Here is a 58,605-nt window from a genome sequence, read left to right as displayed (position 1 = left end):
TTTCTATGCATGTATATATTGCCCCTTTCTGGACTGTACTTGTGCTTTCTTGCACCCTCTGTTTAAAAACTTATGTTACCTCATACGCTGTGGAAGAGTATGTGGGAGAGCCGTATTGTAGAGGCTAATGAGAAATGAAATTTTATTTTAGATGAAAATTAAATATTTTCTTCAAAATCTTGGGGAGAATAAGGCTTTTAGGAATATTGTCTTTGGTGCCAGAGAATTGCTTCCTCTACCCGAGTGACTACGTATGGAAGGATTTTTAAGTATTCTTTTGTACAGTCTTTGATTTGGTAAATAAGAGCTTATTTCTCACTACACTTTTTACTTGTGGAGGTGCTTCCAGTGCTGTTTTCTTTCAGGAGCTTTCAGAGTTTGGTGCTTGGATCTCTGCCCAGGGGAATGTGTTATCAGGTTCTTACAGCTTCTAGGATTGTTGGAAAGACATGAACCAGAACAAGCCACAGCAATTTGAGCCACAGAGATTTTATGAGGATCACACGAGAGGATTTCCATGAAAGAATTGCAACCTTAATGTCCCTGGGTTGACTCAGACCCACAAATATATTGTTTGCCCACCATGATGAACCATTACCTTTTTAAAATATAAATACCTTGGCAAGAACATGTACTCTCTAGTTTGACACAGGGCCGCCATCTTCAAGCATTTGTGGAACTAGCAGAGCAGGCCTGAGGCTGGCAACCCTGAAACACAGTGCTTAGCCCTTTGAATATGCTAAAAATTGAATGAGCATCCATATTGGAACTTAAAACTCAGTCTACATTGGTAATTACTTTAAGAAAATCAGACATAGTGTTTGGCATGTATATGTTAAAAAATTAAAATCTTTTAAAGTAACACCAAACATTTGTTGCATGATGGATAAATGAATGAACACAAGTTCATAAATTATATTGAATGTATAAAATTTTAATAGGATATTATATTTTATTGATTTAGGAAAAAAGCCATGTATTTAAATAATATTTTAATAGTCTTTGTGCCAAACTCTATATATTTATAAACAATAACAGTATATATCACACAGATATTTCTCATTCAGACAAAAACTTTTTTTTCTAATCTATTAACTAGTTAACTATTGAAAAAAATGAGTGGTTGATTTTTCAAGTCTCATTCTCAGTTACAGTTTCTGATTAAAGGTGTTACTTGATATGAAATTGGATATTAGAGCAGAAGAAACAAGTAGTTTTATTAAGTAAGATTTTATTTTATAAGATGTCTACAATGTCTGATTTTTATAGCCTTTGTGAGTAAAATAATTTTGGGGTAATGCAATTTCTGTTGTCTGATGTACTCATTACTCTGACAATGATACCAGTTTTGAAATTTTAAAATATAATTTTATTATATTTCAAATATAATTTTATACAAATTTTTATATAAATTTTAAAATATATAATACCATTATATTTTGAAATTTTAAAATGTAATATAATTAAAAATTTGGAAATATATCATATCATGCTAAGTTATATTCTTGAATGTAGGTGCAGAATGTTTTCTGAGCAATTAAAAATCATTAGCCAAACATTAACTTTTGTGTTTGTTTATGTCTTCGTATTTCTTGCTTTTGCTTAACTATGAAAGAGATCATTTATATCTGAACATAAAGTACAATTAAAGGCCAATGGAAGATTTCTCGGTCAGCAAGAGAAGACACTCTAAAAGTATTACCAGAATTATTAGAAAGTGTGGGAAATGAATTTGCATTAAGCAGTTTTGGCTATTTAAATGTTTTCAAAATATCAGTAAAAATATCATGGAGGAACTAAGACTGTCTCATGGTTTATTTAGGAATTTCAAAGTCATTCTCTGTTTATGCTCAAAATTAAATGTTAATTTTATGATTGATGAAATATATGAAACTCCACTGGACTGTTTACGAAATTAGTTTTATAATAAACCTTGGTACTTTATGGATTATTTCATATAAGTTAATTGTCAGTAAATTCATTGTCAATAAGTTAATCATGATTTTTTTTAATAATTAAATCTATAGTTAGAGAAAATATACAATTACATTTTCCTTATCTTGATTCAGGTCTCAAACTATTTCATGTGAAAAATTCCATGGAAACACCAAGATAGATGAAAATTGATATAATTATTATAAATGAGCTTTGTTAAACAGTTTCTTTACCGAGCTTTTAAATCCTCCTGAGTTTATTAAAAATATTTTATAAAACTTGATATCAATGCATATGTTTACTTTTAGAAAATGGAATATGCTATATTATTTGGAAAATATTCATAATACGTGTTTTAGAATTGAGGATTTTTATTATCATAAAAAAGAAACGCTAACTTCATTTTTGTGATGTGTTAGTTATGAAAGTCCTGTACTAGCTGAAAATCCTAAATTAGATTAGAGTAATGAAACAAACAAACTACGTATATTGCTGCATCTCTCTGGTCTCTTTTATTTGCTCATCTAATAAATCTGAAGGAACATTGCATTTGCACAGATACTGCATTTGTCTTTCTACTTACCTAGGAAAAAGAAAATAGATCATATCAGGAGACCCATTAAATAGGAGACTCTGAAGGTGAGGTCCTGCGGGCGTTTCTGATGTACTGTCAAGTTCAGCTCAGTACTAGCTGTTTGCTACTCAGAGTTGTCCACATCACCTGAGAGCTTGGGAGGAAAGTGGACTCAGGCCCCACTCCCAATCTATTGAATCAGAATCTGTGTTTCAACAAGATCCTCAGGAGATCCGTATGTACATGAAACTTTGATAAGCACTGCATAGACGATCCCTTGAGAGGAAACCTGCAAAAACTAATAGGTGAACAACACAATTAGTCAATTAGAGTGAGTGACACAGGTGGCCTCATGCAGTAGGTCTACAGCAGCCATATGGTAGGGAAATTTGTCCCAGCTCACCTGGTGACCTAAATTCAAGACCACCCTGCCTCTTACCACTCACAAAGCAGAACCCCCCACTCTGTGTTTTTATGTACCTGGATAATTGACTTTCTGTGAAGTTTGTAGCTAACAGTGCCATATATGAGAGGATACATAATGACACATAAGGTAACCAAGTTTAAGTAAATGACATGTTGTTACCAAACCAGGTTTGTTTTGCCCGCTGCACAGTATGCCAATCACTGAGATGACGAGTTGTGCAGCAGAGAAAGGGTTTATTCACAAGGTAGCCAAGCAAGGAGACAGAACAAGTCTCAAATCTACCTCCCCAAAAATGGGAATTAGGAGAATTTATGGGATAACGGGCCAGGGTGATCTGATGTGTGGGGATAGGTGATTGGAGGTAAGGAGAAGTGAGGTAATTGAGGACCTGTGCAAGTGTGGTCAAGCTTCGTGGCTCTTCATAGGAGGCATGTTCACAAAATGGTAGCATTAGCATGATCTGAGGGGGTAGTTTTCAGCCCCTCTCATGTCTAAGAGTCACTTATTAGACCTTTGATCATGCCCAGGTTATGTGTTGGTGGTCTCAACTGGCCTGAACTGGACAAGCAGTCCACTCTCAGTTCCTGAAAAACAACTTAAGCACCTGTTACCATGGTGACCCAAGCATCAGAGATGTTATCTATAAGGAACCCATTGGGAGTCTGATAATATACTGCTTGTGTACATGACTTTTAGAATAAGCAGCACAGGTAACAATGCTCAGAGAAACAAAGGCTATAATTAATAACCGCCTGCAAAAAAAACCTTTAGTTACTAGCTACCTAATTGTTAATGGTTACCTTGCCACTGGTTTCAGTGTTCATTGCCACTTTACTTAGTAAATCCATTTGGCTAACTCATAATTAAGAAAAAAGTCATATTTTGACAATAATTTATTTTTGGTCAGGCCTGTCCAACAAATTAACCAAATTATGTTTAAAAACCACCCTGAATAATCCTGACAGTTTAAGCTACACGCTCGCAGTCTCCCTAGATCATTTTGACACATAGGTGTCTTGATGTATTCTTTTCTTACTCAGCCAGTTTATCACCATGAACATTTTTAACTTTCTATTTTTCTGGGTGTAGCTGACTTTATCATGGGTGTGCCTAAGAACCTGTCAGAACCGATTGTGTTACATTAAGTAACCATATTCTGTCATGATTATTTCTATTTGTTTCAGACTGGGAAATCAGGTAGAAGAAAATCAAGACAAATTTTCAGAGTTGTTTTAATTTTAATATTAAGGTATTATTAATTAATATTAAATATAAAACAATATAAATATATAATATACATAATTATATATAGCATGTTGAATATTAATCTTAGTCTTAAATATTAATTTGGTATTGATGTTTTAATATTAAATATACTTAAAGTTAAATGTGAAGAGAACACTTGCCACTGACAAACACACGTCCCTTGGCATTTTGTGGGTGTCATGGTAGAGACTGCTGGCTGTCTGCCAACTATCCCCTAATCTAGTTCTTCCTTAGAGATGGAGCTCTGATTTGCTTCAGGGTGTCTATGTGCCTAGCTAAGAGACCATTATCTGCCAACCCTCTTGAAGGAAGTGTGATATGTCCTAAATTCTGGCCAATGAGAAGTAAGTGAAATGCTGTGTATGAAATTTCTGAGTATGGATCTTAAAGGAGCTGATTCATCTGAAAGATGTATGGGGATTTTTTGCTCCCCCCAGTTGTATATCATGATATCTAAAACACAGATGTGATGCCTGGTACTCGGTCTTGTGATGCTTCAGATTGAAAGCCGGGAGCCATTTGTTGAGAATGGTGGAGCATGAAGATAGAAGGAGGCTGGATCCCTGACGACTTCCTGGAGCCTCCAAACCTGCCCTGCACTTCCTGCCTCTAGACTTGTTCACTTGAGTGAATAAACCTTTGTATGTATAAGCAATGAAATTTTAGGTTTTCAGTTAAATGTAGCTGAATCTAATCTGATATAGGGAGAGAACAGAGATTGGATGGAAATAATTGATTTACCTAAGTCATGATTCAATAAACTTAATCTGCCTTGGGAACTCATTTTCTTTTGGCTAAGATTTCAAAAATGGTTAGTCTTGAAGATATTTCAGTATTCTCTAAACAGCTTCGAAGCAAAGTGAAATGTTAATTACTTCATGAAAATCAAAAAAGGTGTACCCTTTCTGTGTCACTTGAAAATAGTATCTTCCATCTTCTCTAAAGTCAGAAGCCTGCCTTTGTAGGAAGCCATAAACCTAGGAGTAAGGAGATCTGGATTCTTCTATTAACCTATTATATAATCTTATGTAGTCATTGAATGTAATTTACTTTAATCTCGTTAACTAGAAAAAGGATTTTATTTGTTGGTTTTATCAGCTAAACTATGGTGTTCTTCAATGCAGGGATGACATTTTATTCATCATCATATTCTCCCTTACACCTGCGCTTGACAAGGTTTTGTTTTTTTTTTTAGTTTATATATAGCATTTAATATTTAATACCAATATTTAATGCATTGATGCATTAAATTAAGAATTTAAATGAAAAAATCTTCCCTAAAGACATACATTTTAAAATTTAGCATATTATTTCCACCACTTCATCCTCTGTCTCTATGAATTGTGTGATCAAATTGGTGTCTTCCCTTGAGTCTGAGAGATTGGATATTTGATTGCATTCTAATAGCCTGAGGCATGGTCTAATTTTTCAGTTTATTATATATAGGTAAATAAAAGTAAATAAAATTTATTTTCCTATTAATTAATCCAATGAATTTTTACCACAACTTTAAACGTTTTTTATGCCTCCTCAAATAGACTTCAAAATGAGTAAAGGTGTGTTTAACAAACACAGGAAATTGCAAAAGTTTCAGCCTGTGACAAAGAAGACAATTTTATGGTTTTGTTGTTTGACAAATGGTGATTCCATATGCTAATTGAGTTAGCTGGAATTCTGCTGTTCCACATTATAGGCTATATAAAAAAGTATTTTTAAAATGGTCTCAGTAAATTGGCTAGAATTTGCATTATACTACTTGGTAACAGAAGTAATGTGGCTTAGACAAGGTAAAAGTTTACTTTCTCTAGTGTAAAACAAGTTGAGAATTTTGGTCTTGTATGGAGCTTCTTAATGTCATCAACGGCCCAGGAGCTTTCCCTTTTTCTGCTCAACCAAGTTTTGTACAAATTGCTTCACAATCACAAGATGGCTAGTGCAAGTCCACCATCACATCTGTATCTACAGCAGAAAAAAGGGGAAGGAGGAAGACTTTCTTTTAAGGGAACATTTCCAAAAGCTCCTTCCAACAACTTCTGCCTACATACCCTTGGGAGAACTTAATCATATGTCCATCTCTCTCTACAAGAGAGAGTGAGAAATGTGGTTTTTCAGCTGAGCAAATCAGCTGAGCAAAATCAGGGCACTGTAACTAAGGAAGATATTGAACAATGAAGTGAGGTAATCTGGGGGCAAATATGGAGGAAGAATACTGTTTCTCATTCTTAACTAATGTAACCCTGCCCCAGGTCAATATGATTCTTAGCAAAATATTTATTCCTTATATAACAGTAGAAAGACATGCTCTTTCACTTGTCAAGTTTACAAAACATTGCAGAGGAAAAACATTTATTTTTTTTGTGTGAGGAAGATCAGCCCTGAGTTAACATCCATGCCAATCCTCCTCTTTTTGCTGAGGAAGACTGGCCCTGGGCTAACACCCATGCCCGTCTTCCTCCACTTTATTTGGGACACCACCACAGCATGGCTTGACAGGCAGTGCGTCAGTGCGTGCCCGGGATCCGAACCCGGGCCGCCAGCTGTGGAGTGCACACATTTGACCGCTATGCCACGGGGCCCGCCCAGCAAAAACTTGGTTTAAAAGTCACATAAATAAAACCTCGGTTGTTTTTCAGAGATTAAAATCTGATTACATCTTCGGGTCAGATGTGGCCTGCAAATTTTTTGGCGGGGGGAGGTGGAAAGGGGAAGCTTTTACAGTTGAAAAAATTGATGAATAATCACTACCTTAAAAATCAGGACATTTCACCCAAAATGCAAATTTGTGAATTCTCTTGAAAAATTGTCAAGTCTGGTAACACTGAGACCACTTTCCCAAAGGCCACCAATTGGCTGGAAGTGACAGGTGGCTTTCCCAGTGTCCTCTACCAGTGCCAGTGCCCTGTGAAGTTTACCATTCATGTCTCACATAGGAAGGCTGCCAATTGTCATTTATCACGATACTTGTACTGTTGTTTTCTGAAGGTAGATTTAGGGGGAGAAAAGAGACATATTTTTGATACTATCATCTTTCTCAAAAGCAGGATAAAAAAAGAGCTCGTCTTTTCAACCAACCTGACATTTATTTTGATTACTTTCCTGGCGCCTAAAAGCACTGAGTTTGTGACTACTTACACTACATGAATTTTTGATATAAAATGGATTATTTTGCCATTTTGCATCTTCATTATATTCGTTGTTTATTGTTTTCTCTCCTCTTCCTGCATTAGAGTGCAAGCTCCATGCAGGCAGGGATCTTTGTCCCTAGAACAGTGCCTTGTACACAGAGAGAACTCAATAAATATTTGTTAAAGAAATTTATCGAGCACCTACTATGTGTAAGCATTATAGAATGCTTTCACAAATGTGATCTCATTGAACATACTTCCAAGTTTAAGTGTTGTTATTCCTGTTTACTAATAAGAATACTGAAGCTGAGAAAGGTTAGCTGACTTAGACCAAATCAGCCTGCCAGGTTCTCATAGAGTCAGGATTTAAATGCAAGTCTAACCAACGATTGCCCCTAGAACACGTCTCTTAAAATGGCCTTCTCATATCCAACGGAAAATGTTTACAGCCTCTTAATCCTGAAAGAAAAACATGCTTCCTATGAAATTTTTAAATTATTTTACATATTCACTTCCTTCTAAAATGTAAATTTTGATCTCCAGCTGGTAACTTTCTTTGGGAAGGAGGAAGACACAACACAGTCTTCCTCACATCAGAGCAATTCTCTCCACACCAGAATCAATGGGTTAAATAGACAGATTGCTTCCATTTGGGGTTGCCCTAAGAATCCACATACGGATAATAATAAAGTCTGCATCTCCAGATTGGACGTCTCTTTTGAACTCCACATCCATATCGCTTACTAATTATTTTCAGCTTGATGGCCCACAGAAAACCCAAACTCAGTGTCTTCAAAAGCAAATTATTTAACTCCTTCACAAACTAGCACTTTCTTGTTGTCTCTGTCTTTGTTACTAACAATGTCATCCGCTCTTTGTCCAAATGTATATCATACCCAGAATTCTGCAATTATCTGAGTGTACAAAGAATAGAAAATTAACGCACTCCAAAGGAGACAGACTTATACGTCAAATAATTACAATACTGCAGTCAGATAACAAATAACTGAGGCACATATCAAAGCCTGTATGCACACGGAAGACTCGCAGTGCTTTCCCCTACGTGGGGAAGTCCCCTGAGCAAGGTGGAAGGAGGCTTTGTAGTTGAAGTGGAAGTAAGGATTCCTAAAGCCAACAAAGCCAAAAGCAAACAACCCAAAGCAAAACAAGACAAGCAAAAAACAAAAACTACTAGAGTTCCAAAAAGCACAATTTGAAAATCACTGTTATGGAGGATGAGTTGGAGGGGTTGTAGAGCTGAAGACTAGTGAAGATGGTCCAGATGAGAGATGAGGAATCAAGTACAGTAATGAACCTGGAGACTGATGGAATGCAAGGAATGGAGAGAAAGGGTCTAGGATCACTTCCTGGTTTCTTTTTTCAGTAAGCAGAAGAATCATAAAAACACAAACTATAATGAGGAGAAAAACGAAGCAGTTTTGTTATGGAAAAATAATGACTTTAGTTTGGGACATTTCAAACTTCAGGTATTTGTGGGAGGTCTAAGAAGGTACTTCCTTTCTCAAAGTTGGAAAGAAAGGATGTACTTGAAGCTACCACCTCCACTCTTTATTGCCTAATATCCCTGTAATCCATCCCCCAATACTGGAAGCTCATTTACGTCAGGGACCACTTAAGTGACTAGTGGTATAAATACTTTTTTCTGTATGAATATTCAAAGCATCTTTTCTTTCCTCTGTTCAACGAGGACAAGGTGGGCATTCCCCTTTACACTTCTTTCCTTCCCTCCGTCCCAGTCCCCCCTACTCCTCACTTCCCGCTAGAATCTTGGGTTTTGTTGTGAAAATCAAGCTGATCCGCCGTATGCTAGTGAGGATTGCCATTGAGTGCAGTGAAATGAATGTGAGAAAGAAGGATGTGAATTATATCTCAATAAAGCAGTTTAAAAAAAAGAAAGAAGAGATGAGAACAAAAACAAGAGCTCAGAGAATGAGGTGGTTGTTTTTATTTTATGTGGTGATGGTTGTTGAGAAATAGAAAGTGAGAAATAGGAAAGAGGTACATTTAGATTTTCAGGAAGCAACAGCAAACTGTGTAAGAGATATTGAGAAGGTTAGCCATGGGAAGAAAAGATTTTAAAGAAGGTTGTTGTGTATTAAAAATACCTTCTGAACAGGCTAGAAAGAATTTGAAGTACTTGAGCAGGATTCTGTTTTACTGACTGTGTTTCATAGAAAGCCCACTCTGCTGAGAGAGGTCCTGGGCTGGGGGTAGACTGGGAACACTAACACAGCTGGCCAGGTAAATGTTTGGGGAATGACTGGGCTTGGGTTTTTTTCCTCAGTTTGCTTGAAGTATAATTCACAAATAAGATTTATATATACAAACTGTACAATGTGATGATTTAATATACGAATACTTAATGAAATCATTACCAGAATCAGGTGAATTAACATATCCAGCAACTCATATAGTTACCTTTTTTTGTTTGTGTGTGCAGTAAGAACTCTTAAGGTCTACTCTCTGAGCAAATTTCAAGTACACAACACAGTATTGTCAACTATAGTCACCATACTGTGCATTAGATCCTCAGAGCTTATTCATCTTACAGCTGAAGGCTTGTACCCTTTGACTAGCATCTCTGGATTTCCCCTACCTCTCAGCCCCTGGCAACCACATTTTAATCTTCATCAGGATATCCACAGCTCACTCTATCTACCTATCTATCTATCTATCTATCTATCTATCTATCTATCTGTCCATGTTTATTAACTGGCTTCCCCAAAACTGATTAGATGAAAAAATTAATGAGAGTTAAATAAATTAATTCTGCTATTACTTTCTTAGGAACAAGCTACATAGGATTTTCTATGTGAGATGGAGCTTAATTGCAAATTAATGCTTGTAATTAGGAATTACGGGACTTGTCATTTTCAACTTGAGCCTCACGTTTATGACCACTGTTTATTAATGCTTTGCTGCAACTGGAAATTGCTTAAAACTCTAATGCCTCGTTTTCAGTTATTTTGAAGGATAACAGCCTCTATATGGGGCTCCTTCTCAGATACTCTGCTGTAAATTTTAGGTTTGCTTATAGCCAATATTTTACACATGATTACCTCAAAGTAACATTGTAATTTGTTAATAATTAGTCTATGGACCCCAGGTAGTTGGATAGCATATATATATTTATTCAACAAATATTTACTGAGGGCCCGCATTGTGACAGGCACAGCTGTAGGCCCTGAAAGTATAGACTCATATAAGCCGTCATGAAAATTATATTCTAACACAGAGAGACAGACCAAGAAAGAAAAATAAGTAAAATATGAGAGATGGATGGTAGGACTGAGTAGTTTGTGGTAGACCAATGCTCCCAACAAGACTAACTGGAAAACCTGGATAAAACACAGAATTTATCTGTTTAGAGCTATCAGAAAGTTGCAGAATCAACAAGAACTAGAGGGGCTAATATTCCAGAGAGGTGAGCAGCAGAGAATGGTGAGTTTATCTTCTGTAAGATAACTTCACATTTTTCCCAGGGAGCATCTAAAGACACTGGAAACAGATCTATTGTGTTAGTGCCATAGAGTCAATTTTGGCTACTTGCGTACAGCAGAGTGGAACACTGCCCGGTCTTGTTGTGCCATCCTCTCACCTTCCGGTGATATATCAGACAATGCTCTGCTACTATTCACAGGGTTTTCATGAGCAGTTTTTCAGAAGCGGGTGGCCAGGTCCTTCTGGTCTGTCTCAGTCTGGAAGCTCCAGCTGAATCCTGGCCACCATGCGTGACAGTATAGCCTTCAGCGTCACAGCAACACATAGCTGCCACAATATGACAACCAACAGATGGGTGATGTGGTTCCCTGACCAGGAAAGGGACCCCAGTCACAGCGATGAGAGCACCAAATCTTAACCACTAGACCCCCAGGGCTGGCTGAGAATCCAGGCTTGGCCCAAGCCACTGTTTGGGAAGAGAGCAAGTATTGGAGCTTTTAACAATTGTGCAGGGCCAGAGTGACAAAATTAGTGACTTGAGGGATTTCTGGTACTTCTAGTTTCCCTTCAAGACATTTATTGAATCCTAAACCTTCATGGGGCAGGAAGCTAACAAACTAAGCCAAACCCCTCAGATAAACAGAAAAGAGTTTCCACAGTCTCATAGAGAAGGAAACAAAGATCCGCTAGGAGAAGGAGCCACAGTAAACTCACCAGGCTCTTGCAAGGAAAAACTCTAGACAGTAATTAGAGGTTTGAAATTATAATGGGGGTGCCCAGGGAAGGCCTCCCTGAGAAGGAGACATAAGTCAAAACCTGAAGGAGGTGAAGGAGCAGCCAGTGTGGCTGTCTGGGGGACGAGCAGCCCATGTAGAGTGAAAGGCCAGAGGAGGAGTGTACTCAGCTTGTCTCAAGGAACAGCAAAGAGCCCAATGTGGCTACAGCACAGTGTGTGAGGGGAGGATAGTAAGAGTTGGGGTCAGAGAGAGACACGGTGGAGTGTGTAAGGCCCTGTGAACCACTGGAAAAACTTTGGATTTGATCTAAATGAGCTGAGAAGACTCTGGAGGACTTTATTTTAAAAATCTTTTCATTTTGGAATCATTCTGGAGGGGTTTGAGTAGAGAAATGTCATGATCTGACTTCTTTATTACCAGGGACAATCTGGTAATAAAGCTGGGCTAAAAATAGACTGAAGTGAGGCATGTTGGTAGTAGAAAAACCAATTAGGAGGTTTTTTGAATAACCCAAGTGAGAGATGACAGTGGGTTGGACCAGGATGGAGATGGTGAGAAGGGGGTGAAACTCAGGTATATATACACACATATATATATATATTTTTTTTTTTTTTGAGGAAGATTGGCCTTGAGCTAACATCTGTTGCCAATCTTCCTCCTTTTTTCCTTTTTTCTCCCCAAAGCCCCAGTAGATAGTTATATGCCATAGTTGTACATCCTTCTAGTTGCTTTATGTGGGACGCTGCCTCAGCGTGGCTTGATGAGCGGTGCATAGGTACATGCCTAGGATCCAAACCAGCGAACCCCGGGGCCGCCGAAGCAGAGTGCACAAACTTAACTACTACGCCACCGGGCCAGCCCCTCCCGGGTGTATTTTAGAAGTAGAGTTTATAAGACTTACTGACAGATTTGATTTAAAATATAAGGGAAAAAGAGGAGCCAAGGAAGTCTACGAGATGTTTTGACCTAAACAACTGAAAGGATGGATTTGCCATTAATTGAAAGGGAGTGCCATTAAGTGTGGGGTGGGCATTTTTAATGGAGATCAGGAGCTCAGAATTGGAAAGATTAACTTTGCAATGCCTACTAGACATCTAAGTTAAGATTTCACATGGCGATTGGAGCCTGGAGTTCAAGGGAGAGGTCTGAGACAGAACTTTAGACTTGCCAGACACCAGCAGGGAGATAGTGTTTCAAGTCAGAAGCTGGATGAGATCAACAAGGGAGTGAAGGTAGACTGAACCAGAAAAAACGTCCAACAACTGAAGCCTGGGGCACTCCACTAGTGAGAGATAATGGAGAGGAAGAGGAATTAATCAACGACGCAGAGAAGGAAAACCAGAAACCAAACGTGGAATGTGTTTCAAGGAGAAGGGTACCAGCTCTGTAATTAAGACAATAAGACGAAGCTGAAAAATGACCGTTAGATTTAGCAATATGAATGTTACTGTAACTTTTGTAAGAACACTTTTGGTGAAGTGGTAGGAGAAAAACCCTGATTAGAAAGGGCTTCAAGAGATAATGAGGAAAGAAATTGAAGACAGTAAATATAGAACAGCTTTTCCCATAATTTTTTCTGTAAAGGAGAGCAGAGAAATGATATGATATGGGTATGATAGCTGGAGAGAGAAATAGGATATAGAAAGGTAATTTCTGTTTTTTTTGTTATTTGTTTTTAGTTTAGTTTATATACTATGGGGAAGATAGAGATGGATTAAATTGATGATGTAGGAGAGAAGGAGCAGAACTGCTAGAGCAATATCTTTGAGAAGGTTGGAGGAGATGGGAATGAATGTATAAATGAAGAAGTAGACCTTACCTATGAACAGAGGCGTTTCTTCCACAGCATAGAAGAAAAGGCGGGGGGCTGGCCTGTAGCTTAGCGGGTAAGTTGGTCTGCTCCACTTTGGCGGTGGCTTGGGGTTCACTGGTTCAGGTCCTGGGCATGAACCCACTCACTCGCCGCTCACCAAGCCATGCTGAGGCAGCCTCCAACAAAGAGGAACTAGAAGCACCTACAGCTAAGATATACAACTATGTACTGGGGCTTTGGGGACAAAAAAGGAAAAGAGGAAGATTGGCAACAGATGTTAGCTCAGGGTCAATCTTCCTCAGAAAAAACAGCCATGCAGGCAGGTGTCTCCTTGATAATTTCTATTTTCTTGGTGAACTAGAAAGCTAAGTCAGTAATGGAAAGTGAGGATAAAAGAAGACATATAGGAAGGTCGAGCAGAAATAAGGAAGTATGAAAATACTGCCAAGGAGAAGGGGGAAGTGAATGGGTTAGGCAAGTAGACTAAGACTGCTGGGCAGTGCTAAGGCTTACTTAAGGCACTTATCATGCCCTTAAAGTGAAACTCCTAACTTGGATATGAGTTTCTCTCTAGCCACATTCAACTGTGACTGTGTAGCTGCTGGGAATGTGGACAGCTAGATTTATTTGAGGAGTGACTTTGACAAGGGATAATCAGCTTCCTAATTTTTGTCACTTCAACAAGTGTAAAAGGACGTTTTATGATTTTCATATGCACTTCTCTGATACCTTAAAATACACTTTGTCGGCTTTGAGATTCCTCTATTGTAAAATGCCTGGACATACTCTTTGCCCATTTTTTCTATTGAGGTTTCTGTCATGTTTCTATTGAGGTTTAGAAGTTCCTTGTACGTTCTAGATATTATTTCCTTGTCTGTTTTAGTCATGGCTAATGTCTTCTCTCAATCGATAATCTGTCCATTAACTTTATTCAAGGTATCCTTTGTTAAATAGAAAGCCTGAATTTTAATGTAATCGAATGTATCTTTTTTCACTCCTTCATGGTTTATGCTTTTTGGGTGTTATTTAAAAAATCTTTCTCTACCCCTGGGTCACATACATGTTCTCCTATATTGTCTTCCATTAACTTTATGTCTTTGTCACCTCAGGGAAGTTGAACTGATCTGGAGGCCCCTTTGTATGTAACGTTAAGTCAGGAAGCAGTTTTGTTTCTCTCTAACAATGAGTCAATTTTCCTGGTGCCACCACTAAATAAGTTCTCCTTTTCTCAGTGGTGTGTACTGTCCCCACTTTTATTTTCAGTTCCCACTCAGGCACTGGTCTCTTCCTGAGTTCTAAGTTAAACCCATTAGCCTATTTGTCTGTTCATGTGCAAAAACTACACTCGAAATTCTTGGTAGACTCATATCACATCTTAATAAATGTCCAATACACATCCATCATGTTTCATGTTAGCAACTCTCACCTTGCTAATGACCCAAGACATCACTTGAATAGGCCAATAAACATGAAAAATAAAAAAGAAAAGCAAACACTATTTACCAAAAAAATGCTCAGGAGTCATTCATTCATTTATTCATTTACTCAGTCATTCACCAATACTTATTAGCTGTCCATTATGGGCCAGGATCCATGATGGATAGTGCTGACACAGGGTGAACCAAAAAGGACAGGCCACTGCAGTCATGAAAATGTACCATCTTTGGTGAGAAACAAATACTAATCAAATAACTACTCAAACAAATTTAACACTGTAATTGTGACAAGTGCTTTAAAAAGAGGCAGCTGTTTAAAGAGGAAGATCTGACCTGATCAGAGAGGAATTGACCTGATAGGGGAGAAAATAAAAGTGGATATTTATAGGATGAGTGGGAGTTAACTAGGCCAGAGATAGAAGAAAGTTCCAGGTAGAGGAAAGAGCATGAAGAAAGCACCCGTGGTAGAAAGATCCTCCCAAGTGCAAAGGTCTGAAAAAAATACCGATGTGTTTGTGTGTGGCAATATTTAGAAGTCAGATAGAGCAGGAGGAACCAGCCAAAGAGAATGCATAGACACAGCCAGCAAAAGAAGAAAACAGGAGACGCTGCTGTCAAAGAAGCCAAGAACAAACATACTCTAGAAAAGGTTATGTCACAAAAAGTGAGTTTCTTGTCTCTAGGTCCATTTAAGAAGAGGGTAACATTTCCTAATCCATGAAAAGATTTAACAAATGATTTTTATATTGGTTATTTTTCATCCTTATAGAACGCTGACTATATATCATTTTGCGCTTAACTTGAGATTAATCTCTTTTCTTTTACAAAGGAGTCAGCATGATGTAAATCTCAGATGGAGAGTGCTTCTCATCCTACCCAGTTATTTCATACTTCCTTAGGCAGTTTCCTTGAGCACGTGCCCTTTCTGTCTTGTTCACCACAGCATCTCAAAGCCGAGAACAATGTCTGAGACACAGTAGGTGCTCAATAAATACTGGTGCCATTAGTTGATCAGTAAAGCAACAAATGAAAATTTCATAGTTTTAAGGATATATTCATTCATAACACTCCTGGGGGGCATATGTCATTGGCATCTTTAAAGGCAGAGCAGACGCTGTGAACCATCTCTAGTGATTGATATTCATTCAACACAATTGCCTCAGAATTCATTCATTGGTTTCTTTTTGTTGAAGACCTGTTAAGTGAAAAGTACTGTAGTAAGAATTGATTTATAGCTTATTTCACACTCTATCTCTTTATTTCAAATATATACTTTGAAATATAATGCAAATTGAGTTTGATTAGGACACTGTTTTATTGAGGCCAATTTTGAAAAAAGAACTGGAAAGAGATATGGACAGCATTAAAAAATAAATATTTTATTTATTGGACAATGTAACATTTAAAAAACTTTTCTCCCATTATAAAAGTATTCTTTTAAAAAAATTGGTCTAAATTTTTAGAAAGTACACAACTAGCACAAACTGTGGCATCTCATCCTGGTGTTGCATAGTTACTCCATTTGCATCAGACAAGGTCTGGGGGGTGTGTTGAGGGGAAGGGGTTGCAGGATTTGGGAGAGGTGAGTGAATTAATGCTGGGGTTCAGCCCTAGCCTAGGACCTGGGGAGAGGTACTGAGGAACAGGAACCAGGGAGCCGTCATAGGGATGAGGTGGGGGATATGAGTGGGTTGTAGAGATACGGTAGCACAGTGAGGGGGAAGAGGGGTACCCATAGTAACTAACACTCAGGGAGCACTTAGAATACACCAGGCTTTATTCTGCATGTCTTTCATGCATCATATCATTTAATCTTGCAACAACTCTGAGAGGTAAATACTCTAATTGTGCTTATTTTATTGTGGTTGTCAGACGTTTTCCTCTCTCCTCTCACCTACAAAGTAACCGGACAATGTCCTTTAGTCTTATTTTTTACCGTTAGGTCTGTGTTTCTTTTGTATTTGGCTTCCATTCTGTGTCATACGCCATGCCAAGATAGATTCACCCTAAAGATCACGTATCCACATGTACCCTCCTCCCCAGGCTTCAGCAACAGAAGAACTGGCAGGAATCATGCAAGGAGCTCTCAGGGAGAGTTGTCACCATGTACACATCCGTTTTTTTTGTTGCCATTAACGTGTTTAGTTTCTGGTTTCTGAAATTAGCAAACTGTGAAGCTAGGCTGCATAGATGGAACACCCATTTCCCACAAACCTTTTCAAAAAATCAACCACAAGAATTCTAAATGGTTTAATTTTAGATGTGGAAGATACCATAGACAGCATCCAGCATTACTTTAATTATCTTACTTAACAAATGGAGCTCAGAAGCCTGAGAGGTTACTTGAGCAGCCCAAGACATAAAGTTGCTCCTGACTTTTGGTCCCATGCGCCCTTTACTAGGGACAATGGAAAACCAGTTCAAGTCAGCAGAATCGTCTTCACAGCCAAAAGACGTTCTTAAAAATAAATTCCTCTATCCATATTTCATTTCATGTTATACCTGTTGTTTCAAAATTGTATTACAGAGGAATCCATTTCAGTAACTATATAGTCTAATCTAAACACATGAAATAAATTGGGCCACTTGTTAAGAATAAGTAGTTTATTTTTCATTCCTTTGTTTAAAAAAATTTCATGATTAAAAAAAAAATCACCATTTTAATAGCCTCAATCAGTTACCTAGTGTGAAAATGAAAATAAATATCTAAGATGAATTCTTTTCAAATTACCCTTCCACACTTTCCTGGAATGAGAAAAACATGAGCCAGCCTCAAGGCATTAGAGATTAAAGGGTAGGCAAGAGTGTGGAAATGTCCTATAGTCAAGGGCTACGATGACAGCCTGAGTAGATCTCCAGAACCTGCAACTAGCTTGCTTCTCTATCCTCTGGAAAGCTTCTTGCTAGAGATCATGATGTCATCATTAATAGGAGGAGGTGTGTTTATGAAAACTTGCTGGGAAAACACAAGGGTTAAAAAATGTGGAAACAGAAGGATGTTGACTATAGTCTCATGCTGATGACGGAGGCTTATTTTACAAACAAAGGTTGAATGATAAATTTTATGGCTATGGATATGAATAGAACAGCTCATTATGTGTCACTCACTAAGAAAATAGAGCATGGGATTATTACATAGAATGTAAGGCATGTATTGTGTTTGACATTACTTTTGAATTTAAATATATGGTCAATATTGTACTGATTTCGGCTCTGTGTAGAATGGTATTAGGACAGTACATGTTTTCAAGAACTGAAATGGCGTGAGTGTCATGGTTGGCTTTTCAAACAGGTTTCTCCAAACACCCTGGAGGAGACAAACCAAACCAAATGGAACAGACGAGTTTCTCCTTTGTGGTCAGACTTTGCTGGGTTAAAGCAGTAATTGAAAAGAGATGCGGGAGGATGAGTCAGAATGCCCCGTCATTGCTTTCTGAGGAGCTGCAAGCATACTGCTTTTATATTGTAATCTTCCAGGTTAAGTGCTGCAATCTTTCATCCAGTTTAAGTACACTCCAAACCAAAAAATTTTATCCTATTCTTTTTCTTCTCTTACCACAAACTCTGGCTTTGGTGGTAGGAAAGGAAGTGAGAAATCTCCACTCGATGTCCAGGAGTCCAGTTTAGGACTAAGACGGCCAATGGTTGGCTTTAATTGTGACAAGGGAGGGTCTTGGAGAAAATCAGTAGCCTACATCTAGTCAACACTGAGAACCTCAAGAGATGCATTTTCCATAGTAACTCACACTTGATTTTGTTATTTTCTTTTAGCCTGGATTCCCTTATTTATTTACTATTGTCTTTAACTTATGGTAATTTTCCCGTATTATTGTCATGTCGGCCATAACATTTCTAAAAAAAGACTCCAAAGAAAGGTGTGCCACAGAGGAAAACCCCGTCTGCGCTGCACTAGGATGTCCGCAGTGAATTTACTCCAGCCAAGAGCGTTAAAACAGTCTCCCTGGAGTCAGCCCTCTAACCAGTGGGCTTTGGGCAGCTCTGACGTAAAATCCGATCGCTCCAGCTCTCGAATGGCTCTTGCGGGTCTGTACCTGACCTCAGAGCAGTGCCCGCAGTTGGCCGAAAGGGCAGCGCGCAGGGCGGAGCCGGGGCTCGGGAGCGCGCCCGGGTCCGCGCCCCTTCCCGCGGCCGGGCGCGCTCGGGGAGTGAGTCTTTGTACAGTCAGGGCTTCAGCTGGGCAGGGCCAGCTGTTAATCCTCCAGGCGGACACCGGGGCGGGGGGGGACATGCGGCATATAGGTGACGTCCGCTGGTGAGAAACACTTAGCGCAGGTAAAAGGGTGGCGGCGAGAGGGAGTTCCCACCTGTTGCGTTCTTAAAGAAATGAAGACTTAAGAAAATACCAAGGAGGGGCCGATCGGTTTCTTTCGGACGCGCCTGGAGCCCCACCCTCGGCCAGAGGAAAAGCCCCTTGGGTGAGAGGCAGGAGCTTCAGAGAAATCGAGAAGAAAAGCGCCTCTCCTCGCGCTCCACCTCCTCTGCTCGCACTCCTCCTGCGCGGCGGCCCAGCCTGCACCGGCCGCGGCCCGTGTCCCCGCCGAGCCCTCGCATCCCGGCCTCCGGGTGCCTCGGCCGGCGACCTGTCCCCGAGTCCTCCCATGGCGGCAGCCCGACCCACAAGCTCCCCGAGCGGAGCCCTCTGCCGGCAACTCCTACTGACCCTCACGGTGAGTGGCTGCCCGGCCACCGGCTCCCGGGAGGGGGCTCCGACCGACTGGGGAGAGGAGGGAAACTTTGGAAGCAGGGGTGAGTGGGGGTGGCCGGCAAAGCGGAGGTTAATGGACCTCGGGCTGGGTGAAAAAATGGAGTTGGTTGGGGTAGGGGAGGGAAGACGGACAGAGGATAGCGACCGGCGCCGCGATCCCGAAGGAAACGCGAAGAGTGTCTCCATGGATGTAAGCAGCGCTGGCAGATGGGAGACGGAGGCACGAGCTGCAAACGCCCATCCAAAATCGTGGCCTCTGGGTACGAGCGGGGGAGCGCCGTGTGCCAGCGCTGCGCCTCCGCGCCCGCCGCGATTCCCGGGGAAGGCGCAGTCCGCTTCTGCCTCGGTGCGGGGTTCAGGCCGCGGAGAGAGGGAGCCGCCGGCTGGGCGTGACGGAAAGCGCGTGTCCTTGGGTGAAAGAGGACTACGCGCCTTTAGGGAGATTGCTCTTTGTGTGTGTGTGTTGGGGGTGGGGGGTGGGGGGGGGGGGTGCAGCGTGGGGGTGGTCTCAACCCTCTGCGCCTAAAGTGGGTGGGCGGGCACTAGGTGACCCTTTGCATAATTTCCGTTGTCTGCACGTGAGGTTACTTTCCCCTTAATTTTAGGGGAAGTGATCGTTCCGATCTCTTGTCCCTGGAGGCATCTGGCTGCTTCTGTCCCCCTGCCTTCCTGCTCTGGCTTCTTTCTCACTTGAAACAACACAATAGCAACGACCCTACCTACCCGGAGCTGGGAGCGAAAGGGGCTGGCCTTATTTGGGGCGGGACAACTCCCTCCCTGGCAGCAAAAACCAGAAGATTCCCAGTGAGAGGAATCCAGTGGGAGGGAGCAGCATGGGAGAGTTTGGGGTTAGAGCTTCCGCAGACTGGACGTCCTTGGTTCCCTGGAAGGAGAAAAGTTAAATAGACCAGGTGCAAAAGAGTAGTGTCCTTTCATGATGAGCCTCAGGTTTTGGGGCTCAAGTCAACCTTGAAGGACAAGGGACAAACCTGGAGAACAGACAGCAGGAAGATTCCTTCTGGGAGTGGTGGAACTGGGGGGCTGAAATATTCGGATAATTTCCCCTTCTCTACTGCTCTCATTTTACAGCAAATTCCTTAAATTTTTAAGTAATGAAATTGTAGTTGTTGCTATTATTAGAATGTCTTTCCCGAGGAACTCCATGGACTTCAAACCCTTAACGAAATTCCCAGAGCACAATAGTAACATAGACAGGGCCAGGTGCACAGCAGTTAACATTCTACAATTGAGGAAACCAAGAATGGAATAAATAAGTCATGAAATATGTAGTTGATGACAAAGGAATGAATTTTGGTTAGATTCCTGATAAAGTTGCTACTTCTTTTTAAACCATTGGCCATTGTTTTTTGAAGGAAAAGGCTGATTAGGCATGGGCGGTAATAGATGTGGCAATAAATAGTATTGCTCTACATGTGCTTACACACAGAACTTCCTGTGTGTCAGCTCAGATCCTTTTTAGAAGAAAGCAGGTATAAGTGAATAAACTCAAGTTGAATTATCCTCATTCCTTGGCCTTCCTTGGCTTCAAAACTGCATAGGGCAAAAGTGGGGTAGAGAGAAAAAGAGCTCTGGCTCTGGCTGCGCCCCTTGTGCCACTACATTCTAGCTAGAAGCTTGGCGTGAGTTCCTCAAGTTGTTCTTATGCTCTTGTGCATATTTGTGTGCAAAGCCCTGCCGGCCTCAGATGGTTGTTGTGGTTGTGAGCCCCCAGTGTGATAGAAGATATTATTAAATAAAAATGTCTTTGGGGGACACGCTTTGCATTTCCTCCTCCCCATACACCTAAGTAATCCTTCACCGTTCTATAAATCAGCCTCTCCCACTTCCTAATACTGCCTCACCTCACCTGTTTCTTAACCACTTGAACTCTGGCTTCTGCCTAAACACCGAGTGAAACTTCTCTAAGATCATCAGGGATCTCCACTGCTAAATCCAAATCATTCCTTACACAGTTCCACCTTGTAGATTGTACCTTTACTCCTGAAATTCACTCCTCTCTTCTTCTACCCTTCCTGACCACCTTGACTCCCTATTCTCGGTCCTGTTCCTAAAATATACTGATGCCTACACATATTAAATTTATATTGCTAACGTGGATGTCTTCATTGAACAATAGGCCTTTATATCTCTCTACCTACTATGATGTGTGACACAGCATTTATTATCTTCCCAGACAATGTTGCTTTTCTTCTAGTGTTCTGTATTTCAATAAATGACACTACCGTACACCTTGTTCCTCAAGTAGGAAGTCTACAAGCTGTTTGTTTTACCTTCCTCACTGCTCCCCTCTCCTAATCCATCATTGAGTCCCATTATATCTACATTCAGAAATATCTCATATCTCAATATCTTTACTTCTGTCCATCACCTCTGCTATTACTTTTTGCTATTACAAATAATGTCACAATGAATAAACTTGTATATATATCATTTCATATAAGGGCAGGTATATCTATAGAACAGATTACCAGAAATGGGATTGCCAGATAAAAGTGTAAATGACTGGATAATTTTGGTAGATGTTACCAGCTCCCTCTTTCCTCCGTAAAAGTTGTATGTGTGTGTATATATATATAGTATGAGACTACTTGGTCTAGGTAGTTGTTTGGCAAAAGGTAAATTTGAATTCATACCTCATGCAGGACACCACAGAAAACTCCAAACACATGTAAGATTTAAATGTAACATGTATACCATATTGATAATAGAGGAAAACATGGTGAATTTCTATTTAAATTTGGAGTCAAGAAGACCTACTTATGGCTCAGATTTCAAAGCCATTTATTACAATTGAGAAAATCAATTATATTAAAACACACACACACACACACACACACACACACACACTTGTCCATGGCAAAAAACTAAACCAAACCAAAACGTCATAAGCAAAGTCAAAGGTAATTGATAAACTGGAAAAAAATATTTGCAGATCATATTTTAAAAGGCTAATCTATTAATATATAAAGAGCTCATATAGCATGAAGTCAAACATGAACATAGACATGAAAAATACCCATAAAGTAATAAAAATGGCCCATAAAAATGTTTCAGCCTCACTCATAATAAGAAAAGATGAATTTAAAACTACATTGAAATCTCATTTCTCATTTGGCAAACATCCAAGAGTTTGGAGAAATAGAAACTCCCGCAGATTGTTGGTGAGTGTAACAAAGAGTTACAACCTTTCTGGACTGTATACACTTATATCAAATGCAAATAGATATTGTTTTACTTCTTCCTTTTTAATTTGTATGTATCTAATATCTTTCTATCTATTCATATACCAACACTGCATTGTTTTAATTATTGAGACTTCATAGAATCTTTCAATATCTGCTAGAGCTAATATCCTTTTATTGCTTTCCTTTTTCATAATTTTCCTGTCTATTCTTAACTATTTATTTTTCCTTATGACCTTTTAAATCAGCTTATCTAGTTCCAGAAAAAACGTTGTTAAGATTTTTATGGGATCATAAAATTTAAAATTTAACTTAGTGAGAACTGATATATTTATGTTGTTGATTTTTCCTATCCAAAAGAATTATATGTCTTTCTTTTTGTGCAACTCTACTTTTGTGTCCTTCAGAAATGTTTTCAGATTTTTCTCAAATAGGCTTTACATGTTTCTTGTTAAGTTTATGCCTTGACATTCTCACTTCTTATTGCTTTTGAAAATCATTTCTTCTCTTCCATTATATTATTCAACTGGGTTTATTTATGTGTCTGAAGACTAATGATTTCCGTATTTTAATAGTTACTTCTGCTCCTTTACCCAAATTATGTTATTGTTTTATAGTAATTTATTGGTTGATTTACTTGGGTTTTCCAGGTAAACAGTCACATCAAATGCAAATAGAGATTTTTTTTTTAACATCCTTTCCAGTTCATGTGCCATCTAATATCTTCCTCTTGCCTAATATACCTTAATGTGATGTTACCCATTAATGATGACCTTGGAAAGTCTATCTTCTTTCTGAATTTAGTGGGGCTGCCTCTAGTGCTTTCCCATTGATGTTGTGATTATAATATAAAAATCATGTTGAAAGAAGTATTTATCAATTTATGTGTTTTGAGCCTTTTTAAAAATATGTAAGTATAGTTACTGAATTTGTTCAAATGTCTTTCAGCATCTATGGTGGTGATCACATGCCAGGCCTTTTGTAAACTAATTAATGGCTTGAGGTTCCTAGACAAAGCGAGTGATGTGAATGTGGACCACAAATCCACGCAAGGGCCGGTTTTCTTCTGACTCAACCTTAGAATGAAGGTTTAGCATTCGAGGTCCCAGTGGGCCCCTAGTCTCTCAGATCTTAGGCAGCCCACGCTTTGATTTCGCTCTCTGAGGCCATCATACCAGAGTCAAATCTTTTCAAATCGGAAGTCATTTCTCGGTTCCTCTTGCCACTCTGTGTTCGAGCTTTATCCTCAGTTTTTGCCTAGCAATTCCTTGCTATATGTTTTAGGATGGTTAAAAAAAATGTATCCATCATTTTTAGTTTGGGCATGGGAGTTTGTCTGAATGAACTAGTTGCCATTTTTGGAAATGAAAATCGTTCCCCTCTGACCCATTCCCACTGGTCAAACTTAACCTTATTCAACTAGAGAGCTGCTTACGTAATTTATCTGCTTAACGCGAATCCGTGGTTTCTTATTATCTTTAGGACAAAAGATCCATATACTTTGTTAATGCTGTCCCACTTCTCTGAATCCATTTTAGACATCTGTCCCTCTTGTGCTATATGCATCAGCTGTTCCAGATTTCATTTTCAGGTCTGTGTCGTCTCTGGGCCTTAACGTATCCACTCTGCCTCCTTTTGACATGGCTAACTTGTGGCTACTCTTTGGGTGACATCACCTGGCTCTTTTTTTTTTTTTTTTTTTTTTGGTGAGGAGGATTGGCCCTGAACTAGCATCTGTTGCCAATCTTCCTTTTTTTGCTGAGGAAGATTGGCCTTGAGCTAATGTCTGTGCCCATCTTCCTCTATTTTGTATGTGGGACACCGGTACAGCATGGCTTGAGCAGTGTGTAGGTCTGCGCCTGGGATCTGAACCTGCGAACCCCAGGCCGCCAAACTGGAGTGTGTGAACTTAGCCACTATGCCACTGGGTTGGCCCTCACCTGGCTCTTGAACAAAGCTAGTTCCCAGTGCTCTTCCCCAGCACCTTGTACTTCCCCATCATAGGATTCATCTTACTTTACTGAAATTACAAATGTCTTACCCTTGAACTGACTGTTTCATGAAAATCACGTTTACTCTGTGTCTGGTACATAGTAGAGATTCAATAAATACTTATTGAGTGCAAAATGAATGGATGTCCAGGACACCATTATCCAAAGTGTTATCTTAATCTGGCCGTTTCTCACCTTGTTCAACATTTTTACCTTAGTCCACGTCACCGTCCTCCCCCTCTTAGACTCCTCCTGTAGCTTCCAACTTGGTCTCTTTGCTTTCACTCCTGCTCCTCTGTGGTCTGTTCTCACATAGTCACCAGAATGATTCTAGGTAAATACTCTCCAGATTATGCTGCTCTGCAGCTTCTAAACTGCTGTTGCTTCTCTTTGCATTCAGAATAAAATCTGCACTCCTTAATACAGCCTGTTAGACTCTGCGTGATATGTCCCTGGTTGTCGCTTTAATATCATCTTGTGTCACTGTTTCCTCACTGTGCTCTACTACTATGACCTCCTTTTTGTTCCTCCAACACACCAGGTGAAGTCCTCCTCCAGACCTTTGTTCTGGTTTTTGCTCCCCCTGGAAGACTCCTCTCCAGTCAGTGAACTGCTTTGCTTCCTCATTTCATTTAGGCTTCCCGTCTTCCCTTGGTCAACCTTTCTCCCTGCTTTATTTTTCTCATAAACAAATTGCAACATTTGTCTCTTGGCATTATGTGACCTTTGTGCATTTGTGTACTTTTTTTTTTTTGTCTCTCATTCTAACATAATCTCCATGAGGTCAAGGACTTTGCTTTGTTCACTGCTGTAGCCTTTGAACACTGCCTAGCACCTAGTAAACAATGAATGTTAGTTGAGCGAATAAGGGGATATATGCTTTCAGTCACCTCGAGCTGGACTCCTCAGTCATCTGATTCTATTCCTATTCTCTCTCGACTCTGCAGCCTGTGAAATTCGTCTCATCTTTTAATTTGTAATTCAAATACAGTCTCTCCATTGTGTCCATCTGTAAATTTCAAATGAAATGTAATCTCTGTCTTGCCTGATCCTTCACATATAATTTAAATGGGATAATTAAAGGTTCTTTAGTGTGTATTGCAAATAAAAATTTTCATCTAAATTTTGATGATTTTAATTTGTGTTTATAGATTTTGTAAATAACAGTGTAAATGCTAGTTAGCTATCTCGCTTCTGGTTGAAGGCCTTTGCAGAACTATAGAAAAAAATTGTGATCTTTCAGAAGCATCTGTTGTAAAGTTTCAGAGGGAACAGAATTAAATTTCAATGTGTTCAAATATATATTGTATTGGAGTTGGTTCACCATAAATCAGTAACTCATTTAAAAAGTTTTAAGTGAAATATTTTCTAAAATGACCTTAACTCTGGTTTATGAGAAGATGCACCTTCAAAATAAGTTCATATTTAAAGTTATTTGCTTGTTTGTGTGGGGTCATACATAAATACTCTCCAAGTCACTCCAAGGCGATAAGTTAATGCTTCTCTTTAAAAACATTGGGATTTTTGTTTAGGATATTATTAATTTGGTATCGTAGCTTGTAGGCAATTTTGAATTACTTGAAATAATTTGCTAGCTCATCACATTTGTTTTGGTTTCACTTTCCTATTTACATACCTGTGCTGCCTTCCTCATGGTTTTTAGGGCTCTCACATAGGTTGGCATTGGTTTCTCAATATATCCACTGACTTAGTGAAGTTCCTGTTAACTCCATTTTACAGAATAGGAAACAAAGTCCAAGAGGGCAAGGAATTCTGAGATTACATGCTTTGTGAAGGAGGGAGCCATGACTCTCAGTCTATTGTTTTATTCTTCCCCTCCATACAATTTTTTCTGATTTCTTACTCCAGTAAGAAAATCAGAAATGGAGAAAACTCCCTTACTTCATTTTGCCAACTGCAAAAACTGATTTGTAATTATACAAATTTATAATTTATGTAAAGTATACATGCATGAAAAGGATTTTTTATGCATAATTTGATTTGATTTTTTAGATCTTAACATTTGCCTGTGATGCCTGCAAAAAAGTGACGCTACATGTTCCCTCCAAACTAGACGCTGAGAAATTTGTTGGTAGAGGTAAGAAACTGCCAAAATATGAAATACATCCTAATTTGATGTGATCTTCTAAAATTAGTGTAAATTTTTAGAAGGATAACTGTATTGGAACTAATTAGTTAAACTAATATAGTACATTATAATTTGTAATACATACAATGTCATTCCAATGAAAGGAATATTGGTTTTTATTGAAAAATATGATTATATGAAGCAGATAAAAAGGTTTAGTTTCAGTAATAAAATAATTATCAATATTACATTAGATGAAGGATATGGTATATGTTATAACATGCTTCTATGAAATTGTGAAATAGTACTGAAACTATTTCTTGAGTTGTTGTTTTTGGATTTTCATCCTAAAACATTTTGGCATCTTATTGACATTTACATCCACATATTGTTTTTTATCAATTAATTTTTTTCACGTAACTCAACTGTGAAAAGATCAGATCAATGAGAACACAGAATATGACGACTATTTAACAATAAAGAGTTCAGTAATATTTTAATTTAACTACCAATTTTAATCCTCTAGATATTGTTTAATTTACTTCAAGTGTTTTTATCTGTTACTCTATAGCTAATTTCAGTTAATAAAGAAAGACTTTTTTCGATGTCAGTTTAAATATTCAAACACTGGAGTTCGCATGCTTTTATTTCAAGACTGACGTCTCTTCTTTAAAAAGATGTAAAGTAGGTATTAGAAGTGATGTATTTAAGCACAACTTAATTAAACATATGGTTTCATTTATCCTTTTACAAATGCAAAATTTAAAAGTGGCAGTGTAATTAATTTTAAGTTTTTGGCTCCCCCACCAAATATGTAGATTACTGTTAAAACTCTATATTGTTTTGTTTTACCTTACAAATGATTGCTATGTATATTGTCTACAGTTAACCTGAAGGAGTGCTTTAAATCTGCAAATCTAATTCGTTCAAGTGATCCTGATTTCCAAATTTTAGAAGATGGTTCAGTCTATACAACAAATGCTATTCTTTTGTCCTCGGAGAAGAGAAATTTTACCATATTACTTTCCAACACTGAGAACCAAGAAGAGAAGAAAATACTTGTTCTTTTAGAGCATCAAACAAAGGTATACAAAACCATAAAAATGAAATATTTTCTTCCAATGTAGCTAGCATTACCAGGGAAGACGTGGAGTCAGAAAGGATATGGAATAGTTTAGCTTGAAGAAGAATGAAAACCATGACAGAATTTAAGTGTTCAAATGGAAAAGGGTTGTGTAATATAGGTTATTACAGATTGTAATTCCTTTCCATTTGGGACACAAAAGGAGAAATTGGGATATGCTGCGGAGTAAGAACTTGAATTAGACAAAGCAGTATTTTTCTTGACTGTAGAATAGATTTCGAAAACCAAGTTTTGAAACTCTATCTCTGGAGGTCCCATGTATCTTAGCATAGTTTGTAGTCTTAGAAAATAGATGACTATTGTAGGTTGAGGTTCCTATGAGATTGAGGACCTTATATAGCTTGAGAACCTCATGCATCTTATTATATTGTGACGCCCAAGATCAAAATGACTTCTATTCAACCGTTGGCCATTACTCACTGCAGCAATTTGAGAGTTGTCACCATGTTTTTCTCCTCGTTCTGACACAGATCTCTCTGTTGGTCCTCTGGCTCTTCCTAGTTACTGGTGAGTGGAAGATGCTTATGCTAAATTTAGAAGGGCGCACACTCTATTTTCTTTACGAATCTCTCCTCCCATGTGTTTGCATGGCAATATGGCAACAGTAATTTTTTTTTTCAGTTTTGTTTCTAGGCTTCCAATTCCATCTTTCTTTCTTCCATATTTCTACCAAGTTATTTTCTCAAGAAGATGGCTGTGATAACAGGGCAGCCATTTCTTCATTGCGTTTTTGCAGTGTTGACGTTTAGTTTGGTTTTCAAGCACTACCATGGTTTTGCACCTCCCCAGCTAATCCTCACGAGAGGAGAAAGATGTGTCAGAGTTCTGATGTTCGAGAATAAAGTAGTCATTGACTTTATCATTTATTTTTCTGTCTTCTAAATTGAGGTACTAAAGAAAAGCCATTCTAAGGAAAAAGTTCTAAGACGTGCCAAGAGAAGATGGGCTCCTATTCCTTGTTCAGTGATGGAGAATTCCTTGGGTCCTTTCCCACTTTTTCTGCAACAGGTACAATTTACTTTTCTTCCACTGTGAAAGTTTGTGGTTTCCATCTTTTTTTTTTGATTTGGACAATGAATATGGAGTTATGTAAAAAATAGTTGTGTATGAATATATGAGTGGATGAGTATGTGTCTTATGGGTATAAATAGATATCTTTATACCTATGTATACTTTTTGAAATTTTAGTCATGCAAAGGCCATTTATAAAAGTGTAAAACTCATCTAGCACTCTCAAACACGTGGTTTCTTAATGAATTTTCGTATCAGCAAGGGTATCACAGAGCCTGGGCATAGTCTAGAAAACCCCATTATTATCTTCCATAATAAAGGATGAAATCGTTGATAAAAGAACAAATGCCATGAAGGGGAAAGACATACACCTTTCTGTTGCTTATCTCCAAGTCCACTGCTTAAATCACGCTGGATCCACATTTTCTCTCTCTCTTTTAATTTTACTGGCACTCCCAGCAAATCTTGCCTTCTTCCAATATTAGCGGACACTAACATTCAGTCTATGACTTGGGTTTCTTTTCCCTCAGTTTTTGAAATGGTGAAAGAGAATCTTCCTTTATATTCCACCAACAAATTTAATGCAACTGAGAGAAGCGCATATTAAAGTTGAGAAAGAAATTGTTAGAAAATAATTGTGTTCATCATCCTGATACAAGAGGATGAAAACAACTTTGAAAAAACTTACTTTTTGAATCAGAATATCACACTTGCCAGGAGATTGCGCCATCTCTATTCTCGTTTTTTTTCCCCCTCTCAGCTCTTATAATAAAGAGGATGCTGACAAATAACAAAAACCAATTAGGGAAAGCATTTTCCAAGTTTTTGCCCTGCAGACAGTATATTTTAAACCCAGTGTCTTAAATATCATTTTATTTATAATAAAAATTCAGGTTTAAAAAAATTGACAGAAGGAAATGTTAAATGCTCAGAGTACTTTGTTTTCTAAGACAGGAAAAGTCTTAAATGTTTGGTCCATATAGGCACCATTTAGCCTTTAAAGTATTCTTCAGTTATTCTGGCAAACTAAGATGATACTATGTTATTTTCCTCAGGTCTTGCTCTTGAAATCTCTCAATTATTAGGCTGCCTTATTCTATTGCTGCTTTTTATTCATACATAATAATAAATTAAAGAGGGTGATTACTTACTGCAATAAATATGGCAATGTGATTACATGAGTATATAGATGAAAGTTTTGCTGAAATAAAAATTTGTCTCTTCTATATATAATGTATATTTTCTAGATTCAATCTGACACGGCACAAAACTACACTATCTACTATTCCATAAGAGGGCCTGGAGTTGACCGAGAACCTAAAAATTTATTTTATGTGGAGAGAGATAGTGGAAACCTGTTTTGTACTCGTCCTGTGGATCGTGAGGAGTATGAATCTTTTGAGGTAAAGTCTAAAGTTTACCGATTGTATAAGTAGTTATTAACCTTGGCTATTTCATCTTTCATTCTCAATTCATTTGCCCTTTTCCGTTTTCTGAGTTTTTCTTCTATGCTCTGGCTATATCTGATATCACAGACTTAACTTGAAGCAAAAAGAATTTTATAGAATAAATGGCATTAGGTTCTATTAGATTGTTATTGGTATTATAGTTTTACTATTTTTTTTTTTTTCAAAAGAAGAAAAGAGTACCACTTTGAAGAGCAGTTATTTAGTTGGCAGAAAAGATCTGTGAACCTCTTTATGGTACAGAGAGAGAGACCATAGGGGGTAAGTGAAGTTCAGAAGTTAAGCATCTGTACTTTTGCAATGAGAGAAAGTTAACTTGTGGTGAGCCAGTGAGGAGTGTAGACAGTGCTTAACTAAGATTATTCAGTGTTTTCACCATCTGGTTAACTTCCCATGGTGGAAATGAGAGTTAATATATAAGAATTTAACCTACTGTTGTATTGATTTCCCAATAGGACCTGGTCATTTTGCTTACTTCAATTTTAATTATTTTACATCTATTTTGAATGAATGAATTATTCATCGGTAGACCAAATTAACTGAATAGACATGTAAATTTTGAATTAAATGTTTAGGTTTAGAATTGCTACAACATGGCCTTCTAAGTACCTGTGATGTTCTGCTCTTTCTCTGATAGCTGTTATGAGAAAGATTGGACTTGAAATTCGTATTATAAAACCAAAAGAAATTGCATTCCACACACAATATGCAGGCATTCGTCTATTTCTGACTCCTTGTTTTCACATTTAAAAATACTTATGAAGAGAATTATTTAAATATAACCATCAATATGCCTTAAATCCTAATTAGTAGAAAATAAGATAATATTCCAGTTAACTACAGCTGGGGAATTTGGAATCCTCAGAGTTTGAAGTTAAATAAGATCCAGAAAGTTATATTTTAAATCCATGCACCTGAAACTTTCAAACAAAACAAAACAATCCTCAAGACTATTTTGGGAAAATAATAATAAAACTGTTACACTCATGAGCAACAATACAGCAATGGTGAGCAAAGCAAAATTATCTATGTTATTATATTACATAAATTTAAGCATAAAATGTTGTAGTATCCCATGAAATTAACCACCTCTTGTAGCACCAAGGTTATGTCCACATCCAAAAACAGTAACAAGTGGTGAAACTCACACTGCAATGCTGAACAGTCTCATTTTTGCTGTTTTTCTTATTTTACTCTCTTCACAGCTAATTGCCTTTGCAACAACTCCGGATGGATATACTCCAGAACTTCCACTGCCCCTAGTAATCAAAATTGAGGATGAAAATGATAACTACCCAATTTTTACAGAAAAAACTTACATTTTTAAAGTAGCTGAAAACAGCAGAGTTGGTGAGTACCTACATTAACAATATATGGGAGGCAGCATATCCTGCTGGCAAGAACAAGGGACTTGCCAGTCAGGCCGCTGTGGGTGAAATTTTACTCTGCCTTTCACTAGCTGTGCCCTGTGATCTTGGGCAAGTTTCCTTACTGATAGCCTTAGTTTCCTTATCTATAAAATGGGATGTCAGTGTGCAAGGTTGTTATGAAGATTAAATGATGCATAATACACATGGAATGCCAAGCACGGTGCCTGAAAAATAGGGGTTAATCAATAAATATTACTTTGCCTTCCTGTGTGAGATAAAATAAGTACTTGTAAGAGAAAGTACTCTAAAAAGAATGTTTTTGAGCAACTGAAATCTTAGCCTTGAAGAGAGGTACTGGTGTTCTACACTGTCAAATGATTGACAGTATTCTGGGCATTATCATAAAGGTCTTTGAGAATAATACAAATGTTTTCTCAATCTTATGGAAATGGACCATTTCAGCTGGAAGTCAGAATGCGGTTTTCAAGTCTTCCTCTAGAAAGGTCTAACTAAACCGAGATTTTTCAGAGAAAACTGACCCGTCTAATCTATTTATGTGCAGGCTTACAAAAAGAAAAAGATTAAAGAATAATTAGAATTCTTTAGTCTAGAAATACAAAGGCCATGAAAAGATGTTATGTACATTTATAAAATTACACATTAAATACAGTAAATATGGATGTGGTCACTAAATTCCAAAATGTTAGAATGCTGGGATACTTAAGAGAAAGTGGTACTTTATATAGAAGTCTGCAAATTTGTAAAAGCTATTACTCTGATATATAGTTAAGTGGTCCAAAACTTTTTTGAGATAGATGGAGAGGAGTGAAATAAAGGGAAAGTTGAAAATGTAAAAGTTTTGGAAATTAAAGAGGATTTTTCAATATGTAGGTTCTACTGTGGGACAGGTATGTGCAACTGACAAAGATGAACCTGACACGATGCACACGCGTCTGAAGTACTCTATCCTCGCGCAGTTGCCAGCATCACCCACGCTGTTTTCTATGCATCCAACTACAGGCGTGATCACCACATCATCCTCTCAGCTAGACAGAGAGGTAACATAAATATTAACAAATAAAACCTGATTATCACATGACTATTTAGTAGTACCTGTATTTCTCTGTGTATCAACTGTAGATATGTTTTGAGAAGCATGTTGTGAATCTAATTTTAGAAAAATTATTATTTTAAGTATGTTGATGGAGGTCATTAACTTTGCAGTGTGCCAGTTTTGAACTACTAATTCGTTCTCTCCTGAATTGTATGTTTTATTAAATCAAATTTCCTAATATAAACATATTTATAGTATATATACTTGGACTATAATATATACACTTTACTATAGTATTTATAGTATAAATACTATATATTTATAGTAAAAACAAGAAATGTCAAATATGAATGGTGAAACTTGTGGAAATGTTTGGAAATTTGTTCTCTGCAGGTAATAATGATTCTTCTGTCTGTGTCGTCTCTTCCTCAACAATCTCATCTACATTCTTCCCCTTACATAGATTAAGAGAAAGGTTGTATCTCTCTGATCTCTGGTTTACCATTTTCAATTGACTGCTAGAAATCTTTATTTGTATATTTCACAGGTACCTAAAATGCAATACATCTAAAATTGAATTTGTCCTTCCTTCTAAACATGCTTTCCTTCCCATGTCTTCTAGTTAAAATAACATTAATACATTCTTTTCCTATTAATAATTTTTCATTGTCACCTTGGATTCATGTTCTCAAAATTGTATTTGATTTCTCCTCTTGCCCCCTAGATCAAGTCACTTTTTAAAGCATGTTAATATTACCTCCCAAATTATCTTACATTTATATTCTGTCCATTTCCCCTGCAACTATCCTAGTTTAGTAATTCATTCACTTGGTTATTCAACTGTTACCTCCTCCACCAAGCATTTATTGATCTGAATTCTTATAGCAGTTTATCTGGCCTACTTACTACATTTATAATCCTTAATCTTAAAATATAGTAATATATGTTTGTCAGGTATTTCTTTGATTCCTAAAACTTCATATCAGATTCATTTCCTCTCCCTCTCCCTATCTATTAGAGATCCTCAAATTTTCTGGTTTCAAGACCCCTTTACACTCTTAAATATTATTGAGGATTCCAAAAATCTTTTGTTTATGTGGGTTATATTTATAGATATTTACTCCAGTTAGTATTCAAAACTGATAAAAGTTTAAAATATGCATTTATTTACCCATTTAAAATAGTAATAAATACATTACATGTTAACATAACATTTTTATAAAAAATAAGCACATTTTTCAAAACAATAAATAATTTAGTGAGAAGAGTGGAATTATTATGCATTTTTCAAGTCTCTTTAATACCTGACTTAATACAGGACTGGTGAATTCTCACATCTCCTTCTGCATTCAGTCTGTTATAATACGTAGTTGTAGCTGAGGTATATAAAGAAAATCCAACATGATATGAAGTTAGAAAAGAAAGGAGTATTTTACTGGTAATTTCAGATCATTTTGGATATTGTTCTTTAATACTACACCAAAAATTGACAAGTGGTAGTTTCATAAATGTTTTTTGCAGTGCGCATTTTAAAGCCTTATCAGTGAACTTTCTGGCTTTGTTACATTAAAATCCATTGGTCTATCTCATTCTGTGAGTGGATAGTTTACCCATGTGCGATTTTGTAACATTATGCATTGGTCATTTGGAAAATATTGGTTCACTGAGTTATGAGATCTTCCAAATATTGACACACTTCATTAAACAATAATGAAAAAAATCACCTCCTCACCTCCAGTGATATCACACTCGTTGATAAAAGTTTTTCAGAATTCTCATTTTTGCTTGAAAACTCCAGTTTATCAATGGCAACAAATAGTTGTTTTCCTCAAATTGACAGAATCATTTTATGTGTGACGAACTGTCTTCCAAATACACTAGTCTGAATAAGCTTGGGTATCTTTAATGTAAAAATGGTATCCTATGAGAAAAACAACTATAGCTAGTTAGCTCCTAAATCAAACAATCACACAAGTACTTTTTCTTGAGAAAAACATCATACTATGCTATGTAGCAGAAGCGTTTAATGCATATCTCTCATTTCTTCACATAGACTATGGGTTGAAATTTAGTAAAATTTAATAAAATTAAGCATTTTTACTGTACCTACGAGGACATTTCTAAGTGAAATTTTATTTTATTAACAGTTTATTTTATGATCTATAAATTCATTTATTTTTACTGTGAGTATGTGCCAGTGAAGAATACAATATCATTTGCTGAATAAATGAATGAATTAATTGCTGTTACAGCTCTACAAATTATACAGATTCTTCATGGAATTTATGTGTCAGGTGAAGCAGATTATAAACCAGATTCTCTTTTATCATCAAGTCTTGAATGGATCCTTCTGATAAATCACTTGAAAACATTTGACTAATGAAGGAGTCTTGGAATACTTTTGCCCCAGACTGCTCTGGAGCCACTTTTTGACCCCGGATTTCCAGTTCTCATCTGTTACCTTCAACCCTTTAAGCCTCTTAAACATCAGAATTTTTTTTTTCCTTCTGAAGATAGCACAAGCTAATATTTAGGTCCACAAATCTTCATTTCTTTCTTTTGTCAGCCAATTGATTACTTCCAATAGTTCTTAGTTCGCTACAAAAAAAATATGTATTCTCTCCTGAAAGTATACTAACATGAGGTTTTTAAAATTTTTAAATGAAATAAGGCCATTATTTTTCAAGTCTACATTGTGATTGGTTATGAGAGAAGAGTAAATCGGAAAAATTATGTGTGTAAAAAGCATAGAGATTGAGAGAAATTTTAGTTTTATTTTAGATAATGCATGAGGACAAGAAAGTTTAAGAGGTGATGGAATTACGGGAAGACGGTGGCAATGTAAGAGAAGGGTGAATATTCTAGGAAGAAGGTTAGGATAGTTTTTCACATATTATTTTGTCTTATGAAAAGAGGTGAATTATAGGAAAGTTATCATTGTTTTATAGAAGAGGAAACCTAAGTAAAGGGAATTTTCCAACTGCCCTGAGATTACATTTGTTACTTTTGGAGTTGGGAATAGAACCCAGTCTCCTAATGTTCAGTCTAGAAGGCATTATTAGTGTTGTTTTTACTCCTTCTCTATCTCAATTACTTATGATAAATGAAACCTTTATGAGGAGAAACACATTTTTTTAGACTGGTCATGAGCCTTCTGTAATCTCTGATGAATGGAAAGCCCTAAGAGCCAGATTCTATTTTCCATTGATAGAAAGGATTACATAGCCCTAGACCTTTGTTTTCATGTGAACTTAGTGATCTTTTTATAAATGTAAGGTAAATATTTAAAAGCTATCTGTTTTACAGGAGGATATTTCACTTTATTGTTTTATTACAAGAAGGGTATAAGAGTCACTGTTACCTATTTTTGAAATAGAATGTTCTTTGGATAGGAGATAAAGATTTCCATTAATTGCTGGGCAATTTTAAATGTGTTATGGCTATATCTTTTCTTTTTGTTGACTAAAGCTAAAACCAATTGATTCCATATTCTCTGAGTAGCACTTTAAATTTGAGAAACTACCCTATTTTCATAAATTAATTGAAAATTACTAGTGTGAGGAAATTTTTCTTCTGCCAGTATGTGAAAGTATGAAATTTAATAGCATACTTAAATTTTTAATGCAAGGAAAATTATAGAGTGTAAATTAAGATTTCATTTATAATATTGCTTTCACTCAATAATTCAGTTTCACTTTCTTTTCAGTTAATTGATAAATACCAGTTGAAAATAAAAGTACAAGACATGGATGGTCAATATTTTGGTTTACAGACGACTTCAACTTGCATCATTCATATTGAAGATGTGAATGACAACTTGCCAATGTTTACGCGTACTTCTGTGAGTACCTGATGCTATCAAAAGAAAAATGTACGCTCAGTGTTAATTGCTAAATACGCACATCTCCATCCACGCCCAATGATTTCAAGTGAAGTATCCCCACTTACAGCAGTTTGGACTTAGGGCTTAAAATCATGTAAACATGGTACTTTGGAAATTAGAAGAACTGGGCTTACCTTACTTGGTGTTCTGTTTTTGTGAGAGTTACCGATTAAACTCTTTTTGTTTGTTTTTATTATTTTAGTATGTGACATCAGTGGAAGAAAATACCATTAATGTGGAAATCTTACGTGTTACCGTTGAAGATAAGGATTTAATAAATACTGCTAATTGGAGAGCTAATTATACTATTTTAAAGGGCAATGAAAATGGAAATTTTAAAATTGTAACAGATCCCAAAACCAATGAAGGAATTCTGTGTGTGGTTAAGGTAAGAATAAATTAATAAATTAGTTAATTTTGTCTTATAATTTCACAGATCAGCATCCTAGAGTTTAATAACGAGAAATTCTGTTAAATGTAGGAATAAAATAGGTATATAAGTAAATGTAAGTGCTATATATAATGGAATGAATGTATTCATTTCGGGGAACTTTTTATAAAGGTATGATTTAAAATATACATATATATGTGTGTGTGTGTATGTTCAATTAATATGATATAGTATCCACTTTGTAACCAGTATCTCTTAACAGTTCAAAAACTAGCACAGCTTCGATTCTGGTGGGACAGTGCCAGACTTTCCTAGCCCGTTTGTCTCTGCAGCTGGATCAGAGAGCCTCCACTTATTTACTGAATTTCCCAAATGAGGAGTTACTCATGGTCAGACCCATAGGGAGGCTGTTTCTAAGTCTGTCTGTCTGTATCCAGAGTACATTACATCCTTAGCTTCCTGGTTCAAAATAGGAATCCTCAACCATTCAAAGACATAAATTCTTCTAAAACCTCTTTCTAATCATATTCTACAGCATCTCAAAAGAACTCACAGCTAATTCAGGGGCCAGAGTTAGTCCATACAGTGATCTGAGCACCTTTGGCTTTGGGCAGAATCATAGGCTTATTTCTGTTGCATCTTTAGCTAGCACATGATTCTATTGTGGATCTATAGAGTTTCCCTTTTGTACATATTCACAAGAAGCGTGGATCAAAAATGATGAATCCTTTTTTCTTACAGTGATGAAAATTAACTGCAGTTTGTGGGTTAATTTCTCAGTTTCAAAGCAACAAAGAAATGTCCTTTAAATCTTGTCTCTTTCTTCACCCAACCTCTACCCTAATTCTTGGTATTATAAGAAGGAAATTTATCTCTGTGAAATCCAAGACCAAACAAAATTTCTGTCTTCTAGAAAACGGCTTCAACCATTCTCATTACAGCTACATATCAAGCAAAGTCAAATGAAAACTTTCCATTAAACTTGGTACTACCAGTTCTTTAGAAAGTAACTGGGATGGAAGAGATAAAAAAGGAGAGTGTAACGTCCACAAGCTTTCTGTTTTCTTGTTTCTCCCCTCTTAAAAATATTTTATAAAATTTGACCCATATTTTCTACCCTAAACCAGGTACAAATAATTTTATTCATCTCAGGAGGGTAGAATAAGCTCTTCCCAAATTAATGGAGTAATAACTGTTGGTTAGGGTGTGGAGTCCCTAAAGTAACATCTCAAGGGTTAACCTTGAAACACCTTCTTTAAATACTTTCTGAAATCATTATCGACACCTATGATATTACTTGTGTTAAATTTGCAGTTGAGGAACAGTTGTTTTTTTTTTTTTGCTGGCTCCGTCCAAATACGGAATCAGTTGAAGGATTCCCCGCCTCCAACCACCACCACGTTTCCGGGTATATGTTTAATATTCTCATGACCATTCCCCAATACAGCACCTACATATTTACAAATTTAACTAGTTATATACACTAGTTAGCATTGCCAAATATTTAATGTCTTGATCTGATTTTCAACACGCTTGCTTTTGCAGTCGCTGAATTATGAAGAAAGACAACAGGTGAACCTGCAAATTGGTGTCATTAATGAAGCTCCGTATTCCAGAGAAGTTAGTTCAAGATCAGCCATGAGCACAGCGGCCGTTACTGTTAATGTGAAAAATCAGGATGAGGGCCCCGAGTGTAGCCCAGCGTTGCAAACTGTTCGAATTAAAGAAAATGTACCAGTGAGAACAACGAGCAATGGATATAAAGCATACGACCCAGAAACAAGTAGCAGCAGTGGCATAAGGTATTTCTAATTCTATTCAGTTAACGCCACATTTACTATGTTTTAAAATTTATAACTTATTTTGATACCAGTATTATAATTTGGCTTATGATACATTTTGTTACTTTAATTCATCGTTATTAACAGGTATAAGAAATTAAAAGATCCAAAAGAATGGATCACTGTTGATGAAAACTCAGGATCAATCACAATTATCAAGAGCCTGGATAGAGAGGCAGAGAACATCAAAAATGGCATATATAATGTCACAGTGCTGGCAACAGATAAAGGTAAGAACTTTGTTTTTAAGCCAGCTACTTACATCCTCAGCTACATACATCCTCAGTTTTTAAACGAACAACATACATTTTTAAGTCAGCTGCATACATTCTCGAAATTTAGTTCTCACAGGTGACATATAGAGTAGTTGAGAGGTTTGCTGTAATTTATTAACTCATGTCTGCTTTCTGTTAGCACCCTCAGTTTTAGCTGTAATGATAAAATAATTTAGTCATAGAAATACTTGAAACTATATTTATTAAAATTAAATAATCATTAAAAATTGAGAAAATTACTTTTGAAAAATTAGCTTCAGTTTATCTAGTTATATCTTTTAAAATATTCACTTTGGCAGGAAAATTCGTTACGGAGAGAACATACTTAATACCCCATAGTGCACTCCTAGAAAACAGTTCTATCTTTTTACAAGAAACTAACAATATATTTGGGGGTTAGAATCCTGATTAAGGACATTATATAAAAATAAGTCATAATCATGCTTAATAACATCTTACAGAATTAGAAAGACAAACACTATGAATTCATGTTGTATAAAATGTAAAATCATGTTTCGTGAGTCCTACAAAACTGAGAGAAATATGAGCACGATGATTATGCATGAGATCCATTTAGTGCATAAAATATAATTTTACCGTAACATTCATTTGAACTCTGTGCCTCTGTAAAATAAATATGCTAACTACAATACACATAAATTATTACATTAGACCTTAGAATTCTAAATTAGAATTTAGAAGCGATTTTGAAATATGGTTTAGGTATTTCAGTTCTCTAAATTAGTGAGGAATGGTTCATATCCATTGATTAGATTGGTAAAGTTGTAATCATTATTAATTTAACTTCAACCAATTAAAAACTATTCCTTAAGGCTTTAGCTTCCTTTGTCCCTTTGTCAAGACATGCTTTTTGGTCAAAAGCAAATGAAAAGAACAAAACATGAAAATTAAATCCATTATTTTTACATTTATTTTTACATTTTTAACAGTACTTGGCAAATGGTTTGTTGATAGAAGAGATAAAAATTAGTCTGGAATTGGAGATTTTGTGTATCATATTATTCTGCGTCCTCCTCAGTTGAAGAGGAGATAAAATAATTGAGAGATCAAATAATTTTATGGAGTTTAATTGAGAGGCACTGTTAATCATCATTGTAGTATAGAATAAATGTGTAATGGGTCCTTTTCCATTAATTTCTTTTGAAGATGGTTGGGGATAAATAATTCTACATCATTTTATTTTATGAACTAAGATTATACAAAAGTACTTTTTTGTTTTTACCTTTTTCTAAAAACTACACTGGCTAATTTCACTCAGGCTCGCCTGCTGCTTCCTAATGGAAGATGCTCTCTGCTCGTGAGCACTGAGCTCTGGGTCCATGCTCGCTTCCCACCCTCCTACTTCTCTACAGCATGTGTTTCTTCTTTTTAAAACTCTCTCCCAAGGCTTCTGTGTGTAAACTTTTCCACACATTCCTTTCTTATCTATATGCTTTCTGTTTTACTACCTTCTCCTCTGCTAAACATAGCTGTTTCTTAAGCTTTGAGTCCAATTTCTCTTCTTCTCAATCTAAACTCTGTTGGCGGTTTCATCCAGGTATCTCCTCTATATAGCTGAGTTTTAAGTGTTTATTTTTGTTGTATTATTCCATCTTTTGGGAGGAGTGTGCTTTCAAATTTTTTAAGACATTTGACAGGAGAGAGGCATGCACATAAATCATGGAACCATGGGTAATCCACCTTCCATGACTTCATATTTAAAATTAGCACTTACCGATATAGAATTATATTGATATTAGAAGGTGAAATTTGCATGCATACACTCCAATGAATAAAAGAGTATTATGTATTTAATCAACAGATGAAAAACAGAACTGTAAAACACTGTGAATTAGATGTCTAAGATCTTTAGTTTACATATTCTATACTAATAATAATCACAATGTGAAAAAAAAGGAGTTTATTGAACAACTCTAAATGTTTAATGGAAGGGAAATTCAGGCACTCAGCACTGTGATAGAAGAGCAAACACTGCAGAAGTCAATTTTTAAAGACAATAGAATGAACCGGATTCAATCAATAAGATGTGCTTTCAACTCTGTGTGTGGACACAAATGGAAAGAAATGTTAAAGACATCAGCAGTCACAATTTTCAGAGAGAGCAAGAAAACCCCACATAGCATAAGAACAAGAGAGTTTGAGAGGTGAGATTATTCTGCCCTAATAGAAAAGTATGCCAGATAGATAAAATACTTATCTCCCTGCTTCCTTTGTCTCCTTTTTTTTTTTTTTTGATTGTCCAAAGTGAGAGATAGTTGCATTATTTCTTGCATCTCATTTCTTCTCTCCTTGTTCCCTTTTCTTCTTGCTGGAGTACATCCTTTATTAGTTCTTTCAGTAGTGAGGTGTGGCTGATAAATCCCGTCAGTTTTATTGTTCTGAAAAGTGTTTTAATATTGTTCTCACACTTGATTTGATAATTTGACTTGGTTTAAAATTTTGAGCTAAACACTTCTTTTCTTAAGCACTATACAGTAGTACTCCACTATCTTCTGGCATCTCTTGTTGCTTATTGTTCAATAAGCAACTAGTTATTATTCTTGTATACTTATTATTCTGCTGTCGATCTAATTATTTGCTCTTTGTAAGTAATATGTCCAAGTAACTTTTATAGTTCCCTAGGTTACATTCTACAGTTTTAATACAATGTTTATGCTGTGAATTTATTTTTATTTATCTAGCACTGCAGTCAGAATCTATTTTAAAATAGAAGGTCCACGTTTTTCTTTAATTCTGGGATATTCTCAGCAATTATCTTTAAATGTTGCTTCCTTGCTATTCTATTTATTCTCTTCTTCTAGAATCCCTATTAGATGAATGTTGCTGTTTTATTTCTATTGGAATTTAAGCTATAATTTCATTCTTGTTTAAACAGTTACCCTTCTCTATGTCTTTGAAGATACTAAATATACATGCTTCAAAGATGTCTTGCATAGAGTGAATTAATCTGATTGGTGATTTTGTTGGCTTTCCTTTTAGCATTAATCTTGCTCATTCTGGAATTTTAATTTGCAGGCTTATATTAAATGGGAGGTGTTTGGTTTGCTTTTAGTTTTTGTTTTTTCCTCTCTCCCACCTTACCCTATAGCAGTCTTGTAGTTGCCTCCACCTTGTCTTTTTCTGTGGCACACATTTCAGAACCAGTTCTTAACTTGGTGGGCTATGGCTCCTGACCCATGATGATGCTGGAAATGTCACAGGTCCTGTTGCCTTGGTCAAGACGGTGGCTGCAGGGCTGTGCCTGTCTTCCAGCTTTCCTAGGTTGGCAGCTTCGTATAAGACTTAGCCTCAGGCAGTGGGTGGCACAGGTTTTTTTATCCTCTTCTCCACTCTTGATGTCCAAGGCCTCCTTATTAAGCAGAAAGAATAAATGATTTAGAGACAGAAGTCTTGGATTCGTGTTCGACTTCAGACTTCACAACTGTATTACTAATTTATGACCTGAACCCATGACCACCTCATCTTTGAATCCCCCAGATTTTCCAGTAGAGTGTCCTGTACAAAGTAGTTATTCAGTAAGTTGGTATTGAATGTATAGATAGATGAATTCCTTAGGCTACATCCTGGAGTGATTATTTTGGTTTGCAAGTGATTTTCCACTTGTAGAATCTTTCACCCTTGAAACGTTTCCATGTACTATTTTTGTTCTAATCTTCCAAATACATACCCTCTACTTTCAATTTCCGTGCCCCCAAAACCTTAAGTGCTGTCTATATGTACATTAAACTGCCAGCTCTGAGGTTGGCTTTCAAGGACCCTTGGTTCGTCTTTCCACTGTCAACTCCCATCAAGCCACCTTCTGCTTCATTACCACCAGAACACGGGTGTGCATGCTGTGCTTCCCACCTCCTTGAGTTTCCTTGTACTTTTAAATATACCAGAAATGCCCTTGTTTGTACTCTCTTCCTTTCTCCTTTTAAAAATCAGTCAAAAGTCTCCTCCGTAAAAATTCCCATGTCTATTGCAGCTATTTAGTGAATGAATGACAAATCTAAATAGCAGTTATTGTCTGTACAACCAATGTGAAAGTGATAATGTTTTGCTTTTAACATTCTCTAAGGACATAGCCTGTGACTGTGCTTCTCACTGTCATTTATATCTTACAGGTGCCAGTAAATTATTAAATTTTTTTAATGTATAATTTCCTATTGAAAACTCAAAACATTAAAAAACTGTATTTTTATATCCAATTTTCTAGTTGGGAGAACATGTACTGGGACACTGGGGATTATACTTGAAGACGTGAATGATAATGGTCCATCCATACCTAAAGAGACAGTGATAATCTGCAAAACTGTCATGTCGTCTACGGAGATTGTTGCCGTTGATCCTGATGAGCCGATAAACGGCCCACCCTTTGACTTCAGCTTGGATAGTGCTTCTGATTCAGATGTACAGAGAACGTGGAGACTGACAAAAATTAATGGTATGTATTTCTAAACATTGCTTTGTCCTTTTCAGCCTGAGTATATCTAAAATATATTTTTCTTGATGAAGTAGAAGAATAATTCACTGTGGGAACGACCAATGAAAGAAGGAAAGTTTCTCAGTTTTGGTGTGGTGGGAAATAAGCATTTCTAGTGCTTATCTCTGGTCTCTCCTATGCCAGGATTCGCTTAGGTGTTGTGTGAATTCTCATTCCCACTCCAAACACACACACAGCCTTAGACTAGGTCTAATGTAATCACTTCCTGACTTGTGTACTTCCCACCTACATAGATTCTTTACATGCTAGTGGTTTCCTAGATGATAAAGGAGTGTCCATCTGTTGCAGGTCTGTTCCTCAAGAAGCAGGCTCTGATACAGAGTTTCTCAGGCAGAGTGTTGATTAAGGAGTTTGCTTGGCCTCAATAGCTGTGAAAGGAAGGGAAGCAGGCTTGGGCAAAAAGAGAAGTCAAGCCGCAGCTCAGGCCAAGAATAGCCTTGGCTAAGCCCATGGGGAGTCTGAGCTGAATGGCCCTTCAAAGCAGCCCCAAGTTGAGCCTCTCTCCTATCTCATTGCCCGGTCAGTGGATTGGGCTCCCCCGAGGCGCATGCCCTTTGGCAGGAAGGCACAATCCCTGAAGATGCTGGTAGCCACCCAGGCAGCTGGGACAGTGAGTCCTCGACTGCAGGCTATCTGTGTGTACATCACTACACCGTGCTCTCCCTCCTCTCTGCCCTGCCTTGATTTCTGACCATCTCTTGTCTATTGTTTTCTACTTGGGATTCTCCCCCAATTTGCTTCGTAGTCCGTACTTCTGACTTTACCCACGACAGGATCTAGGGTGACAAGAATGGCAAAAGTGAAGGGGGCCTCTCTCCATATCACCATTGCCTCCCTCCTACATCAGCTCCTAACTTTTCGGCACATTCTCATCTCCTGACTGCACTACCTGTGGGCCATGATGTCATGTCCCTCCAGCTTTCATGACTCAAGATCCACTGTGAACTGATGGGGTTTGCCTTTAAAATGCCCTGGAATGGCATTTCATTTCATCACCATGCTTTCAATGAATATTCCTCAATTAAAAGAGAAAGGTTGTGAGAGAAGAGAAAGGGGAGAACAGGATGGGAGAAGAAAAGGATGTATAGAAGGACATATAGAAGCTATGGTGGCATTTTTTTTTTTTTTTTTTGTGAGGAATATCAGCCCTGAGCTAACATCCATGCCAATCCTCCTCTTTTTGCTGAGGAAGACCGGCTCTGAGCTAACATCTATTGCCAATCTTCCTGCTTTTTTTTCCCCCCAAAGCCCCCAGTAGATAGCTGTATGTCACAGTTGCACATTCTTCTAGTTGCTGTATGTGGGATGCGACCTCAGCATGGCCAGAGAAGCTGTGCATCTGTGCACGCCCGGGATCCGAACCCTGGGCTGCCAGTAGCGGAGCACGCGCTCTTAACCGCCAAGCCACGGGGCAGGCCCTATGTTGGCATTTTAAGGCATTGTGTCCTGAATCCTGCTTGGTGAACTGACAAAATTTTCAGTTTTTTTAACAACAGTATTCCCGTGTGTGTGTGTGTGTGTGTGAGTGAGGTTTTCAACTGTCCTTTCTTGGGAAGAACTAAACTTGTGTTTAGATTTTGTCCTTTCTACTTGTTTGGTGTCACAATATCATTTTTTAAAATAGTGTTGAAGGAGGTGGTAATTTTAAAAAATATAATAAATAATATTTAATAATTAAAAAATTTAAATATTAAAATTTTTTAATATTTAGCAAAATAAAACATTGACAAGATTATGTTGGTTAAAACTTAGTTATTTTAAAGTTTTACTGGTCTGAAATAACTCAAAAGCCTGGGAAACACAAAGTTAAGATCATACCCTAAAGAGTCTTTGAAATCAGATAGTCTCAGTGATGAATGCTGGCTCCACTGCTTATTAGTTATGTAAATCTGACCATGCTATATATTCTCTTTGAGCATCAGTTTACTCGTGTAAAATGGGATTATTTGAGGGAGTAAATCAGATAATGAATGCAATAGACCATGGCACATTATGAATCATAAATTTTGGTTTTGTTAGTCTTATTATTATTTCTTACACATAGACTTACCAGGTTAACCATGCTTTCTTTTAAAATTGACTTACTTCAATGATGTCTTTATCCAAACATTCAAATTTATGTTTAGAACTACAAACACCATAAAAATAAGTGAGAATGTCGCACTGGGCCAGTTAAATGGGAAGAGATTATTCCTGGGCATGGCCATGTAGAAACTGTATTCAAAGTAGTGTTATATCTTTGGCTCTGTATCCAAGACTATATAGGATTTTGGCCGGGATATTTCCTATCCTTGACCTAAAAAAAATACATCAAAACTAAAAAATATGGGCTAGCCTGGTAGTGTAGCAGTTGAGTTCGTGCACTCTGCTTCGGTGGCAGCGGGTTCGCCAGTTCAGATCCTGGACATGGACCTACACACCACTCATCAAGCCATGCTGCGGCAGCATCCTACATAGAAGAACTAGAAGGACCTACCACCAGAATATACAACTATGTACTGGGGCTTTGGAGAGAAAAAAGGAAAAAAAGAGGAATATTGGTAGTAGATGTTAGCTCAGGGCCAATCTTCCTTAAAAATTAATTAATTAATTAATTAACAAGTAAAAAATACACAGTTGGTCGCTGTGTCTTGTAGGACCATGAGATGAAGTTCCAACAGCATGGTTCATACCTGCTAGTATGTTCAAAGTCGGCGATGTTCTAAGTTGTCAGAATCAGTCTCTGATAATAAGTCACAAGTATTTATGCTTATTTGGCACAATATAGGAAAAGAAAGTAAGAGGAAACATCCAGAATTTCAGACTGTTACTCTCTGATGAATCACGTATAAAAGAATATATGCATTGACTGTCTATATTATAAATTTTAAAGATGTGATAAAAACCCATCTCTTAACAAGTTTATTTCTTGTGATAGGAAGGATTTGTTATGGAGAGATAAAATATACTCTTACAAAAGCCAAAAGACCTTTATGTAAGAGGCAGCATAGACAAATTTTTTTTTTTTTTGTGAGGAAGATTAGCCCTGAGCTAACATCTGATGCCAATCCTCCTCTTTTTTCTGAGGAATATTGGCCCTGGGCTAACATTTGTGCCCATCTTCCTCTACTTTATATGGGATGCTGCCACAGCATGGCTTGACAAGTGGTACGTCTGTGTGCACCTGGGATCCGAACCTGCGAACCCCGGGCCGCCGAAGCAGGAGCACGCACTTAACCACTGTGCCACCAGGCCGACCCTAGCATAGACAAACTTTTATATGCAATATGTTTACAGTGGCTATAGAGTAGAACTACCCAGTCCATTCACATTTACAATCTTGTAGCAGTTGTGCGATGCCGTCAGGAATATCCATTTGTAGAGAAATATGATGAATATCCTATCACTGCAGCTAGCCTTCATGGTCTAGTTAAGATTCAAGGCTCTCACCACCATGGCCCGGGTTCATTTCCAGGTCAGAGAACCACACAACCTGTCTGTCAGTTGCCATGCTATGGTGGCTGCATGTTGCTGTGATGCTGAAAGCTGTGCCACGAGTATTTCAAATACCAACACGATCACCCACTGTGGACAGGTTTCAGCAGACCTTCCAGACTAAGACAGACTAGGAAGAAGGAAGAAGGAAGAAGGACCTGGCCAACCACTTTCACTGGCCATGAAAACCCTATGAATAGCTGTGGAGCATTGTCTGATATAGCGCCAGAAGGTGAGAAGATGGCGCAAAAAGACCAGGCAGGGCTCTGCTCTGCTGTACACAGGGTGGCTAGGAGTCGGAATTCACTGGAGGGCACTAACAAATCCTATCACTAGTTATTTATGCTCAGGAGAAATCAATGACATTCAGTAATGCGTGGTTTTATTTTCTTTCAGATACAGCGGCACGCCTTTCCTATCAGAATGACCCTCCATTTGGATCATATATAGTACCTATCAAAGTTACAGATAGACTTGGCCAGTCGCTTGTCACTCCATTAAACGTTATTTTATGTGACTGTGTTACCGAAAATGACTGCACCTCTCGCGTAAGTCCGAGGACTGGCAACGGAGAAGTAAAACTTGGAACGTGGGCCATCCTTGCCATATTGTTGGGCATAGCATTGCTATTTTGTAAGTCCTTTCACGAATTCAAATAATAGCCTTTAAAATAACTTTCAAGACACACTCTTAGAATGAACACTGTTTTCTATAGCTATTCATTTGTATATAGCTGTATTTCTTTTTAACACACACATTTTTAATTTATATATTGACAGTGTGTTTATGTATAGTTCTAGTGTTGTGTTGGCATAGACATAAAATTCAACGTAGAAATACAACATTTAACCTGTCTTCGTGGCATATCTGGAGGGAAGACTTTTGCGTGCTACTTTGACACAAGCAATCATATTTATGTTTTCTGGAAAGTTATCTTGTATTTGTCATCATAAATTCATAACTTCACGTTGGTTTATGGTAAACTGAAGTAATTTATCTCATGCTCCAGGTATCCTGTTTACCTTAGTCTGCGGGGTTTCTCAGGCAGCCAAACAGCCAAAAGTATTTCCCGAGGATTTAGCCCAGCAGAACCTCATTGTGTCCAACACTGAAGCTCCCGGAGATGACAAAGTGGTAAGTAGTTTGTCTTTTTAAAATAAATACAAAGGATAAATTGGCCTAACCAACTGTCATTATCTTTTCTGAGAAAAGTTCTTTTGAAATCAGGTAACTTGCAATATATGAAATGTCATCCGTCCCATGGAACAGATAAAATGACGTTGATTCCCATGGTGATATACAGCATTTCAATTTGGCCACACGGGGTTACTGAATAGTAAAAATTCTTCAGCATGTCATTATTATTTTCTACTTCAAATGTTTCATGGCTTTAACTTTAGGCTGTCTTTTTTATGTATTGAAACTGCTGTTTGTGCTGTAAAAATGTTTCCTTTAATTATTCACAGATCATCAGCATACCTGTTTTAATGTTTTTCTGGCAACAGCAATAAAATGATTACAAGCTTTGATCAGCATGGGAAGAACTTTAATGGAGTCTTTCTGGCTGTGATATGGGTTAGAAAGAAGCCTGAGGTCAAATATATGGAACAGCGATGCTAGCAAGTGACTACATTGCTCCAACTTTGATCTCTAGCTCAGTATGTGGAGTAGGAACAAGTGAATTTCCTATAAAAAGCATAATCAATGATTAGGGCAGGAAAGATTTAGAAAACAAAGGATGTTGGCATCTAGGAAGGTATTGGGAAAAACAAAACTTAAAGTTTCCTACAAAAACACAGCATAGACAATTAGTAGCCAAAGGTTTGGTGTTCGTATTTTCCCTGCCTGATTTATTTTTATGTATTTAGATCACAAGGATTTATTATTGCAGCTAAGATTTTTATGAGAACTTTATTTCTATTATTTTTGTTTTAGTTGAAGGGGAACTAAATGAGACACTGAATAAAAATAGGGATCGTTACTTCTGTTTCTGCTCTAGTTGGGTGAAGGGAATGAATTTAAACTAAGCAGAATAAATAGATGTAAGACGATAGTACTGTAATCCTGATTTTGAGGCATGAGATGCTGGAAGGATTGAACAAATGAAGTTGCACAGTATTCTGAGAAGTTTTTAGGGAGGGAATATACATTTAGCTTTCTGATTTGTCTCAGGGTACAGACCACTTGACATCTGCAATTTGCTTCTTGTATTGGACACTACTTGGAGTACTGGGATTTCAGTAGTTGGGTACTCAGCATTGCCAAGACAGATTTGGTTCCTGCCCTCAGAAAGCTTACCTTCTAGCACAAAGATTCATGGCATTACCTGCAGTGGTCTTTCTCTCATTTTTTCGTTTCCCTTTGCATTTCCCCAATGCAAACTTTCATTTCAGTATTGCACAGACGGCTTTACGACACATATTGTGGGCAGTTCGGCTCAGGGAGTCTGTGGCACTGTGGGATCAGGAGTGAAAACTGGAGGGCAGGAGACCATTGAACTGGTGAAAGGAGGGCACCAGACCTTGGAAATGTCCCAGGGGGCCGGACATCATCACACTTTGGAATCGTCTAGGGGAGGTGGACAGCACACCCTGGATTCCGGCCGGGGAGGACACGTGGAGACGGACAACTGCAGATACACGTACTCGGAGTGGCATAATTACACTCAGTCCCATCTTGGTGAAGTGAGTTTCCCGAAGTGTCCTACAAATCTATTTTCATTTCTTTTCAACTTTCTAAATGATTATAGTTTAGTGGCCTGACCTTTATTTTCAGTTAATTATTCATCTTCTAATTAGAAAGTTATTTTTCCTTAATTTTGATTTAGTTGTGTTCAGATATTAAATGGATATTTACTTTTCCTCATATTTTGTTTGGTTTTTAATTCTACTGAAATAATGTGTAATGATATTTAAATTATTTTTCTCATGACTTTGTGTTAATAGTTCCCATCTGACAAGTCATGTCTTAGAAACCAAAAGTGTGGTACAAGGCAATTCCAGCCTGCACTGTGACTATGCCTTTCTGGAAAGATCCAAGCCCACATCAACTTGGGTTCAGTTTAATGGCTGCATTTCACTTTGGCCATAATTTTGAAAAGGAAAGTAGTGATTACTTAAAATGAACACTTGTAAGCTTGCTGCCACATGTGTGACTTTTAGAGACATGCTATAGAGTGAATTTATAGTGTGATTTATGATAGAGACCAATCATGTGCATTTTTTATATGTAGGAACCCATTAGAGGACACACACTGATTAAAAATTAAACAATGAAAGGTAAATCAAAGCAATTATTTTTATGTTAGTAAGTTTTGGTGTTTAAAATAATAATAATAAAATATGTTGTGTTTTTCTTTTTGGCAGAAGGTGCAGCTGTGTAATCAGGACGACAATCACAAGCATGCTCAAGACTACGTCCTTACGTATAACTATGAAGGAAAAGGATCGGTGGCTGGCTCTGTAGGTTGTTGCAGTGAACAAGAAGAAGAAGATGGGCTTGAATTTTTGGATCATTTGGAACCCAAGTTTAAGACACTAGCAGAAGCATGCATAAAGAGATGATTGTGTTCTAATACGTCTATAAAAGCCAATGGCTTTATCACCTTTTTTTTTTTAATTTTCAGTTTTTAAAAATAGAAGATGCTTTGTTTGGGACTTTTCCCCCATTATTTTGATGGGATCTCTTTAGCCAAATGCACATTCACAGAAAGATGCTGTAAATAAGAACACAAATTTCACAGTTTTTACATAGTTTTTAGTTACTTGTCTTCCACTCAAGGGGACCTACAGATAGAAAAATTAAGGAAGTCTGCATTATTGTTTACATTTGGGTATAATGACAGCAGCGAATTTGTAGTGCAATAAAATGTAATTAATTCAAGTCTATTTCATAGACTACTTGAAGTTAATCTGATAGAAAATTGTAGAGATCTTGCTTTAATATTATATTCAGTTAGCTAATTAATTAATTGTTTGTATGGTGCTTGAAAACTGTTGTTCTCCTAAACATTATAAAGTGTGTACATTACATTATTATTGTTTTATTCTTATAACATGACCTTTCTTCATGATGCAAAGGGAGAGTCCCAATCAGGCATTGACTGTTATTACAATTCCATTTTGGTGGAGTTTAGTTTCTAGGTTTTATTCTATATAAAATCCTGCACTGAATCCACAGTTCCTCTGTTACTTACCTTCTCAGTGAAATTTAAGTTTAAAAGATGCTTTAAGAATGTATTTTTACATCTGCAAGTTTTTGGTCTTTGGTCTCTTTCTTTCTCTCCTCTTTATTTTTAAAATTCCTACGTGGGTTGGAGCATCTAAATATTTTAAAAAGCTGTCTCTCTTCTCTTATAAAGTGAGTTAGTCTATTTCGGTTTTATGTAAATGTATGTATTCTCTGTTTTTCTTAAAATCAATGTAATGTTGATTTTATTGTTTCAAATATCTTGGTTATTGCTTCGTTATTCTCCTCAACAAAGAACCTTTAATTTTGCCATTGAAACTATAAAAATATGTCATGCTTTTATTAGATGCAACATTCTGTGTTAACAAAAAGAATACTGTAATTAAAACTGGGATCTGGGATTTAGTATATAATAGCATATTTACAGTTCGCATCTTTAATGTAAGGGTACGGTTTAAAAGTGCAAAATAGTGATGGTTTTTGAAATAAGCTTTGAAATACAGATGAAAGCTCTCTAAGAATAACTATTTTATAACTTTTTAGATGAAATGGCTAGTCATATCTGTGTGTTTATAAATTTTTTTATATTTTAAAATTACAGTTTTTAACAAATGTAGAAATGGGCCAAACTGTTTAAATTTTGAAACAATAAAGACAAAATTAAGCTTAACAGCCAACCAAATTCCAGGCCAGGTTTCACTGCTGACTTCAGTCAATGAATTTTGTGTATACTAACTATATGGACATTTTAAATGTATTTCTAATGTTTATGATTGTTAATAATTTGCCTATCTTGAATTCACAAGGTTGGCTTATAACAATTATTTTTAAGGATTAACATTGGGTAATTATTCAGTAATCAATTTATTTTTTCAATAGTTTCATTACTGCTCAGTCAAAAATACTGTTTCTCAGTTATTTTAATAAATTATGTACAAAATTCTTGTATATTACTAGTTATGATGAAGTAAATCAGGTAGTTTTAAAAAAATTCATGTGAGTTTGTTAATCATATGTAAGATATGAGCTTATGAGATTGTGTTTGTCTTACTTAGAGAAGTGAGTCTCTTTTTTAGCATCCCGTTCTACATTTTTTAGAATTTTAGAGTTGGATTTGGAAAGATCATTGGTCCATTGTTACCACCACATTTATATAACTTTACTATTCTAAGACTGTGATGCTATGGGATATTGGTTAAATTGCATAATTTCTCTGTGTCTGGTTTTTTTTTCATCATAAAATGGGGGGTAATGATAGAACTTCTTTCCTAGGGTGGCTGTAAGACATTTGAATAAAAAATGGTTTTTAAGCATGAAAGTCATACAGAGTGGTCCACCTAAAAGGCACTCCTATTAATACTAAATAATTTAAAATGTCACGTGTACAATGCCTTTCATATTAACAAAAATCTATTGAGAAATAAGATAAAAGGTTTTTGCTTTTTTGTTTCTTTTTTTTTTTTAGTTTAGAATGTTTGTCAATTGAGAATATGTCTCTTCATAATGATTACCTGATGACTGAGTCTTATATCCAATGGTTCAGAACGTATATTGCAGAGATTGCTGAAGCATCTGCAAAGGATTGCCTAATTTGAAATACTACGCAATTACTTGGTTCAAATTGGATGGAAAGCAGAACATCCACTTCTTAAAATGGACACTAATTCTAAAGCCCTATAAAAATTTCATATGCTTAAGATTTCTCCTATCAAGCCCTTCCTTAGCTTCTCTCCTAGCTGTCTTGCTAGAGAGATTGCTTGCCACAGAGGCAAGCGATTGCTTCCCTGGGAGTTTAAGGCTCTTTGGCAGTTGCCATGGTAACCCTAAGTGCAAAGACTCCAGAGAGTGCTTTGATGATAAACTTAGCTCCACCCTTACTAGCTGTGGGATTTGAGAAGTCATTGAAACTTTGAGTTTAGTTTCCTCAATTATATGACCTATGTTGAGGGAGTTGTAGGAGTCCACTTCATAGTTTTGTTGTCAGAGTTAAAAGCGTTAATTCATGAAAAGAACTGGCACAGAGCACTCAATATATATTAGCTGCTATTATTAACATATGAGAAGAGAATGCCTTAGGTGGAAATAATCATAGCTTCAGTCTCCACTCTGCTTTACAGCTGACATCTTGCCATGATGTTCCCATTTATCTTTCCCAGAAGCCTGACCAGAATTTTACCTGTGATGACCTTTGGGAACTTCATGGCTCATAATAGTTTCCAGGTCTTTCATTCTTGGTATTCAGGAAGCTCTATCTTATCTATAGCCCACAAATCAGTCTGATAAATCTTGAGACTTAAATGAAAAGCAGATGAGATTCCTACTCAGTCATGTTTTGCCTCAAGGCAAAGTCTTAGGGATTTCCCCTAAGAAATGGATGATGCGTCTTGAAAGGAGGAAGGCAACATAAATCTGCTGTCGGTTCTGTGAGTCTGTATTTGGGGGTCTCCCTGTAACCATTTTCTGCTTTTTTTTTTTTTTTTTTGATCCCCTATCTTAAGACTGGTTTTTACCTTGCCTTTCAATTCAGTTATGCAAAATCTGACTGACTACAGGCTTCTGCTTTAGTCTCCATCTCCAGTCTTTTCTTGGACTCCACATTGAAGTCTTGATACCAGACTTTGCCCTGGTCAATTTCTTAAGCAGTAACGTACTGAGAATACAATGCTTTTTCTTCTGTGTGCCTAGAGTTGTCATATTTTCAACCTCCTTGAACAAATGAAGCTCCAAGAGGTTACATGATACCTATGCAGATCTACAGCTCTAATTCAGCTTTTCTGCAAGACCCTGTTATCTTTCCAGTACTTTAAACTCATTATTGCAAAAAGATGAACACTATGTTACTACAGCACCATAGGTTCTCCTGGGTTTCTCATATAAATAGGGCCTTCTAATTCCTTAGGCTTGAGACTGAGACTCCTCAACTCCTTTCTCTTGTTCACATAGCATGTACTATTTGTTGCCCCAAATTGCGAAACTTTCTGAGAATTTTAAATACGATTTCATTCATTCACTAATTTTTTTGCATATAATCATTTAATGCCTTCCCAGTACAGCCATGTAAGTCCTTCCTAATACAGACTGTTCTGGTATGAGAAGGTACAAAATGAATCAGCTACTCTCCCTGTCCATACACTTTAGTACAGGACAAGACATGGTGTAGTTTTGAGTATGGAATGGTCCAATGCCTGTAAAACATGTCACATGGTACCTGGCACATGGTAAGTACTCAATACATATTAAAAAAATTCCAGATAATAGAAAAGAACTGTACTATTCCAGTGAGTGGAACAGTTGTGCTGCTATTCTCAAGCCAAAAGTTCATGAGCACAAGGAGTACCTACCTCTGCTGTTCTCCACATCTCTCTTCATACGTTTCTCCTACCAGTACCCTGGTTCAAACCCTTAGCATCACTCAGCTCCAATGGTGTTTGTGCTTCTAATCTCTTCCCTCTTCCTTCTTTCCAACTGCCATCAAAAAACAAAGAGGATCATGGCATTCTCCTGCCTAGGGGCCTTCTATGGTTTTAGAGGATAAATTTGAAATGCAAAATCACATTCAAATACCTATCTCCCTCTAGCCCACATATGTTCTCTATGTGTGCCTTGCTCATGATGAGGCCTTGGTACTTGTTATCTACTTCTTCCTTTGTAAAAATATGACTCTTTTGAAGATCTAGTTCAAATACCATCTCCTCTAACCATAAGACATTTGTGTGTCTAGAGCATATTTCTGTAAAGTTTTCACTTATAGGTTTATATGTGTGTTTGTGTGTGTGCGTGTGTGTGTGTGTGTGTGTGTGTGTTCTTTTCTCTGATATGGGAAGCTTCTGGAGGACCAGGAAAGGTGTTCACATTTGTATGCCCATAGAACTCTGGCCATCAAGACATTTTTATGAGTGCAATTGTATTGCCCAGGTCACAAAGAGAAAAAAAGATTATAAATTAAGTTATTTGATTTCTACCACACTACATTACTTTCCCTTGACATAAGTTTTCCATTATAGACATGATGTATGTTAGATTCTGCATTAAATTATTTTTTCAACACAGAAACATTGAATGCATAGAACAGCAAACATTTGCATACACAATTTAGTACAAAGAAGTGAGGTGGTGAGATTGCGGAATTCCTTCTGCTTCTCCCTTGGGATGCTGAGAGTGGCAGATCCTGTCTGAATATTGTGGTTCTGGTTGGCTAACTCCTGTCTACCTCTAATAATTGCACGACCTTCTTGTAACCAGCCATGCCACACTGAAATGTAACCTCCAAAGGGTCTTGTCCATCTACTTCACCACTGTATGCCCAGTGCATAGAACAGTAGACTCGCAATATAATTTTTATGTGAATGTATGAGTGAATTCACATACTGATTAGGTACCTGATGGAGATACGACTGTAGCTTTGCCTAAAGAATCACTTTTTTCCTCAACATGAAACTCAATGACCAATATGAACATCATATTTGTGACTGTGATCTCATTATCAATGTGCTCCAACACTGTAGTGAAAATAATTTTTTGCTAAAGGGCTACTCACTAACCCCCTGAGGAAAAGCATCTAAGAGTCACTTATGTTTTTGGGATTCAAGAAATTATTCTCAAGGATTTCCAAAGCCAAGTTAATTATTTATAAACTGTTGAAGATAGGCCTTGACTCAAGAAGTATCTTGAGAAACCAAAAGGCAAGGAAAGTGATGCAGATCTGAGAGCTTTCTGTAAGTTAGACTGGGAGAACATTCTGTAACAGGACACCACGGTGCTCAAGTGTGCACTGAAAGAGAAGAAAACCTTCAGATAAAGACCAGAGGAAAAGAAAAGAAATGTGCTGCTGTGAGCCTCAGAGGAATGACAATCTTGTACAGTGAGCTGATAATGTCAGCTGGAAGGTAACACGTAAGACGTGGAGCCCTGCCCTGCTCTTCTCTGACCAACTTGAAAGGAACTGAACTATCCAGCTAATGGTAGGCAAGGCTTAGTAAATAGCAAGACAATTGTGCTTCTATTTTTTGTTTATTTTTGGACAATTTGTATGTTTTCCTCTATTATTTCCTCTCCCTCAGCTCTGGGTTTCAGTCTGAGCACTGAAATTCTAAAATACGAGATTTTGGTCTTTTTCCCCAAGAAGATCCTCTCTCCCCACCTTCCCCCCTGTCCTTGACTTCACCAAGCTAAGGAGCAAGTCAAATCACTTTTGCTTAACTTTTGTTTAATTAAGCAAATACATGCGTCTCTCAGCTGCATTTTTAAACAGTCAACATAGAGTCTTCATGTAAAACAAAACAACACAATGCTAAAAAAATAGGTAATAGAAAGAAAACTAGTGCTTTGATATATAATTAGTGGGGTAAGTAGAGTGCTTTGATCTTATTTTATTTAAAAAACCCCACATCTGATTTGATAGAAGACTATTACTGTGTCATGGCTTTGGGGCATATTCTTTCCCTTTAAACCCATTTGGTATGTTCTGGATTCTAGATATATTTGAGACTAAAGAGAAGGATCTCACTGGTGACCCTCTCTACGTGGTGATAGTTGGTGCAAGAGAAAAGTCAAGGGCTGTATTGTGCCATTCTTGAGCTCTTTTGTGACTGTAAGCTCGTGTCCCTACAGAAAATTTGGGCATAGCTAAGAGGTTAGAACTGTGGAGTTTCTGCTAGATGCTGCTTTGCTTTTAGTTCTGTTAGGATGCAGGAAAGAGCACAGAGCAGAGTATTGTTTCTTTTGCAGTTGACAAATATTAGGGTGAACTTGCTGATATTTGTTTGCACTATTTTTTAGTGTGCTTCACAGATCATCTCACAGATCATCTGCATCAGAATCACCCGTGGTGTTTGTTAAAATAAAGATCCCCTGTTGAACCAGAATCACAAAAATGACAGGGAGGGAGTAAGAAAGTCTTCACTTTCAGTAAGTTTCCTAGGTCACTTTTACATATTCTTTTTTTTTTTTTTTTTTTTGGTGAGGGAGATCAGCCCTGAGCTAACATCCGTGGTAATCCTCCTCTTTTTGCTAAGGAAGACCGGCTCTGAGCTAACATCTATTGCCAATCCTCCTCCTTTTTTTTCTTCCCCAAAGCCCAAGTAGATAGTTGTATGTCATAGTTGCACATCCTTCTAGTTGCTGTATGTGGGACGCGGCCTCAGCATGGCCGGAGAAGCAGTGTGTCGGTGTGCGCCCAGGATCCGAACCCAGGCCGCCAGTAGAGGATTGCGCCCACCCAACCGCCAAGCCACGAGGCCGGCCCACTTTTACATATTCTTAAGTTTGAGAACCACTGATAGGGATTTAGTAATTGGGTTTACTTGATTATTTGAAGATTTATGAAACTTAAGTATTTTAAGTTTTCTTCCTCATGCTTACATGAGGAAGCATTAAGCAAAATGCTAGAAATGTACCAAAGAGTTGAAACACATTGTTTAGGAAAATTCCACACATTGAGTGAATTAACCATTTCAGAATGTATTCTGTACTCCATGGTTCCTACTCACCACGTGGAGGTGACCCGGAAGCATAACCTTTAGGTGGGATCACAGGACAAGAACACCTAGTAAACACTCAATAAAAATTAACTAGTTTTGCCACATAAATGCTGCTAGTCAATAAGATGCATCCAAATTATGTTGCGTATATTCCAAAAGCAAATCAGAATTGTCAAATCTTCAGAGACGAATAAGACTAGGAAGGTCAACAACCAGGTGAAACATGTGACTCTGTCCATGAGGTCGCAGCTATCTGGCAGCACTATGCTGTTGTGTGCAAGCTGTATCAGGTACGGTGACAGGCAGTGCTCATAGAGTGACTGTTATGGCCAGGGACTTCACAGGAGCCTATGAAACAGAGAAAGGACACAGGGGAAGAGGCAAAACTTTTCACTTTAAGGAATATTCCTATGGGAAGAGGGCCAATAGGAAAATTTCTAGGAACCAAGGACATGAGGGGAACATTTAGGGAATGAGAAGTTCAGAAAGACAGAATTGAAAGGGGAAGGAGTGTCAATATACAGAGTCTTGACGCACAATTACTAGTTAAATCAGGTAAAATGAATTGATCCTAAAGAAGTAAGTTAATGGTGAAAAGATTTGATACACATGTAAGGATGTTTATCTCAAGGGCATTGAAGATATGGGTAATTAGAAATAAACTACATGTACCATGACAGGAAAGTAAATGATTTAGAATACATTATTGTGATACAATGTACCATAATTGAAGATAAT

The 58,605-nt window shown here is 37.3% G+C and overlaps 1 protein-coding gene across 4 annotated transcripts; it reads left to right on the top strand.

Moving 5' to 3' along the window:
* The first annotated feature begins 19,012 nt into the window (after nt 1-19,012).
* Nucleotides 19,013-52,710, top strand: DSC2 (desmocollin 2). Of its 4 annotated transcripts, none has more exons than XM_058556938.1 (17): nt 19,013-19,463; nt 26,709-26,793; nt 27,670-27,869; nt 28,826-28,936; nt 30,187-30,342; nt 31,611-31,755; nt 32,667-32,833; nt 36,536-36,670; nt 36,915-37,100; nt 38,649-38,905; nt 39,032-39,174; nt 43,439-43,666; nt 47,597-47,833; nt 48,210-48,334; nt 49,594-49,884; nt 50,433-50,478; nt 50,566-50,644. In XM_058556938.1, exons 1-16 carry the CDS (start codon nt 19,395-19,397, stop codon nt 50,466-50,468), a joined length of 2,571 nt encoding a protein of 856 aa, XP_058412921.1. In that variant the 5' UTR covers nt 19,013-19,394; the 3' UTR covers nt 50,469-50,478; nt 50,566-50,644. The 4 variants fall into 4 exon arrangements, with proteins under 4 accessions (XP_058412921.1, XP_058412920.1, XP_058412919.1 ...); XM_058556937.1 differs by having other exon boundaries at nt 28,817-28,936; XM_058556936.1 differs by lacking the exon at nt 50,433-50,478 and having other exon boundaries at nt 50,566-52,710.
* Nucleotides 52,711-58,605: the final 5,895 nt, after the last annotated feature.

The sequence above is a fragment of the Diceros bicornis genome, chromosome 16 (genome assembly GCF_020826845.1).
Source record: "Diceros bicornis minor isolate mBicDic1 chromosome 16, mDicBic1.mat.cur, whole genome shotgun sequence".
Taxonomy (NCBI): Eukaryota; Metazoa; Chordata; class Mammalia; order Perissodactyla; family Rhinocerotidae; genus Diceros; species Diceros bicornis.
Note: the sequence above shows the minus strand (reverse complement) of the source record. Positions and strands in the feature narration are given on the sequence as shown.

Bases quoted from the DNA above. Each gene is read 5' to 3' on its own strand.
- DSC2 (XM_058556935.1), top strand. From the start codon at position 19,395: ATGGCGGCAGCCCGACCCACAAGCTCCCCGAGCGGAGCCCTCTGCCGG. The intron at 47,834-48,209 runs GTAAGTCCTTTC...CTCATGCTCCAG, and splicing joins GGGCATAGCATTGCTATTTT to GTATCCTGTTTACCTTAGTC. The intron at 48,335-49,593 runs GTAAGTAGTTTG...CTTTCATTTCAG, and splicing joins CTCCCGGAGATGACAAAGTG to TATTGCACAGACGGCTTTAC.